Source organism: Lutra lutra, chromosome 5 (genome assembly GCF_902655055.1).
Source record: "Lutra lutra chromosome 5, mLutLut1.2, whole genome shotgun sequence".
Taxonomy (NCBI): Eukaryota; Metazoa; Chordata; class Mammalia; order Carnivora; family Mustelidae; genus Lutra; species Lutra lutra.
Genome location: NC_062282.1, coordinates 163,760,428 through 163,832,516, shown reverse-complemented (window position 1 = coordinate 163,832,516; position 72,089 = coordinate 163,760,428). Strand labels below are relative to the sequence as shown.

General features: G+C 49.3%; 1 long non-coding RNA gene and 1 pseudogene across 1 annotated transcript; both read right to left on the bottom strand.

The window, feature by feature from the left end:
• Positions 1 to 24,251: 24,251 nt before the first annotated feature.
• LOC125100414 (uncharacterized) lies at positions 24,252 to 42,846 on the bottom strand. The gene is made up of 3 exons (XR_007127542.1): positions 42,799 to 42,846; positions 39,739 to 39,835; positions 24,252 to 24,263 (listed from the first exon to the last, which is right to left on the bottom strand). It is a non-coding gene; the product is annotated as an uncharacterized LOC125100414 (long non-coding RNA).
• Positions 42,847 to 42,994: 148 nt separating this feature from the next.
• On the bottom strand, positions 42,995 to 57,425 carry LOC125101304 (uncharacterized; annotated as a pseudogene).
• Between the last annotated feature and the right edge of the window lie 14,664 nt (positions 57,426 to 72,089).

Genomic DNA, 72,089 nt, shown 5'->3' with positions numbered 1-72,089 from the left:
CACCATGGACACTAATATGCAGACTGACACAACCTGAATCACGTCCTCCAATCAGCCACCGGAACAGCTGGCCACAGGGCCAGTACTTTGGACCTATCATTTCCCTAGGCCCCAATCAAACCCAAGGTTGGGGCTTCAGGCATCCATAGCCAGAGACCTCCTATGGAGTTCCCCACACGGGGGACCCCTGAGCCACAAAACAGAACTCCTCCTGCCCCCCCAACAGAAGGAAAACTTGCTTTTTGGATCTATGTAAAGCCCGCAGAGTTGAAAGAACACCATGTGGCCCCTTAGGACACACCCAATTTTGCAGGTGTCCTGGAAACAAACACCGTTGTGATCCTTAGCCTGAGCCCCATTTTGAACACATCACCAAGTGAAGATAACGCAGAGCCAGGATATAAGGCCTGTCATGCCACTAGGACCTAATATTAAACATACCTTGGGTTTTCAGGTATCCATACTGGAATGCTGCCCTCAAGTCCCTCTGTATGGGGGACCCCTGAGCCATAATACAGGACACCACCTATCCAACATAACAGTCAAATTATTTGGAACTGTGCAAAAATCCCAGAGTGGGAAAAAACAACATGGACCCTTGAGGCCAACCCCCCATTTGACAGATCGCAAGGACACAAACGGCAGCCTGAGCGACCTCCTGACAGTCACCGAAACCTGAGATCCCAGGGAGTTCTCCTCAGTGTCTGTAGATTGGGCCAGCCATGACCTAGGACTTAACCCTAACCCTCACTTGGGCTTTCAGACTTCCATCCCAAGAGTCCTTGCCCACAAGCAGTCCAGAAAGAGACCTCCAGAGCAAGACCATGGGACTCTGCCTACACCCCAGAAGGAAAACTGTGCTCAGTGGAGCTGAACAAAGCCTCCAGATTAGGAGAAACCTGCATGGCCAATGAGGCCACCTCCATTTTCTGAACCCAACCCTCAGGGAGACCGTACCTCCAGTCATCCACCCATATAGCTGGCTGCAGAGTCAGCAGATGGGAACTGCCATTCCCCTAGGCCTGAATCCTAACCCTACATTGGGGTTTCACACAACCATAGCCAGAGTCTTCCCCTCACATCCCTTCACACAGGGGAGCCTTGAGCCACAAAGAATTCCTCCAGCCCCCCAGAAGGAAACCTTGAATTGTGCAATGACATAAAACTCTCAGAGTTGAAAGAAACCTGAATTGCCTGTAAGATCACACCCACTTTTCCAGGCCTCGTTGCACAAAAATACCATTGTGATCCTTAGCCTGAGCCCCATTTTCAACACAGCCCCATGGGTACCTCACCCCAGAGCCAGGATATAAGGTATGCCATGACACTAAGACCTATCCCTAAATGTAGTTTTGGGTTTCAGGCCATTAGACCAGGAGCCCTGCTCTCAAATCCCTCCATATGGGGGACGCATGAGCCATAAAACAGGGCACCACCTATCCCCAGTATAGGCCAACCTCTTGAGAACTCTGCAAAAAACACAGAACTGGAGAAAACTCCATGGCCCCGTGAGGCCACCCCCACATTCGGTGGATCACATGGACACAAACTCCAGCCTGAGCAACCTCCTGACACATGCCTTAACCTCGGATCCCTGGGAGCTCACCTCAGCTTCTGTAGATTGGGCTTGTGATACACTAAACCCTAATCCTAACCCTAGCTTGGGTTTTCAGATTTCAGTCCTGAGACCTGGCCCACAAGCCCTCCAGAGAGAGAACTCTGGAGAAAATCAGGGGACTCTGCCTACACTAAAAATGGAAACTGTGCTCAATGGAGGTGCACAAAACCCCCAGATTAGGAGAAAACTGTATGGCCAATGGGGCGACCCCCATTTATGGTACCCCATCTTACACATTCTGTCACTTAGCCTTAGCCCTGAACTCCAGTCATCCACCCACATAGCTGGCCCCAGATTCAGCAGATCAGACCTGTCCCTAATGGTAACCCTTGGTTCAGTTTTCAGGCATCCATACCCAAAGCCCTTCTCTCAATTCCCTCCATATGGGGATATCTGTGCCATACAACGGGACTCCACATCTCTGCCAGAATGAAATCATACCATTTGGAGCTGGGCAAATCCCCCAGAGCAGGAGAAACCTCCCTGGCCCCAGGAGGCCACACACATATTTGGCAATCCTAGTGGACCAAAATTCTAGTCTGGTCTGAGGGAATGCCTGACATTCACCCTAACATCACATTCAGGGGAACCTGACTCAGCATCTGTAGATAGGGGATCCATGCCCTACACCCTAACCATACACTGAGCTTAGGTTTTCAGAAATCCAAGCTTGAGTGCTGGAATGCAAGCCATCCAGATTGGGGACTCTGGAGCCACCCCACTGGACTCTTCTTGCCCTCAAGAGGGAAATTGTGCCCTATGGAGCTGCACAAAACACAAAGATATGGGCAAATGTAGAAGAACCCCGATGCCACCCCACTTTCGTTCTCTACCCTGTACACTAATATGCAGTCTGACACAACCTGAGTCCCATCCTCCAATCAGTCCCCAGAACAGATGGACAGAGAGCCTTCATATTGGACCTGACATGGCCCTCTGTCCTAATCCTAACCCTAGATTGATGTTTCAGGCATCCATAGCCAGAGCCCTCCTTGCCAATCCCTCCACATGGGAGACACCTGAGAAACAGTACAGAACTCCTCCTGCCCCCCAGAAGGAAACGTTGCTCTTTGGAGCATGTATGTAAAACCCTTAGAGTTGGAAGAAATCAGCGTTGTCCCTGAGGCCACACCCACTTCTACAGGCCACTCTGGACACAAACACCCATTGTGACCCTTAGCCTGAGCCCCATTTTCAAAAAAAAAAACCCATGGGTAGCTCACCCTTGAGAAAGGATTTGGGGTCTGCCAGGCCACTATGACCTAACCCTAAACATAGGTGGAGATTTCAGGCATCCATAACCAGTACTGTGCTCTCAAATCCCTCCATATGGGGGATCCCTGAGCCATAAAACTGTACACCACCAATTCCACAGAATAAACTAAACATTTTGGAACTCACAAAAGCCCCAGAGTGGGTGAAAACTCCATGGCCCAATGAGCACGCCCTAACATTCGGTGGATCGCATGGACAGAAACTCCAGCTTGAGCATAACTCTTGACATTCACCTTAACCTCAGATCCCCAGGACCATTTCTAAGCATCTGTAGATTAGATCTGCCATGCCCTAGGACCTAACCCTAACCCTAGCATGGGTTTTCAGACTTCCGTCCAAAGAGACCTGGCCCACAAACCCACCAAATAAAGAACTTCGGAGCCACACCATGGGACTCTGCCTACCTTCCAGATGGAAACTGTGTTCATTGGAGCTGAACAAAACCCCCAGATTAGGAGAAAACTGTGCAGCCAATGAGGCCGCACTCATTTACGGAATCCTACTATGGAATTTAATACATATTCTCTCCCTCAACCTGAGCCCTGCCCTCCAGTCAGCCACCCTCGTTGCTAGCACCAAAGACAGCAGATCAGTCTTGCCATACACATAGTCCCCTAAATCTAACCCTAGGTTGGGTATTCAGCCATCTATACCCTCAGCCCTGCTCTCGAATCCCTCCATACAGGGAACCATGAGCCATGCAATAAGATTCCATTTCTCCCCCAGAATGAAACCATAGTATTTGGAGCTGAGCAAATCCCCCAGAGCAAAAGAAATCTCCATGGCCCCATGATGCCATCCTCATATTCCTCAGCATTAATGGACACAAATTCTTGTCTGGTCTGAGTGAATGCCTGACACTTGCCCTAACTTCAGAATCTGGGGAGGTCACCTCAGCATCTACAGATTGGGGATCCATGCCCTACACCCCAACCATACACTGAGCTTGAGTTTTCAGAATTCCATCCCTTGAGTCCTGGAATGCAATCCCTCCAGATTGGGGACTCTGGGGTCACCCCATAGGACTACCACTGCCCCCCAAAGGAAACCGTGCCCTATGGAGCTGCACAACCCCCTAAATCAGGCGATATATGCAAAGCCCGGATGGCACCCACATCTGTACTCCACCCTGAACACTAATACACAGTCTGACACAACCTGAGTCCCATCCTCCAATCAGCCACAGAGACAGCTGGCTCCAGAGCCACCAGATCAGATCTGCCTTGCCCCAGACCTTAATCCTAATGCTAGGTTGTGGTTTCAGGCATCCATACCCAGAGCACTCCTCTCAAATCTCTCCATACGGAGGACCCCTGAGCCACAAAACAGAACTCGTCCTGCCCCCCAGAAGAAACATTGCTTTTGAAGCTATGTAAAACCCTCAGAGTTGGAAGAAACCTGTGTTGCCCCTGAGGCCATGCCCACTTGTACAGGCCGCCCTGGACACAAACACCTGTTGTGATGTTTAGCCTGAGCCCAATTTTCAACACAGCCCCATGGGTAGCTCACCCTAGAGGCAGGATATAATGCCTGCCATGCCACTTCTTCCCAATGCTACCTGTAGGTTGGATTTTCAGGCATCCATAACAGGAGCCCGGCTCTCAAGACCCTCCATACCGGGGACACTGCGCCATAAAACACGACACCACCTATCACCCAGAATAGACCAAACTATTTGGAACTTCGTATAAACCCCAGAGCACGAGAAAACTCCATGGCCCAATGAGGCCACACATATGTTTGGGAGCTGTAGTGCACAAAAATTCAAGTCTGGTCTGAGAGAATACCTGACACTCACACTATCATCAGAATCTGGGGAGCTCCCCTCAGTATCTGCAGATAGGGGATCCATGCCCTACATTCTAACCATAAACTGAGCTTGGTTTTTCAGAATTCTCTCCTTCGAACTCTGGAATGCAAGCCCTCCAGTTTGGGGACTCCGGACCAACTCACAGGTGTCTCCCTGCCCTCCAAAAGGATACCGTACCATATGGAATTGCACAGAATTCCTAGATAGGGGAAAAGTGCACAGCCCTCCATGCCACCATCATTTTGTATGCCACCCTAGACAATAATATGCAGTCTGACACAACCTGAGTCCATTATCCAATTAGTCACCGGGACAGCTGGCCCCAGAGCCAGCGGATTGGGCCTACCATGCCTCTAGGCCCTAATCCAAACTGTAGCTTGGGTTTTCAGCCATCCATACCCTCAGCCCTCCTCTCGAATCCCTCCATACAGGGAACCATGAGCCATGCAACAAAATTCCATTTCTCCCCCAGAATGAAACCATAGTATTTGGAGCCATGCAAAACCCCAGAGCAAGAGGAACCTTCATGGCCCCAGGAGGCCATCCTCATATTCATTAGCCCTAATGGACACAAATTCTCATCTGGATGAGTGAATGCCTGACACTCGCACTGACTTCAGCATCTGGGGAGCTCGCCTCAGCATCTACAGATTGGGGATCCATGCCCTATACCCCAACCATACATCGAGCTTGCATTTTCAGAATTCCATCCCTTGAGTTCTGGAATGTAAGCCCTCCAGATTTGGGAATCTGGAGCCACCCCCACAGGACTCTCCCTGCCTTCCAGAAGGAAACCATGCCCTAAGGAGATGCACAAAACCCATAGATCAGGGGAAATATGCAAAGCCCCCAATGCCACTCTACTTTCATACTCCACCCTGGACACTAATATGAAGACTAACACAACCTGAATCCCATCCTACAATCAGCTACTAGGACAGCTGTCCCCAGAGCCAGCAGATCGGACCTCCCATGTCCTAGGCCATAATCTTAACCCTAGGTTGCACTTTCAGGCATCCATAGCCAGAGCCTTCCTCTTGAATCCCTCCACTCAGGGGACCCCTGAGCCACAGAGCAGAACCCCTCCGGCCCCCCCAAAAGGAAACCTTGCATTTTGGATCTACATGTAACCTTCAAAGTAGGAGGATTCCATGTGTTGCCCCAAGGCCACACCCGCTTTTGTAAGCCACCCTGCACAGAAACATCCATTGTGACCCTTTGTCTGAGTCACATGTTCAACAAAAATCAATAGGTGCCTTAACCCAAAGCCAGGATATAAGGCCTGCCATGCCACTAGGACCTAACTCTAAATGTAGGTTGCTTTTCCCCGGCAGGCATAAGTGGAGCTCTGCTCTGACATCCCTCTTATGGGGGACCCCTGAGTCATAAAACAAGACACCACCTATCCCCCAGAATAGATCAAACTATTTGGAACTGCACAAAAACCCCAGAGTGGGTGAAAAATCCATGGCCCCATGAGGTCAATCTCATGTTCGGCAGGTCACATGGACACAAACTACAGCCTGGGCAAACTCCTGACACTTGCCTTAACCTTCAATCCCCAGGAGCTCACCTCATCATCTGTAGATTTGGGCCTTCCACTCCCCAGGCCCTAAACCTAAACCTAGCATGGAATTTCAGACTTCCATCCTAAGAGTCCTGGCCCAAAAGCCCTTCAGATAGAGAACTCCAGAGCCACACCATGGAACTATGCCTGCCTTGGAATGAAAGCATACTCAATATAGCTACATGAAACCCAAAGATTAAGAGAAATCGGGACGCCTGGGTGGCTCAGTTGGTTAAGCAGCTGCCTTCAGCTCAGGTCATGATCCCAGCGTCCTGGGATCGAGTCCCGCATCGGGCTCCTTGCTTGGCGGGGAGCCTGCTTCTCCCTCTGCCTCTGCCTGCCATTCTGTCTGCCTGTGCTTGCTCGCTCTCCTCTCTCTCTCTCTGACAAATAAATAAAATCTTTAAAAAAAAAAAAAAAAAAAAAAAAAAAGAGAGAGAAACCTGAACGGCCCATGAGGCTAACCCAGAATCTGATCCTGGACACTAATACACATCGTGTCACCAGAATCCCAACCTCCAGTCAGCCAACCATGTAGCAGGACCAGAGTCAACAGATCAGACCTCTCATGCCCCTACTTCCTAATGCTACCCCTAGGCTGGGGTTTCAGGCATCCATATCCAGAACCCAGCTCTCAAATCAATCCATATGAGGGACACCTGAGCCACAAAACAGGACACTACCTATCCCCCAGGTAGAACAATCTATTTGAAAATGTGCAATAACCCCAGAGCGGGTAAAAACTCCATGGCCCCTTGAGGCCATCCCCACATTTGGCAGATTGATTGGACACAAACTCCAATCTGAATGACCTCCGGACACTCGCCTGAACCTCAGATCCCCGGGATCTCTCCTCAGCATCTCTAGACTGGGCCTGTCATAACCTAGGACCTAACCCTAACACTAGCATGGGTTTTCAGTCTTCCATCAAGAGTCCTGGCTCACAAGCCATCAAATAGGTAACTCTGGAGCCACACCATGGGACTCTGCCTACCCTTCAGAAGGAAACTGTGGTCAATATGGGTGCACAGAGCCCCTAGATTTGGAGAAACCTGCACGGACAACGAGGCCTCCCATTGATGGAACCTGACCCTGGACACTAAGACACATTCTTTCCCTCAGCCTGAGCCCCGACCTCCAGTCAGCCACCCACGTAGCTTGCCTCAGAGGCAGCAGATCCGAACTGCCATGCCCCTAGTCCCTAATGCTAACCCTAGGATGGGTTTTCATGCATCCATACCCAGAGCCCTTCTCTCGAATCCCTCCATATAGGGACCCCTGAACCATACAACTGTACCCCTCCCTCAGAATGAAACCATACTATTTGGAGCTGCCCAAAACACCCAGAGCAGAAGAAACCTCCATGGCACCAGGAAGCCACCAACACAGTTGCATCCCTTATGGAAACATATTCTAGTCTGGTCTGAACGAATGCCTGACTCTTGCCCAAACTTCAGAATATGGGAGCTCGCCTCAACATATACAGATCAAATATCCATGCTCTACACCCTAACCATACCTTGAGCTCAGATTTTCAGAATTCCATCCCTTGAGTCCTGGAATGAAAACCTTACAGACTGGGGACTCCAGAGCCTGTATACAGGACCCTCCCTGCCCTTCAGAATAAAACCATGCCCTATAGAGCTGCACAAAACCCCTAGAACAGGGGAAATATGCAAAGCCCATGATGACACCTCACATACTTCCTCCACCCTGGACACCAATATGCAGTCTGACACAACCTGAGTCCAATCCTCCAATCTGCCACAGGACAGTTGGCCCCAGCAGATTGGACCTGCCATGCCCCTAGGCTCTAATCCAAACCCTAGGTTGGGCTTTCCAGCATCCATACCTGGAGCCCTGCTCTCCAATCATTCTATATGGGGACCCCGAGCCATTAAACAGGATACCTCCTATCCCCCAGAATAGGCCAAACTTTGTGGAACTGCACAAAAACCCCAGGGTGGGAGAAAACTCCATGGCCCCATGAGGCCACCCCCCCCCCCATTTGGCAGATCACATGGGTACAAACTCCAGCCTGAGTGACCTCCTGACATTCACCTTAACCTGTATCCCCAGGAGCTCGCCTCAGGGTCTGAAAATTGGGCTTGCCAGTCCCTAGGCCCTAACCCTAATCCTAGCATGGGTTTTCAGACTTCCGTCCCAAGAGTCCTGGCTCACAAGCTCTTCAGATAGAGAACATCAGAGCCACACCATGGGACTCTGCCTGTCCTTGGAAGGAAACTATGCTCAATATAGCTACACAAAACCCCCAGATTTTGAGAAACCTGTATGGTCCACGAGGGCAATCCTATCTATGGAACACAACCCTGTACACTAATACAACTTCTGTCCTTCAGCCAGAGTCCCAACTGCCAGCTGGCCAACTATGTAGCTGAACCCAGAGTCAGGAGATCAGACCTCACATGCCCCTAGTTCCTAATGTTAACCAGAGGTTGGGTTTTCAGGCAACCATACAAAGAGCCCTGTTCTTGAATCCCTCCATATGGGCACCCCGAGCCATACAACAGGATTCCACCTCTCCCTCAGAATGAGACAATATTATTTAGACATGCACATAATCCCAGAGTAGGGGAAACCTCCCTGGCCCCAGGATGCCACCCACACATTCGGCAACCCTCATAGATACAAATTCTAGTCTGGTCTGAGTGAATGCCTGACACTCACCCTAACTTCCGAATCTGGGGAGCTCGCCTCAGCATCTGGAGATCAGGGATCCATGCCCCATACCCTTACCATACACCAAGGTTGGGTTCTCAGAATTCCATTCCTTGAGTCCTTGAATGCAAGCCCTCCAGATTGGGGACACCAGAGCCACCCCACAGGACTCTCCCTGCCCTGCAGAAGAAACCATGATCTATTTTCCTGTACAATATCCCTATATTAGGGCAACTGTGTAAGGACCACAATGCCATCTCACTTTCATACGCCACCCTGGACACCATATATGCAGTCTGACACAACCTGAGTTCCATCCTCCAATAAGCCCCCGGGACAGCTGGCCCCAGAGCCAGGAGATTGGAATTGACATACCACCAGGCCCTAATCCTAATTCTAGGTTGGGTTTTCATGCATTCATAACCAGAGCCCTCCTTATGAATCCCTCCAAACATGGGATCCCTGAGCCACAAAACAGAACTCATCCTGCTCCCAAAAGGAAACCTTGCTTTTTGGAACTATGTAAAACCCTCAGAGTTGGAAGTAACTTGTGTTGCCCAGGACCACGCCAAATTTTGTAGGCTGTAAAAGACACAAACACACATTGTGACCCCTAGCCTAAACATAATTTTCAACCCAGTCCCATGGTTTGCTAACTCCAGAGCCAGGATATAAGGCCTGCCATGTCACTAGGACCTAATCCTAAATGTAAGTTGGGTTTTCAGGCATCAATAACTGGTACACTACTCTCAAATCCCTACATATGGGGGAATCACTGAGCCATAAAGCCAGACACCATCTATCACCCAGAATAGACCAAACTATTTGGAACTGAGCAAAACCCCAGAGTGGGAGAAAACCCCGTGGACCCATGAAGCCGCCTCCACATTTGGCAGATGGCATGGACTCAAACTACAGCCTGAGTATATCTCCTGACACTCGCCTTAACCTCAGATCCCTGGGAGCAAGCTGCAGTGTGTGTACATTGGGCCTCCAAAGCCCTGCGCCCTAACCCTAATGCTAGCTTGGGTTTTCAGACTTCCCTCTGAAGAGTCCTGGCCCAAAAGCCTTCCAGATAGAGAAATTTGAAGCCACACAATGGCACTCTGCCTACCCACCAGAAGGAAATTGTGCTCAATAGAGCCGCACAAAACCCCGATTAGGAGAAACTTGTACGGCCAATGAGGCCAACACCATTTATGGACATGACCTTGGATCCTAATGCACATTCTGTCCCCACCTCTGCCACGACCTCCTGACAGCCACCCATGTACCTAGCTGCACAGTCAGCAGATAGGACCTGCCATGCCCCTGGACCTAATACTAAACCTAGCTCGTGTTTTCAGCCATCCATAAACAGAGCCTTCCTCTCAAATTCCTCCTTATGTGGACCCCCTGTGCCATTCAACAAGAATCCTCCTTTCCCCCAGAATGAAATCATAATATTTGGAACTCCACAGAAATCCCAGAGTGGTAGAAAACCTCATGGCACCATGAGGCCACCCACACATTAGGCGGATTGCATGGATACAAACTCCAGCCTGAGGGTACCACCTGACTCTAGCCTTCACCGCACATCCCAGGGAGCATGCTGCAGAGTTTGTAGGTTGTGCCTGCACTGTCCTAAGCCATAAGTGTAATGTTAGCATGGGTTTCAGAATTCCATCCCAAGAGTCCTGGCCCACAACCCCTACAGATAGAGAACTCCAGATCCACACCATGGGACTCTGCCTACCCTGTGTAAGGAAACTGTGCTCAATGGAGCTGCACAGAACCCCCAGATTAGGAGAAACCTGCAGTCCAATGAGGCCACCCCCATTTACAGAACCAGACCCTGGACCCTAATAAACATTCTGTCCCTCAACCTAAGCCCCGACCTCTAGTCAGCCACCCACATAGCTGGCCCAGGAGTCAACAGATCAGATCTGCCAGCCCCTAGTCCTGAATGCTAACCCTAGGTTGAGTTTCAGGCATCCATACGCAGAGACCTTCCCTCAAATCTCTCCATATGGGGACCCCTGAGCAATAGAACAGGACTCCACCTCTCCCACAGAGTGAAATCATACTATATGTAGCTGCACAAATCCCCCAGCAGGAGATATCTCCATGGTCCCAGGAGGCCCCCCACATATTCGGCAGACTTAGTGGACACAAATTTTAGTCTGGTCTGAGCAAATGCCTGACATTAGCTCTAACTTCAGATTCTTGGGAGCTCACCCCAGCATCTGCAGATCAGTGATCCATGCCCTTCACTCTAAACATACACTGAGCTTGGGTATTCAGAATTCCATCCCTTGAATCCTGGAATGCAGTCCCTCAAGAATGGGGACTCTGGAGCCACACCACAGGAGTCTCCCTGCCTTCCAAAAAGAAACCATGCCCAATGGTGCTGCACAAAACCCCTATATCAGGGAAAGCTGCACAGCCACTGATGCCACCCCACTTACCTTCTCCACCATGGACACTAATATGAAGTCTGACACAACCTCAGTCCCATCCTCCAATCAGCCACCCAGTCAGCTGGCCTCAGAGCCAAAAGATCGGATTTGTTATGCCCCTAGGCCCTAATCCTAACCCTAGGTTGGGGTTTCAGACATCGATACCCTAGCCCTCTTCTCAAATACTTCCACACGGGGAACTCCTGAGCCACAAAACCGATGTCCTCCTGCCCCCCGGAATGAAAACTTGCTTTTTGCAGCTATGTAAAACCCTCAAGGTTGGAGGAAACCTGCATTGCCCCTGAGCCCACGCTCACGTTTGCAGGTCCTTCTGGAAACAAACACCCATTGTGATCCTTAGCCTGAGCCCCATTTTCAACATAGCTCCATGGGTAGCTCACCCCAGAGCCAGGATATAAGGACTGTCATGCAACTTTTTCCTAACCCTAAACATAGGTTGGGTTTTCAGGCATCTATAACCACATCCCTGCTCTCAAGTCCCTCCATATGGGGGACCCCTGAGCCATAAAACAGGACAAGACCTATCGCCGAGAATACACCAAGCTATTTGCTACTGCACAAACACCCAAAAGCACGTGAAAACTCCTTGGCACCATGAGGCCATCCACACATTCTGGGGATCGCATGGACACAAACTCCAGGCTGGGCAACCTCCTGACACTCGCCTTAACCTCAGATTCCTGGGAGTTCATCTCAGAGTCTGTAGAATGGGCCTGCCATGCCCTAGGTCCTAATTCTAACACTGGCTTGGGGATTAAGTCTTTTGCCCAAGAGTCCTGCCCAAAAGCCCTCCAGATAGAGAAATGCTTAGTCACACCATGGGATACTGCCAGCCTTAAAGAAGGAAACTGTGCTCAATGGAGCTGTGCAAAACCCACAGAGTAGGAGAAACCTGCAGGACAATGAGGTGACTCCCATTTATGGAACCCAACCCCATACCCTAATGCACATTCTCTCCCACAGCATGAGTCCTGTCCTCAAGTCAGCCACCTACATAGCTGGCCCCAGAATCAGCAGATCGTCCTGCCATGCCCCTTTTCGCTAATGCTAAAACTAGGTTGGGTTGTTAGGCATCCATACCAGAGTCCTGTTCTCAAATCCCTCCACACGAGTTACAACAGGATTCCACCTCTCACCGAGAATTAAATCATACTATTTAGAGCTGTGCAAATCCCTAGCAGGAGATATGTCCATGATGCCGAGAAGGCCACCCACTCATTCTGCAGCCCTAGTGGACAGAAATTCTAGTCTGGTTTGAGTGAATGTCTGCCACTTGACCTAACTTCAGAATCTGGGGAGCTCTGCTCAGCATCTTCAAATAGGGGATCCATGCCCTAACGCCTAACCATAAACTGAACTTGGGTTGTCTGAATTCTATCCCTTGAATCCTGGAATGCAGGCCCTCCGGACTGGGGACTCCGGAGTCACCCCACGGGCGTCTCCTGCCCTCCAAAAGGAAACTGTGCCCTATGGAGCTGCACAAAACCTGTAGATCAGGGCAAACGTGCATTGCCCCTGATGCCACCCTACTTTCATACACCACCCTGGACACTAATACACAGTTTGACACAACCTGTGTCCCGATCTACAACCAGCCACTGGGACAGTTTACAACAGGCCAAAAGATAAGACCTGCCATGTCCCTAGGACCTAATCCTATCCTTCAGCTCGGATTTCAGGTATCAATACCCGATCTGCTGCTCTCCAATCCCTCGATATGGGGGACCCCAGAGCCATAAAACAGGACACCACCCACAGCCCAGAATAAACCAGGTATTTGGAACTGCAAAATCCCGAGTGGGAGGAAATTCCATCACACCAGGAGGCCCCCTATGTGTTGGGTGGAACTCATGGATACAAACTCCAGCCTGTGCCACATTCTGATACTCGCCTTCACCTCAGATCCCAGGGGAACTCGCCACAGCATCTGTAGCTTGGGGATGCCATGCCCTAGGTCCTAGCCCTAACCCTAGCTTGGGTTCTCAGACTTCCATCCTCAAAGTCCTGGTCCACAAGCCCTCCAGATAGGGAACCCTGAGCCACACCACAAGACTGTGCCTTCCCTCCTGAAGGAAAATGTGCCTTATTGAGCTGCATGCAACCCCCCTATTAGGAGAAAGCTGTACAAAACCCCAAAGTCACCCCATTGATGGAAGCCGACCTTCAGCAATAATACACATTCTGCCCTCAACTGGAGCACTGAGCTCCTTTCAGCCACCAAGTAGCTGGCACCAGTGGGAATACTTCTGACTTCTCATGTCCCTAGGCCCCACCACGAAGCCTAGGTTGAGTTTTCAGGCATACATACCCAGGGCCCAGCTCTTGAATCCCTCCATATGGTGGACCCTAGAGCCATACACAGGACTCCACCTGTCCCCCACAATGAAACCATATTATTTGGTGCTCCAGAAGACCCCCAGAACAAGAGAAAACTCCATGGCCCCAGGAGGTCATCCACACATATGACGGACACAAATTATAGTCCGAGTGCATGCCTGACACTCGCCCTAACTTCAGAATCCAGGACCTCGCCTAAGCATCTGCAGTTCAGGTATCCATGCCCTAGCCACAAACCAAAAACCTAGTTTGGGGTTCAGACTTCCATCCCCAGAGTCCTGAGACACAAGTCCTCTAGACTGGGGACTCAGTAGTCACACCAGAACTCTCCCTGCCCTCTAGATTAAAACCGTCCCCTATGAAGCTGCACAAAACCCCTAGATTAGGGGAAACTTGCACTGCCCCCAACGCCACCAAGGTTCGTATGCCACCCTGGATGCTAACGCTATGTACGGTCTGACACACCTCAGTCCTGGGACCCAAGCAGCCACTGAAAGAGCTGGCCCCAGGGCTAGGAAATCAGACCTGCCATGTCCCTTGTGCCTTATGCTAAACCTATGCTGGGTTATCAGGCATCCATACCCAGAGCCCTTCCCTCAAATCTCTCCACATTACAGACCCTGTAGCCACAAAGCAGAACTCCTCTTGCCCCTCAGAAGGAAACCTTGGTTTTTGGAGCTATGGAAAACCCTCAGAGATGGCAGAAAACTGCATTGCCCCGAGGCCACGCCCACTTTTGCAGGCCATCCTGTACACAAACACCAATTGTGACCCTTAGCCTGAGCCCCATTTTGAACAAGACTGCATGGGTAGCCCACCTCAGAGCCAGGAAATAAGGCCTGCCATGCCACTAGGACCAAATCCAAAACCTAGGCTGGGTTTTCAGGCATCCATACCCCAAACCCTGCTCTCAAATCCCTCCCTATGGGGGAAACCTGATTCATAAAACAACACAGGACCTTCCCTGCAGAAGAGATCAAGCTATTTGGAACTGCACAAAAACCCCCATGCGGGAGAAAACTCCTTGCCCCCATGAGGCTAAACCTACATCCAGCAGATCTCATTGACACAAACTCCAGCCTGATCGACATCCTGACACCTGGCTTAACCTCAGATTTCCTGGATTTTGCCTCAGGGACCGAACATTGAGCCTGCCATGATGTAGGCCCTAACCCTAGCCCTAGCTTGGTTCTCAGGCCTCCAACCAGAGGTCCTGGGGCACAAGCTCTCCAGATAGGGTACACTGAAGTCACAACGCAGGACTTATGCTGCCCTCCTGAAGGAAAACCTGCTCTGTGGAACTGCACGCAACCCATGGATTAGGAGAAAGCTGCATGAAACCCCAAAGCCACCCTCCTTTACGGAAGATGGCCCTGGACACTAAAACACATTTTGTCCCTCAACCTGAGCCCCTACCTCCAGTAAGACACCCACGTGGATGGTGTCAGAGTCAGCAGATAAGACTGGCCATTTCCCTAGGCCAGTACTATAGGTTACAAACGTAATGAATGTATAGTTACAAACATAACTATAGGTTGCCTTTTCAGGCATCAATCCCCAGAGCCCTTCTTTCAAATCCCTCCACAAAGATAACAACTGAGCCACAAAGCAGAATGTCTCTTTCCCCCAGAAGCCTTCTGGAGTTATGGAAATCCCTTAGAGTTGGGCGAAAACTGCATTGCTCCTGAGGCCCCACCCATTCATGCTGGCCTCTGGGGACACAGACACCCATTGTGACCCTTAGCCTAAGCCCCAATTTCAACACAGCCCCATGGGTAGCTCGGCCCACAGACTAATTCTAAGGCCTGTGATGCCACTAAGACCTAATCCTAACCCTAGGTTGGATTTTCAGGCATCCATCCCCGGAGCCCTGCTCTCAAATCCCTCCATATGGGGAACCCCTGTGCCATAAAAGATGACAGGACCTATTTCCCAGAATAGACTAAGCTATTGTTTAACTACTCAAAAATCCCAGAGTGGGAGAAAACCCCATGTCCCTGTTGGGGTCTGATATCAAAGGAGCAAGACTGAAACAAATTGAAAGTAAGGCAAAGCTTTATTTTTATGCCAGGCATCAGAAATCAGACTGACCAGTCAGGGCCCCCTCCAAAGAGGGTGACCCCATCCCGATCTCACAGGCTGGTTTTATAGGGCATAACCACAGACCCAAGGTATGTGGCTTCTATTGTTAAGGCATTTACTCCTGGAATCGATACCCGGATCCAATACCAGGAACTACTGGGGCATTTATTCCCGGAATGATGTCTTTAGATGTAAAAAACAATATGGCAACCCCGGTAATATGTAGTTGTTCTGGCTAAGCAGGCCCTAATTGTTAAACAGGTTTTAACATTAAAGCGGCTCTAACATCCTCCTCCTTTTTTTTTTTTTTTTTTTTTTTTTTTTTTTTTTTTTTTTTTTTTTTGTAGATTAGTCAATTCCTTGACTCTTCAGTCAGTACAATTCTCCTTGTACAAGTGACATTAGGGTGTTTATAATGCAGGGGCCAAAAAGCAGCATTAGTAATAGTAAAGCCAGGTGGCCTGCATTTGCTGCTATTAGGGAAATCATTCATGGAGACCAGTTGAACAAATTTTCAAACCATCCCTGTGAGTTCTTGCGTTGTTGCTCACGTTCATCTAGTCTCTTTTTAATGGCTGTCAGACTGTTTTTGATGACTCCAGTATAATTTACCCAGAACAGCATTCTTCTCCCAGGACTACACAGAGTGCCTCTTTTTCTAGCAATAGTATGTCAAGCCCTCTTTTATTTTGCAGTACTACTTCAGCTAATGAGCTCAAAGAATCAGTTAGTTCATGCATATAACGTAGGTCAGCATCTACTTGGGACCCAAGAGCCTCAAAATCTATTTCTTCCTTTATTAAAGCTGCGGTCCCTACTGCTGTGGACCCTCATATCCCTGCCACAACTAGTGCTGGGATTAGGATGGGAACCCCAAGCTTTGTTCATTTTATCCCTGCAGTAAGATGTTGGAATCCCTCAGGTCCTCCATAATAATCCACCTGGGGGAGAATGTGGGAAGTTATACAGAGTTCTTTCCAGGACGAGTTTTGGAACAAAGTGAGATTAAGGCATGGCCTGAGTCCTGAACTGCAAGCAAACTAGGCTCCAGTGTGGGCCTTAAGGAAGTTAGTGAAGATGGTAGGGACTATTATGGTCTCACATAGATCTCTATATGGGGAAGCTTGTTTTCCTTTTTGTGTCAAAAGGCAAAGTTTCTTTCCCTCTATATCCCCTAAGGTTAGTCCGGGTACCCTTCCTCACTCGCAAGAGTAATAAGAACTTTCATTTTTAATCTGTCCCTTCTGAGTTCCTACAGTAAGATTGGTCTCTATTCCAATATAATATGGGGACTGATGGTTTAAGCATAGCAAGCAGTCTCGAGTAATATTAGGGTCTGAGGCTTTTAAAAAGCTGAACATTGAATCTACTAGTAGGAGTAAAACTTTGGCAGCACTGTTGTCACTGTCAACACTCTCTTTTTTATTTTCCATGACAGTCTCTTTTGGGGTTGTGGTGTGGGTGGTCTGGTTGGTTTTGGTGGATTGGGAGGATTTAAAACTGGGTTTGGCCCTATCGGCCAGAGTGGCTCCCTAATTTTTGTTTTTTGGATAGTGAAGGCTGTACCTGGATCTTTTCCCCATACATACAATCTTAAAACCCAAGTTTTTCCTGCCTCCCAATTAACGCTTCCTGATGACCCCGACTGCCATAACTTCTATGGGGTTGCATTTTCCGACCTGGCAATTTTCCCGGTTGAATGGTGGTCTAACTTGGATGAGGTCAATATACATGTCATAGTGTGTCCAGGGGGCTATTGTTTCATATCCCCAGGCTGCACAGTGGAATTCCCCTACCCCTTGGCAATTAGGTTCCCTACTAGCAGGACAGGCATAAAATTGGTAACTTTGCAAGTGAAACTCGTATGACTGGTTCCCACATCCCTGAACTGGGTACCAGTCACCCATCCCAAAGGGGGTGCTACCCCTGAGCAATTTTACATTTATCTCCGACATCAACTCACAGAGATTAAGGGTGAAAACAGGCTGACCTGAGGTGTTGTTGACCTTGAGTGTTGTTCCAACCACTGTCTGTCTGATTTTCCATTGGGCTGTTTTAGGCAGATGAGGTGTCCCCTGGCTGCTGCTGAGTAGGAACAGGGTTAAAAGTGACCAAGTCATGAAACCCTTTTGAGTCCTAGTTTTAGTCCATGGCTGGTGGGATCCACTAGCAGTGGCTCCCATTTCTGGGTGGTGTCCTTGCTTTTGGCTTCTTTGACGTGACACGCGTGAATCCAAGTCCTTCTACTTTTACTGCCGTGGGGGTGGTCAGGATGACCATGAATGGTCCCCTTCAGCAGGACTCCAAGTTTTCAACTCAGTGGCAGCCTATCCAATCCAAGTCTCTGGGTTGGTAAGGATGCGGTTCTACCTCCGTCTCCATCTCAGTGTAGGCAGCTCGGATCCCTACATGGGCTCTTTATAAGACAGACTGTAGAGACTGCAGTGACTGTAGTACAGACTGATCAGTCATTTCTGCTAGGGAAACCTCTTGTAGCCAAGGGCAGAGTGGAACGGGTCACCCAAACATTATTTCAAATGGGGTCACCTTGTTTAAGTAGGGTGTACGTTGTGCCCTAAGGAGGGCAAAGGGAAGAAGATCCACCGATCCACTGCCAGTCTCCAGAATTAACTTTGTCAAGGTCTCTTTAAGAGTCTGGTTCATTCTCTCTATTTTTCCAGAGCTCTGGGGCTGGTAGGCACAGTGTAGCTTCCAATTAGTGCCCATGGCCTTGGCCAATGCCTGTGAGACTGAATTCACAAATGCAGGGCTGTTGTCTGACCCAATCAAGAGAGGCAACCCAAACCTAGGAATTATTTCTTCTAGTATCGTTTTGGCTACCATTCCTACCGTCTCATGTTTGCCGGAAAAAGCTTCTACCCAGCCTGAAAAATATCCACAAAAACTAATATACACTTTTGTCCATATTTTCCCTGTTTCATCTCTGTAAAATCTACTTCCCAATAAATTCCTGGTTCCCTACCTCTTTCTCTTTTTCCTCTTCCCATCCTAGCTCCTCCCGCATTTACCACCTTACATTGAACACATTTATCAACCACATCCTGAGCCATATGTCCTAATTTAGAAACCTGGAACTGCTTACCCACGAGCTCCTTAAGCTTGTGTGTTCCTAAATGAGTGCTCTGATGTATTTGGCTTACTAATTTTTTTCCTAGTCTTCAAAGAAGAATTAACTTTGCTGTCCTAGTCTTAGCCCAAATGCCTTCATAGTCTAATTTAGCCCATTTTTGTAAATATTTCAAATTTTCCTCTGGATAATCTGGTTTTTCTGCTAGGGCTGGAGCTGAGAGTGTAACCAGTTCTTGCACCATTTCCCGGGCTGCTTGCTTTGAGGCTCGATCTGCTAATTGGTTTCCTTTTGAAATCAGATCAGTCCCCTTTTGGTGCCCTGGGCAATGCAAAAAGGCCACCTCTTTTGGGTCCCAAATAGCCTGGAGGAGAGCCAATATTTCTTTTCTGTTTTTAATTTCTTTTCTTTCTACTGTTAATACCCCCCCTTTTTTATAAATAGCCCCATGTATATGGAGAGTAGCAAAGGCATACCTGCTGTCCATATAGACGTTGACAGTCTTACCCTTGGCCATCTGCAGTGCCTTGGTGAGTGCAGTCAGCTCCCTTTTTGTGCCGAGGTTCCATGTGGCAGGGCCACCTTCCAGAGGTCTTGTTCAGGAGAAACCACCACAGCCCCCACATACCTCTTTCCATTGGCCATGTAGCCACTCCTGTCTGTGAACAGAGTCATCTCTGCATCCGGGAGGGGAATGTCTCTGAGGTCAGACCTTATTACTGTGATCTGGGTTAGGACCTCCCCACAGTCATGTGGGTGGTCAGCTAGCTTTTCTGGCAGCAACGTGGTGGGATTTAGCACTGCCAGGGGCCAGAAAGTCACTTTTGGTTTGTTGAGGAAGAAGGCTTGATACCCTGTCACTTGGGTGTTTGTCATCCACCAGTCTGGTGGGGTCTGGAGGAGCCCTTCGATAACGTGAGTAGTGGTCAAGATGAGATTTTGACCCAAAGTCAATTTACTTGCATGCTTGACCAGGAGGGCCATGGCAGTAATTATGCAGAGGCAAGGGGGGAACCCAACCACTACTGAATCTAGTTTTGTGCTAAGATAGGTTACTGACCTTTGCCAAGGCCCCAGAGTCCGAGTCAAAACATGTTTGGCCACCCCTGCCTTTTCATCCACATACAAATGGAAGGGTTTGGTAACATCTGGGATGGCCAATGCTGGGACACTCAGTAAGGCTGTTTGTAATTTTCAAAATGCTCCTTCTGCCTCAGCTGTCCACTCTACCATAGTGAGTCCTCCCATAATCAGTTTGTAGAGGGGTCAGGCAATTTCCACAAACTGCGGTGTCCACAGTCTGCAGTAGCCCACCGTCCCAAGAAACGCCCTCACTTGTCGGGACGTGGTGGGGAGAGGGTGTCGGGTGATCACCTGTTTCCTGGACTCAGACAGTGAACAGACTCCCTCGTGGAGATCAAAGCTTAAATAAGTAGTATGGCTCTGACAAACCTGTGCTTTCCTTGCTGACACCTGATACCTTTTTCCTGCAGAGTCTGTAAGAGAGCTTTCATCCCCCATAAGCATGACTCATAGTCCTCAGTGGCTATTAGCAAGTCATCAACATACTGTAACAGAGTGACTCCCAGGTTGGTGATCCTGTACTCACGCAAATCCTCGTGTAGGGCCTCATCGAAGACGGTGGGTGAATTCTTGAATCCTTGGGAAGTCTTGTCCAGGTGAGCTGGCCCTGGAGCCCTTCCTGTGGGTCAGATCACTCAAAAGCAAAGAAGGTTTGAGACTTCCTTGCCAAAGGTACGCAGAAAAATGCATCCTTGAGATCTAAGATGGTATACACAGTTCTTTTGGGGCCTAGGAGGGAGAGTAGGGTATAGGGGCTGGGCACCATTGGGTAGATATCTTCAACCCATTTTTTAACTCCCCACAAGTCCTGAATGGGTTGGTACTCCCCAGTTTCGGCCTCATTGATGGACAGCAAAGATGTGTTCCATGGAGACTTGTAAGAAACTAGGATTCCATCTCCTCGGAGGCAGCTAATGTGTTTTCTGATCCCTTCCTTTGCTTCCCAAGGGAGGGAGTACTGCTGGATGTAAAGAGCCTTAGCTATCGATTTTAACTGTACCACTACTGGAGACTGTCCCTTGGCCAGGCCAGGAGGCCTCCCTTCTGCCAGACTTCAGGAAACTCAACCTGCAGGGTTTGGAGAAGGATTCCGTCCCTTTTCTCCTCTGGTTCTGAGACTGGCTCGTAAAGGAGATTTTCATCTACTGCTGCCACAAGCATCTGCACAGTGGGTTGTCCCAAAGTCACAGTCATGTCTCCTGAGAACTGAATGACAGATCATAGTTTGTGGGGGAGATGTCTTCCCATCAGGTCATAGCGGGCTTTAGAGAGGACTAAGAATTAGTGTTTGACTACTCCCGAGGCCAAATTTAAAGTCCTCTCTGTTTTCCGTTTCTGTCTTTCTGTGCCATTTGCCTCTTTGACCCAGAATTCCACTCCAGATAATTTTCCCTTAGGCTTTAGTAATGATGAAAATTGGGCTCCTGTGTCCACCAAAAATCAATTGATTTCCCCTCACCTCAATTTTAACCTGAGGTTTGGGGAGGGGCTCCAAACCATGGCCCCTTCAGTCTTTGGTGGCCAGCATTGCCATTTTCTTCTTAGGGCACTCTCTGGCCCAGTGTCCTTTTTCCTTGCAGTAAGCACACTGATCTGAATCTAAGCCTTCCCACCTGCTTTATCTGTGTTTAGGCTTTTCTTTCTGTTGACCATCTCCTACCTACCTTTTTCTTTTCCACTGACCTTTTCCCCCTGTCTCCTTCCCGCCTCACGTAATGCCAAAACTTTAACTAATTTTTAGTCTGTTTTTCATCTTCTTGTGTATCCCTGCTGTTAAACACCTTTCCTGCTCTTCCCACTAACTAAGTCAGATTCTTCCCTTCAAATCCTTCAATTTTCTGAAGTTTCTTCCTTATATCTGGGGCTGACTGACCGGCAAAGGCAAGATTAACTGCCCTCTGATTTGCAGGCGCCTCAGGGTCGATCAGGCTATACATTTTATAGACTTCAATAAGCCTTTCTAGAAAGGCCCCCGGAGACTCATCCATACCTTGAGTTACTGCACTAATTTTAGATAAATTTATGGGTCTCCTTGCAGCCACATGGAGGCCTCCCAGCAGAGCCTGGTGGTAGAAACATAGGCTCTCCCTACTTTTACCAGTGTTTGGGCTCCAGTCGGGGGGTTCCTTTGGGCAGTAGTCCTCCATTTGCCAGGGATTGAGGTCCCTGCCAAGTCTCTCACTTACCACCTTATGGGTCTCTCACATAATGCGATCCCTCTCTTCCACATTAAAGAGAGCCATAAGGTGTTGCTGAATATCCACCCAGGTAGACTGGTGGGTAAGAAAGACATTTTCCAAGAGACTAATTAAATACTGAGGGTGGACAGAAAATGATTTGCATTGGACCTTCCAGTTATAAATATCAGAAGCAGAGAAAGGGATATAGGTTAGGTGGGGGCACCTTCTCCCATCCAGTGGAGGGACCTCCTCATGGATAGGCAGCATAGGTGCCGATGGAGCCAGAGGGGTACGGGGTGGCAGCGGGGGTAGAGGGAAGGGGAAGGACCAGGGCAGTCCTTCTGCTCAGTGGTCCCATAGGTGGATCCCAACCATGTATGAGGTGGACTGGTAAGTGTGTCTCAGGACTGGGAGTCAGGTTTAGGGGACAGATAAGGATGGGGAGAATCTATGTTCTCCATGTCCAACGGAGGGAGGATGGTCTTCCTTGGTTCCCCCTCATCTTTCTGTTCTGGTTTTGGTAATCTGACCTGCTTTAGAGGGAGAGAAATGGCTGTTAGTAGGGAGAAGGTGAGACTTGAGCCACGATGGTGGCTCTTCCACTAGGTATCGCCCAGCCGCGATGTATGGTATTTGATCTCGATGGAAATCAAAGACCTTATTCTGGGTAGAGTAGATTTGGGCCAAGGCAATCGTTCCTTCTGGCAGCCACCCTGTGGAGATAGTGGGCCACTCCAGCTGGCTGAGTGTTTTTAGTTTTCCTGGATAAACCTTGTCACCCCACTGGGTGGCTTTACCTTGAAAATCGTTGAAATTCTGGAGAATAAGACTCAGGGGTGTCAGAGGTCCCTTACTCCCTGCTGGCCCCATTGCTTCAAACACAGCAAACAACACAGCAGACAACAAAAAGAAAGGACACAGACAACTGCAGACCCAGTGGCCCTCCCTCAACCAGATATCAAGTCTAAGGTTGTGCAAGATATAATCCCAACTCAAAATCACAACCTGCCACTGATGGGGATTTCCTCAGTCCCCTGACCGCCTATGGGACTCAACCCCCCTGGCAGGCCCCCTGACCACCTAAGGGGACTCGAACCCCCTGGCAATCTATCAGAGGAAGGGATGGGACATCCCCGCATCCACTCCAGCCCTTGGAAGCAATGCTGCATCCAGTTTCTCCCCAGTGGGATATACCCTGGAGCTCCACAACCAGACAGACAGACAGACAGGATCTTGAAGGATGGGGTCTCGAGATCTTACCTCTGGAGGCTTTTCCGAGAAATTCTGATGCTGGCTCAGTTCTCGCCATTGGATCCCAGGTGAGCCCCCAGAATGTTGGGGTCTGATATCAAAGGAGAAAGACTGATACAAATTGAAAGTAAGGCAAATCTTTATTTTTATGCCAGGCATCAGAAACCAGACTGACAGGTCAGGGCCACCTCCCAAGAGGGCGATCCCGTCCCGATCTCACTGGCTGGTTTTAAAGGGCATAAACACAGACCCAAGGTACGTGGCTTCTATTGTTAAGGTGTTTACTCCCAGAATCGATACCCAGAACCGATACCAGTAACTACTGGGGCAATTTATTCCTGGAATGAAGTATTTAGATGTAAAAAACAATATGGCTACCCAGGTAATATGGAGTCGCACTGGCTAAGCAGGCCTTAATAGTTAAACAGGTTTTAACATTAAATCGGCCCTCACAGTCCCCATGAGGCCACTCCAAAATTTGACTGATCTCATGGACACTAACTCCAGCCTGAGCGACCTCTTGACCCTTGCCTTTAGCTCAGATCCTGTGGAGCTTGCCTTAGTGACTGTAGATTCGCCCTGCCATGTCCTAGGCCCTGACCATATCCCTAGATTGGATTTTCAGACTTCTGTCCTCTCAGTCGTAGTCTACAATCCCTCCAGATAGGGAACACCAGAGCCACACCACAAGACTCTACCTGCCCTCCAGATAGAAAACGTGCCCTGTGGAGCTGTACACAACCCCCTGATTATGAGAAAGCTACACGATACCACTAAGCCACCCAAAGTTGCAGAACCCAACCTTGCACACTAATATGCTTTCTGTCCCTCAACCTGAGCACCGACTTCAAGTCAGCCACCCACGTAGCTGGTGCCAGAGTCAGCAGATCAGACCTCCTATGCCCCATTCCCTAAGGCTAAACCTAGGTTGAGTTTTCAGGCATCCATAACCAGAGCCCTGCTCTGGAATCCCTCCATTTGGAGGACCCTAGAACCATACAACAGGACTCCATCTGTGCTGCAGATTGAAACCATAGTATTTGGAGCTGTCAAAACCCCCCAAGCAGGAGAAACATCCATGCCCCAGCAGGATACCCACACATTCAGTGGCCCTAGGACACCAATTCTAGTGTGAGTGAAAGCCTGACACCCTCCCTCAATTCAGAATCTGCAGATTTCACAGATTCTTGCCTCAGCATCTGCAGATCTGAGATCCATGGCCTAGACCCTGAACATAAACCTAGCTTGGGTTTTCAGATATCGGTCCCCAGAGTCCTGGAACACAAGTCCTCCAGATTGGACACTCAGGTGCCACACCACAGGATGATCCCTGCCCTCTAGATTGAAAACGCCTCCTATGGATCTGAACAAAACCCCTATATTAGGGCCCTGATGCCACCCCACATTTGTATGCAACCCTAGATCTTAATGTGCAGGCAGGCACAACCTGAGTCCCCACCACCGATCAGTCATCAAGGCAGCTAGACCCAGAGGCAACTTATCGGACCTGCCATGCCCCTAGGCCAAAATCCTAACCCTATTTTGGGTTGTCAGGCGTCAATACACAGAGCCCTTCTCTGGAATCCCTCCACATGGGGGACCCCTGATCTATAAAACCAATCTCCTCCTGCCCCCCAGAAGGAAACCTTGCTTTTTGGAGCTATGGAAAACCTTCAGAGATGGAAGAAATCTGCTTGGCCCCTGAGGCCACACCCACTTCTGCAGGCCATCCTGGACACAAATACCCATTGAGACCCTTAGCCTGAGCCCCATTTTGAACATAGGCCCAAGGGTGCCTTGGCCCAGAGCCAGAGTATAAGGCCTGCCATGACACTAGGACCTCATCCTAACCCTCAGTTGGGGTTTCAGGACTCAGATTGAGGGCTGTGCAGGTTGATCCTCATTTGGGTTTTTTTGGAAGCCCCATAGGGCCCATTTTCCTTCTTGTGGGCAGGCAGAGAGCAGCGTTGTGGCTCCAGAATTCCCAATATGCCCCAAAACTCTCCAGATTGGGAATTATAGAGCCACAACTGAGCACTCTGCCTGCCCACCTGAAGGAAAAAGTGCCCTATGGGGTGCCCAAAAACTCCAAATGAGGATCAACCTGCACTGCCCTTGACAACTCCCCAATTTTAAAGATGGCTGTGCACTAATGCTCTGTCTGACATAGCCTGAGCCCAGACCTCCCATCAGACATGCAGACCACTGGCTGCATATCCGGCCGATTGGAACTGCCATGGCCCTAGGCAGTCATCTATCCCCAATCTGGGCTTCAGGCATCTGTCCCTAGACCTTATCTCAAATCCCACATATGGGGGAACCTGATGCACAAAGCAGAACTCCTCCTTCCCCATGGCCGGAAACCTTGCTGTTTGAATGGTTGTCAAAGTCAAACCCTCAGTGTAGGAGCAACCTGCATGGGCCATAAGGCCAAGCCCACATTTGAGGGCTGTCTTGGGCACAAACACACATTGTGACCCTCATCCTGAGTCCTGTTTTCAAGTAAGACCCCTCGGCAGCAGGAACAAGAGCCACATACTGGGCTTGCAAGGCCCCTATCCTCAAATCCAAACCCAAGTTGGGGTTTTCCAGGCACCCATACCCAGAGCCCCACTCTGGAACCATTTTGGGGGGGACCTCTGAGACAGAAAACAGGATGCCTCCCTTACCCCAGAATGACACTAAACTATTGGGAGCTGGGCAAAATCCTCAGAGAGGGAGAATTTTTCATGCAACCATGAGGCCACCTCAGCATTCCATGGCCATCCTTGACACAAAAGCCTGAGCTACCACCTCACACTCACCCTAATTTCAGATACTGAGTAGCTTCCCTCGGGGTCTCCAGATCAGTCTTGCCATACCCTTGGCCATAACCCTAACCTGAGTTTCTATTTTCAGACTTCTGTCCCTCGAGCCCTGGCCAACACACCCTCTAGGATAAGGCCTCCAGAGCCACACCACAGGACTGTACCTGCCCCCCGGGGAGGAAATGTGCCCCTTACATTTGCCCAAGCCGTTCAGATTAGGAGAAACCTGCAAGGTCCCCGAGGCCACCCCAATTTCGTAGGTTGCCCTGGACAGAAGTGCGCCATATGACACACCCTGAGCACTTAACTCTAGTCAGACACCCAGGTAGATGGCTCCAGAGATAGAAGAATGAACATGGCATGCCCCTAGGCCCTGATCTGAACTCTAGCTTAGCTTTTCAGGATTCTGTTTCCAGAGTCCTAGTCTCTGATACCAACATATGGGGTGTCCCTGAGGCCCAATACATAACACCTCCTGTCCCCAGAAGGAACACTTGCTATTTGGAGCTGTATCAATCTATCAAGATATGAGAATCCTGCATGACCCCAGAACCACTGCCACATTCCAATATCTTCCTGGACACAAATCCGCTTTGGGACACATCAGTATGAGACTCCATTTCAACTCAGGCCCTTGGTAGTTGGCCCCAGAGACAGTATATCGAAACTACTTGTTCCTAGGCACTGGTGGGAACGTAAGTTGGGGTCTCAAGGCATCAATTCGTAGAGCCCTAATCTCAAATATTTCTCTATGGGGGACCCTTGAGCCATCAACCAGGACTCCTGCTGTCCCCCAGAAGGAAACCTTGCTGTTTGGAGCAGCTCACAACCACTGATTTGGAAAAACTTCATGGTCTAATGAGGCCACCCCTCCAGTAGTCGGCCATCATGGACACAAACTCCACTCTGAGCAAACGTCTTACAATCGCCCTTACTTCAGATGCTGGAGATCTCGATTCAGCCTCTGCAGATTGGGCCTTCCATGCCCTTGGCCCTAAAACTACCTTAGCTTGTGTTTTCAGACTTCTGTCTTCATACTCCTAGCCCACAAGCCCTCCAGACTGAGAATTTAACAGTCACACTGCAGCATTCTGCCTGCCCACCAGATGAAAAAAGTGCCCCATGGGGCTGCCCAAAAACACTAAATGAGGATTAACACCCACGATCCTTGATGACACTCTAATTTCATAGGCCTCCCTGTGCACTAATGCTCTGTCTGAGACAGCCTGAACCCAGACCTCCCCTCAGACACGCAGACAGCTGGCCGCATATCCAGCAGATCAGACCTGCCATGGCACTAGACCATCATCTTCACCCAACCTGGTTTTTCAGGCATCTTTCCCCAGACCTTATCTCAAATCCCTGCACATGGGGAACCTGATGCACAAAACAGAACTCTTCCTTCCCCATGGCAAGAAACCTTGCTGTTGGGATGGGTGTCAAAGACAAACCCTCAAGGTAGGATAAACCTGCATCGCCCATGATGCCACGCCCATGCTGGAGGGCTGCCCTGGCCACAAACAAGCATTGTGACACTCAGCCTAAGCCCCATTTCCAAATAAGGCCTCCTGTTAGCTGGGCCACGTGCCTGAATATTGGGTTTGCCATGCCACTAGGCCACAATCCTAAAGAAAGTGGGGTTTTCTAGTAGCCTGTACCCAGAGCTCTGCTCTGAAATCCCACTATTGGAGGGACCCCTGGGACAGGAAACAGGACTCCTCCCCTCCCACAGAATGACCCTAAAATATTGGGAGCCAGGCAATATCCTCAGAGAGGAAGAATCATCCATTACCCACGAGGCCACCGCTACATTCCATGGTCATCCTTGACACCAAATCCACAAACAAAAGCCTGAGCTATGGCCTCAAACTCTCCCTCATTTAATATCATGAGGAGATCCCCTTAGGGTCTGTAGATTGGGCCTGCCATACCATCGACCCAAAACCTAAGCTGAGTTTTTTTTTTTTTTTTTTTCAGAGTTCTGTCCTCAGAGCGATGCCCACTCACCATCCAGGCTGTGGCTTCTGGAGCCATACTGCAGGACTGTGCCTGCCATCTCGAAGGAAACTGTGCCCTTTCCATTTGCCACAGCCCTACAGATTAGGAGAAACCTGCAAGGCCCCAGAGGCCATCCCAATTTCATTTTCAGCCATGGACAAAAAGTAGCATTCTGACAACCTGAGCAACTACCTCCACTCAGCCACACAGATGGATGTCCACAGACACAGAAGATTGAATTTGACGTGCCCGTAGGCCCTAATCTGAACCCTAGCTTAGGTTTTCAGGTGTCTCTCCTTAGAGGCCTGGTATTGAATACCAGCATTTGGGGGTTTCCTGAGGCACAAAACAGAACACTTCCCATCTCCACATGGGAACCTTGCTATTTGGAGTTGTGTCAAACCCTCAGGGTAGGAGAATCCTGCAGGGCATCTGAGCCACCGTCACATTCCAAGGGCTCCATGGACACAAACCTGCATTAGAACCCATCATCATGAGAGTCCATTTCACTCAGGCCCCTCGTTTGCTCAGCCCAGAGCCAGCAGATCGAACCTGCCTTGTCCCTAGGAGCCAATGGGAATGTGAGGTGGAGTTTTCCAGGCATGCATATGTAGAGCCCTGCTTTCCAATCTTTCCATATGGGGCAACCTTGAGCCATCCAACAGGACCTGCCTGTCCCACAGAGGGAAATATTGCTGTTTGGAGAAGCTCACAAGCCCCACAGTGGGAAAACTTCTGTGGCCTCATGAGGCCATCCCTACATTAAGGGGCCCATCAAGGACACAAACTCCAGCCTAAGCCAACGTCTGAGTCTCGCCCTTACTTCAGATACTGGAAATCTCGATTCATGCTCTGAAGAGTGGTCCTGGCAAGCCCACAGCCCTACACCTAACCCTAGCGTGTGTTTTCAGACTTCCGTCCTCACACTCCTGGCCCACAAGCCCTCCAGAAAGGGAATTCTGGAGTCACAACGCATCACTCTACCTGCCCACCAGAATAAAAAGTGCCCTATGGGGCTCCAATAAATCCCAAATGAGGATCTACCTGCATGGCCCTCAACCTCACCCCAATATCATAGGCCGCCCTGTGCCTAATGCTCCCTTCTGGCACAGTCTGAGAACAGAACTCCCCTCAGACACCCAGACAGCTGGCCGCATATTCAGCAGATCGCACTTGCCAAGGCCCTAGGCCATCATCTCTGCACAACCTGGGTTTTCAGGCATCTGTCCCTGACCTTATCTCAAATCCCTGCACATGTGGGAACCTGAAGCACAAAACACAACTCCTGCTTCCCCATGGCAGGAAACCTTGCTCTTGGGATGGGTGTCATAGTCAAACCCTCTGGGTAGGATAAACCTGCATGACCCATGAGGCCACGCCCATGCTTGAGGGCCGCCCTAGGCACAAACAAGCATTGTGACCCTCAGCCTTAGTCTCGTTTTCACCTTAGGCCTCATGATAACTGGACCAAGAGCCCACATATCAGACTTGCCATGCCCCTAGGCCCCAATCCTAACCAAAGCTTGGGTTTTCCAGTCGCCTGTACCCAGGGCTCTTCTCTGGAATCCCTGTTTTGGAGGACACCTGAGGCAGAAAACAGGACTCCTCCCTTCCCACAGAATGACCCCAAACTCTTGGGAGCTGGGCAAAATCGCCAGAGAGGGAGACTCGTCCATGGCCCAGGAGGCAACCCCTATATTCCACGGCCATCCTTGACACAAAATCCAGAGACCAAAGACAGCTATGGACTCGCACTCCTCCTTATTTCATATCCCGAGGAGCTCTCTTCAGGGTCTGGTGATTGGGCCTGCCATACCTTTGGTCCCAAACCTAAGCCGGGTTTGTATTTTCAGACTTCTGTCCTCAGAGCCCTGGCCCACACTTCCTCCCCTCTGGGGCCTCTGGAGCCACACTGCAGGATTGTGCCTGCCCTCCTGAAGAAAACTGTGCCATTTCCATTTGCCACAACCCTACAGATTAGGGTAAACCTGCAAGGCCCTCAAGGCCATCCCAATTTCATAGTCTGCCCTGGACAAAAAGGAGCATTCTGACACAACCTGAGTAACTACCTCCACTCAGTCATGCAGACAGATGCTTCCCCAGAGACAGAAGTTTGAACCGGACATGCATCTATGCGCTAATCTGAAATGTTGCTTTGGTTTTCAGCCCTGTCTCCTCAGAGGCCTGGTTTCGAGTACCAGCATATGGGAGTTTCCTGAGACCCAAAACAGAACACCTCCCATCTCCAGATGGGAATCTTACTATTTGGAGCTGTGTAAAACCCTCTGGGTAGGAGAATACTGCAGGGCCCCTGAGCCACCACTACATCCCAAGGTCTCCATGGATAGAAACCCGCATTAGAACTTATCATCATGAGAGTCCATTTCACTCAGCCCCCTCGTTAGCTCGGCCCAGAGTCAGCAGATTGAACCTGCCTTGTTCCTAAGAGCCAATGGGAATGTGAGGTGGGGTTTTCCAGGCATCCATACTTAGAGCCCTTCTCCCTAATCTTTCCCTACAGGGCAGCCTTGAGCTATCAACCTGAGTGGACGCCTGACACTCACTATTATTTCATATGCCAGTGATCTCACCTCAGCCTCTGCAGATCGATACTGTCATGCCCTAGGCCCTAAACCTAAGCTAAACCTGCATTTTCTATCTTCTGCCTCCAGAGTCCTGGTGCACGAGCGCTCCAGACTGGGAATTCTCTAGCCCCAACACAGCACTCTGCCAGTCTTTCAGAACGCAAAAGTGGCCTATGGGACTGCACAAAATCCCCAATGAGGATCAACCTGCAAGGCCCTCAAGGACACTGCAATTTCATAGTCCTCCCTGTGCACTAATGTTCTGTCTGCCACAGCCCGAGCCACAACCTCCTGTCAGCCACTCAGGCAGTTGGCCACCTATCCACCAGATCAGACCTGCATGATCCTAGGCCATCATCTCTACCCAATCTGTGTTTATAGGCATCTGTCCCCAGAGCCCTGTTCTCAAATCCCTGCCTATGGGGGAACATGATCCAAAAACTAGAAGTCCTCCTGCCCTCAGCAGGAAACCTTGCTATTGGGATGTGTGTCAAACCCTCAGAGTAGGAGAAACCTGCATGGCCCATGAGGCCCCGCCCACTGTTGAGGGCTGTCCTGGGCACAAATCCACATTGTACCCCTCAGCGTGAGCCACATGTTCAACTCACCTGCCTTGGTAGGTTGACCTAGAGCCAGCATATGAGGCCTGCCATGAACCTAGGCCCAAATCCTAACCCAAGGATGGGTTTCCAGGCCTCCATACACGGAGCCCTGTTCTTGAATCTCTCCATATGGGGTCCCCTGAATCAGCAAACAGCATTCCTCCATTCCTCCACAATGACCACATGCTATTTGGAGCTGTGCAAAATCCACAAGAAGGAGAATATTTCATGGCCCATGAGGCCACCCCTGCATTCTGAGGCCATCCTAGACACAAAAACCAGAGACAAAAGCCTGAACTTCCACCTCCCACTTGCCCTCATTTCAGATCCTGAGGAGCTTTCCTCAGGATCTGCAGATTGGGCCTGCCATACCCTCGTCCCCAATCCTAACCCTAGTTGGTGTTTTCAGACTTCTGTCTGCAGAGTCCTGCCCCACAAACCCTCCAGCCTGGGTATTCCACAGCCACACCACAGGACTGTTTCTGCCCCCCATAAGGAAGCTGGGCCCTTTAGAGTTTCAAGAAATCTCAAGAATAGGAAAAACCTGCAAGGTACCTGAGGCCACCCCAATTTCATAGGAAGCCCTGAACAGAAATGCGCAGTTTGACACATATGAGCAACCATCTCCCATCAGAAACCCAGGTAGATCGCCACAGAGAGAGAAGATTGAACCTGACATGCCCCTATGCTCTAATCTGTACCCTAGCATAGTTTTTCAGGCATCTGTCCCCAGAGGCCTGGTCTTGAATACCAACACTGGGGGGATCCCTGAGCCACAGAACCCAACACCTCCGGGACCCAGAAGGAAACCTTGCTGTTTGGAGCTATGTAAAACTTTCAGGGTATTGGAATCCTGCATGGCCCCTGAGGCTACCACCACATTCAAAGGACACAAACCCGCATTGTGACTCTCAGCATGAGACTCCTTTCCAATGCAGCCCCCTGGGTAGCTTGCCCCAGAGGTACCCGCCATGTCCGTTGGCTCCAATGGGCAACCTAGATGGGGTTTTCAGGTCTCCATAGGTACAGCCTGCTCTTGAATCTTTCCATACGGGGGAACCTTGAGCCATCAAACAGCACTGCACCTGTCCCAAAGAAGGAAACCTTGCTGTTTGGAGCTGCACCCAACCCCCAGATTGGGAAAACCTCCATGGCGTCAAGAGGCCACCTGTATCTCAGACGGCCTTTATGGACACAAACTCCAGCCTGGGCGGACGTCTGACACTCACCCTTATTTCAGATGGTGGAGATCTCGATTCAGCTTCTGCAGATAGCGCCTGCCATGCCCTAGGCCCTGAACCTAACCCTAGCTTGTGTTTTCACACTTCCATCCTCACACTCTTGGACCACCAGCCCTGCAAATTGGCAATTCTGGAGCCACAACACATGACTCTGCCTGCCCAACAGAAGGAAAAAGTGTCCTAGGGGCTAATCAAAAATGCCAAATGAGGATCAACCTGCATGGCCCTCGACAGCACGCCAGTTTCATAGGCCACTCTGTGAACTAAGGGTCTGACACAGCCTGAGGCCAGACCTCCCATCAGACACCCAGACAGCTAGCCTCATATCCAGCAGATCATTCCTTCCATGGCCCTAGGCCTTCATCTCTACCCAGGCTGGTTTTCAAGCATCTTTCCCAGACTTTACCTCAAATCCCTTCATATGCGGGAACCTGATGCACAAAACAGAACTCCTCCTTTCCCATGGAAGTAACCTTGCTGTTGCGATGGGTGTCAAACCTGCTGAGTAGAGACACTGGCATGGCCCATGAGGCCACACCCAATCTTGAGGACCCCCTTGGGCACAAGCACACATTGTGACACTCAGCCTGAGCCCCATGTTCAAATAAGGCCCCTCGGTAGATGGACCAAGAGCCCACATATTGGGCTTTCAATGCTCCTAGGCACAAATCCTAACCCAAGATGGGGTTACCTAGGCGACCATGCCCAGAGCTCTGCTCTGGAATCTGTCTTTTTGGGGGACCCCTGAAACAGAAAACAAGTCTCCTCCCTTCCCCCAGAATGACAGCAAAGTATTGGGAATGGGGAGAATACCCAGACAAGTAGAATCTTCCATGGTCCCATGAGGGCACCCCTACATTCTGCAGCAGTCCTATACAAAAATTCAGAGGCAAAGGCCTGATGTACAGCCTTACACTCGCCCTAATTTCAGATCCCGAGGAGCTGCTGTCAGGGTCTGCAGATCAGGCCTCCCATATCTTGGCCCTAATCCTAGCCCGAGTTTGTGTTTTCAGCCTTCTGTCCCCAGAGCTCTGCCCATACACCCTCCAGGCTGGGGCCTCTGGAGACACATCGGAAGACTATGCCTGCAATCCAGAAGGAAACTGTGCCCTTATAGTTAACAAAACCCTCCAGATTAGGAAAAACCTGCAAGTGCCCCGAGGCCACCCCAATTTCGTAGGCTGCTCTGGATAAAAATGCACATTCTGACACACCCTGAGCACCTACCTCCAGTCAGACATCCAGGTAGAAGTCCCCAGGGAGAGAAGATTGAACCTGACATGCCCCTTGGCCCTAAGATGAACACTCACTTAGGTTTTCAGGTATCTGTCCCCAGAGGCCTGGCCTCCAATACAAACATATGGGGGGACTGAGTCTCACAGTAGAATACCTCTTGTCAACAGAAGGAAACCTGCTATTTGGAGCTGTGTAAAACCCTCAGGGTAGGAGGATCCTGCATGGCCTATATTTCAATATCTCTGCTATATTTCAATATCTCCCTGGAGACAAACTCGCATTGTGACCCATTAGCATGAGACTCCATTTCAACACAGCTCCCTGGGGAGCTCACCCTAGAGCCAGCATATTGGACCTGCCATACCCCTTGGCTCCATTGGGAACACTAGCTGAAGTTTTCAGTCATGCATACGTAGAGCCTGCTCTTGAATCTTTCCATATGGGGGACACTTAAGCCATCAAACAGCACTCCCCTTGTCCCGAGGAATGAAACCTTGCTATTTGGAGCAACACCCAACCCTCAGATTGGGAAAACCTCCATGGCCTCATGAGGACACGAGTACATCAGGCAGCCCTCATGGACACAAACTCCAGCCTGAGCGGACATCTGACACTTGCCCTTATTTCAGATGCCAGTGATCTCACCTCAGCATCTGCAGATCAGGACTGACATTCCCTAGGCCTTAACCCTAATCCTAGCTTATGTTTTCAGTCTTCTGTCACCAGAGTCCTGGTGCACAAGCCCTCCAGACTGGGAATTCTGGAGCATCAACTCAGCACTCTGCCTGCCTTTCAGAAGGCAAAGTGGCTTCTAGGACTGCACAAAAACCCCAAATGAAAATCAACGTGCACGGCCCTCGAGGGGATCGCAATTTCATAGGCTGACCTGTGCACTAATGTTCTGTCTGCCACAGCCTGAGCCCCTACCTCCTGTCAGCCACCCAGACAGCTGACCACATATCCAGGGCTGAGCTGAAAAGAATTCTCATGCTGCAAATCACAATGAGGGTTTCTGATGGGCAACCTTCGAATGTGGCAGTGGTGTCAGGGGTCATGCAGGGTTCCTCTTTCCCAAGGGTTTTACACAGCTACAAATAGCAAGGTTCCCTTCTGGGGAAGGAGGTGTTCTGTTCTGGGCCTCAGTAGCCCCCATCTGTTGGTATCTGAGACCAGGCCTCTGGGCACAGATGCCTGAAAACATAAGGTAGGTTTCAAATTATGGCCTACAGGCATGTTAGGTTCAATCTTCTAACTCTGGGGCCATCTACCCAGTTGTCTGACTTAAGGTTGGTGCACAGGGTGAGTCAGACTGCCCATTTTTGTCCAGGGCGGCCTACGAAATTGGTTTGGCCTCGGGGGCCTTGCTTGTCTCCTACTCTGGAGGGTTTTGGCAACTGTAAAGGGTAGAGTTTTCTTCAGGTGGACAGGCACAGTACTGTGGTGTGGCTCCAGAGGCCCCAGCTTGGAGGGTGTGTGGGAGAGGACTCGGGAAAGAAGTCTGAAAACACAAAATTGGGTTAGGATTAAGGCCAAGGGTATGACAGGCCCGATCTGTAGACCTGAGGCGAGCTCTTCAGGATCTGAAATCAGAGCAAGTGTGAAGCGGTATCTCAGGCTTTTTTCTCTGGATTTCGTGTTTGGATGGCCGAGGAATATAGGGGTCGCCTCATGGGGAAATGGAAGATTCTCCCTCTCTGGGGATTGTGCCCAGTTCCCTATAATTTGGTATCATTCTGGGAGAAGGGAGGGGTCCTGTTTTCTGTCTCAGAGGTCCAACAAAACAGGGATTCCAGAGATGAGCTCTGGGTAAGAGTGCCTGAAAAACCATACCTTGGGTTTGGATTTGGGCCTTGGGGCATGGCAAGCCCGATATGCAGGCTCTTGTTCTAGCTCCCGAGGGGAATTATTTGAAAACGGGGCTTGGGGCACCTGGGTGGCTCATTGGGTTAAAGCCTCTGACTTTGGCTCACGTCATAATCCCAGGGTCCTGGGATCGAGCCCTGCAATGGGGACTCAGTTTCCAGGAGAGCCTTCTTCCTCCTCTCTCTTTGCCTGCCTCTCTACCTACTTGTGACCTCTTTATTTTCTCTCTCTGCCTTCCTCTCTGCCTAATTGTGATCTCAGTCTGTCAAACTAATAAAGGAAATCTTAAAAAAAAAAATGGTGCTCAGCCTCAGGGTAACAATGCATGCCTGTGCCCAAGGCGACCCTTAAGAGTGGGCGTGGCATCATGGGGATGCAGGTTTCTCCTACTATGAGGGGTTTGCAAAGTTCCAAATAGAAGGTTCCCTACTAGGAACAGGAGCTGTTCTGTTGTGTGCCTTAGGGACCCCCCAAATGTTGGTATTCGAGGCCAGGTGTCTGGAGGCTGATGCCTGGAAACCTAAGCTAGGGTTCAAATTAGGTCCTAGGGGCATGTCTGGTTCAATATTCTGTCTCTGGGGCTATATACCTGGGTGAGTGACTGGAGGTAGGTGCTCAGGGTGTATCAGACTGCGCTTTATTGTCCAGGGTGGTCTACAAAATTGGGGTGGCCTCTGGGGACTTGAAGGTGTCTCCTAATCTGGAGGGTTTGAGCAACTGTAAAGGGCACAGTTTCCTTCCGGGGATAGCACAATCTTGTGGTGTGGCTCCAGAGGCCCCAGCCTGGAGGGTGTGTGGGCCAGGGCTATGGACACAGAAATCTTAAAATTCAAACTCGGGTTAAGGTTAGGGCAGAGGGTATCCCAGGCCTGATCTGTAGACCCTGAGGGGAGCTCCTTGGAATATGAAATTAGGGCGAGTGTGAGGTGGTAGCTCAGGCTTTTGTCTCTGAAGTGTGTATCTAGGATGGCCGTGGAAATAGGTGTGGCCTCATGAAGCCATGGAAGATACTCGCTCTCTGGGGATTTTGCCCAGCTCCCAATAGCTTGGTATCATTCTGGGGGAAGGCAGGAGTCCTGTTTTCTGTTTCAGGGGTCCAACAAAACGGGGTTTCCAGACCAGCTCTGGGTATGGGTGCCTGGAGAACACCACCTTGGTTTGGATTTGGGCCTTGGGGCATGGCAAGCCCGATATGCAGGCTCTTGATCCAGGTACCTAGGGGCCTTATTTGAAAAGGTGGCTCAGGCTGGGGGTTGCAAAACTTGCTTGAGCCCAAGGAGGCCTTTCAGAGTGGGAGTGGCCTCATGGGCCATGCAGGTTTCTCCTTCACTGAGGGTTTTTACACCCATCCTAACAACAAGGTTTACTGTCATGGGGGATGATGAGTTCTGTTTTGTGAATTAGGTTCCCCAATATGCAAGCATGTAATTAATTTGTAAATCCTTTCCAATTCATGACAACAATATCAGTAGAATTATGGACACAAAAGAGGTAGATCACAAAACATGTGTTTGTTCAATCTTATTGCCATTCATCCTTGTGATCTACATACATTGATAGATTAATATTTTCGTGAACATATGTCAATAACCTTGTGTTCTAAGACTCTGAGTTAACCCTTCAATTGATGTTCTCATGGATCACAGGCAGTGTATTTATGTGTCAAACTTCCTACCAAGAGACAGTACAGTGTCAGTTGTGAGAGCTAGTAAAGGGAAGTCCCCCGTTCTTACTTGGCACAGTGTGCATAGTTGTGAGACCCCGCCTGTTCAGTGATACTGGCCTTTATGCAAGTATTGATGGATCAGAGCAGAGGTGCTTTATTTCTAGCTATTGGTTACTGGAATAGTGCATTCCACATCCCTCAGAACGTGACCCAGTTGTATGCGTTTGCAGTGAAAAATTGTCAGTGTCTGAGACTTTATCTCAATGTCACCCTAAGAAATTCCTTGGGAGGGATTTGCCCAGTGATTCTCTGATGTGAGTGTCTGGGGAAGAATTTCACCCCATTGCGTAGGATCAGTGATTGCTTAGTGTGAGGGTGTTGTTGTTGGCTAAGGAAGAAGGGACACACATCTCCCACCTTCGTTACATCCCTAAGTTGCCTCTCCAGTGGTTTTGCTGTGTACAGATTGACCACTTCCTTAGAATTGTTTCCCCCATGTATATCAAGTCTACTTTCCTTGGAAGGGTTAGTTCTCTAATGTCTCCTGAGGTTAGAGCCCCGACCAAGGGGCTCTAACTTCCACACTGGAAAGATGTGTATAGCACGATCCAGGATGAACAAGCTCTGATGTTACTTGGACGGTGACACATGGCTGAAGGCTCTTCCGCATTGTCTGTAAATACAAGTTTTGTCTTCCCAGGACATAACACACATGGAGTGAGGTGAAATACATGAGAAATCTTCCTCCTGTGCCCCAGCATTGGCCAGGTTCCTGTGCAGTGTGAACCCTCTGCTAATGGCCAGAACAGGAGGGGCTCTGGAAGGATTGCTCATTCATGTTCCTCCCTTTCTGACCCAAGGTATGAATACCAGCCCCTTCCTTCAGGAATAGTCTCTGCAAGCCACTTGTAGTCAGGTGAGGGTTACTTTCCTGAATTCAGATAGATTTCTCTACATGGTAGCCTCACACGCACATCAACTTCTTATTAAATATTATATGTTTTAGTTTCAAAGACTATATCAGTGAGTTGTGTTGAAGCCAGTGACTTTTGCAGACACTCAGGCGATGGCTTGACTCGAGGCCCCTTTCAGCCGAGAAATGAAACTATTCAGATTTCTGGTGGGACAACCCATATGCTCAATGTCTTGTAAGACAGGAGATTGTGGTGAATGCTTAGTGTAGCCCATTTCCAGCTGTAGTGTGGAAGGCCAGGGTTCATTCCCGTGAACTTACTGTAGACTTGCAGAGAAGCAGACCTTTGAGATGAACCTGTGTGGATATCACTTCATCCTTTATAATAGGGAACGTATTGCCCTGAGCTCTTGGGTCTTCTACACAAAGAATGAGTCACAGAACACTACATGAAAAGTACTGAAATACTGTATGGGGACTAACATAACAGAACAAAAGAAAGAAAGATGGGGAGGGAGGAAGGAATACAAAGAACAAAAAGATAATGAAGGGAAGGAAGCAAGCAAGCAAGGGAGGGAGGTTTTGAAAAAAGGGAGAAGAGAAACTGGTAGAGAGGCATTAGGGGAAAGAAAAATTTTGTACGTAGTGAGATGAACATCTGAGAGTTAAGATTTGTGCTTGATGACAAAGGAAAGAAATGGAGCCATCTACTAAGGAACAGAAACAAGTTATAGGGTATTGGTGATTACAACTTACTGACGAGATAAACATGTGAGAAAAAGAAAGTGAGGTTGGGATGCTGGGGAGATTAAGATGGGCAAACTCAACAATGTTGAGGACTGAAAGAGGTGCCATGTGATGGTTTCAGCCCAAGAATCACAGAACTGTCCTGTCCTCAGAGGACACAGAATGTGCAGTGGGTTAGTTGGATGGAAATGGAAGAGTTGACAGAAATGGGACAGTGTTGCAGGGTTGTTTCCACAGGAGCCCTACAAGAGATAATACTGATGTAGGAAAGACGTTGGAGTTCAAGGCTGATGGTCAAGAAAGAAGTCTTGAGATGGCTTTGCTGGCAAAAGTTAATTTTTATTAAAGTACGGGGACAGGACCCGTGGGTACAAAGGGTTGCTATGCTGGGGTCGTGACCGGAGGCTGACTCTCTAGGATGGTGTTTGTAGAGGTCAGGGAAAAGGGAGGTTTTGCAAGAACATTGCAGTAGGACAGAGGACACACAGAGGCTTTGCTCTTCTCAAGTGAAGGTGGTTTTTCCTTTTAGGAAGGCATTAATAGAAATATAGTTGGGAGCTTCCGGGAAGAATGTGACTTTCCTCCTCTCACAAGTCCTTCTCAAGGAACTGCAGGTTTGAATAGAAATTCCGTTTTATTGACATTTCCTACCTGGGCGTCATTCCTGGTCAGTTGGGGGAGCCCCAGCTGGGGGAGGCCTCTGTTGTCAGAGTTGTAAAAGGAAGAGGTGGCGGAGTGAAAGGGAGAACTTGTGACTGGATCTTCCTGAGTGGAAAGGACCATCTGTCCTCTGGAAGTTACTGCAGTGAAGGGTTCCTTGCACCACCTGCCCAGACGGGGCGGGGGGTGGGAAACAACAAAACAGAGTTAGAAGAAGAAAGAGAAGGAGAATCCCCATGAAGAGTCCTTTGATAGTGGGTGAGAACCCTCCCCCAGGCCAAGAGTTGAGCCAGTCCTTAAAGAGAGGGATCCTTGGAAGTGCAGATCTGAGCAGTGGTGTCTGTTAGGAACCCAGAAAAATTTGTGATCGTGGGAAATGTACACACAGCATTGTGTCTTTCGATGGGCACAGGCTCCACCTTGTGCAACAGTTACAACATCTGAAGCCTTTGTGTTTTGTAGAACTGCTTTATGCGTTGGGATCATTCCCATATTTCATTGAGAAATCCTGTTCAGGATGTCATGTAGGGCCTTGAATGTGTACTCAGTAAGGACTTCCCCATGCCACACAACATCCTCCAGTCCCAAAGAAGGACAAAGAAGGATGCTAATTGGCAATGTCAATGAAACAGAGCACACGTGCACCGTTGCTTGAAATGGAGAATGTCGGCTGGGTCAGTGATGGTTTTAAAAATGTGCCCATGTATCTAGGCCCACCCTAAGTGTCTGATGGCCTCTGGAGCTTGGTAAAGCCATGGGCACAGGTTAGAGCTTCATGGCCATTGGGTCCCAGCTAGGGGCCCTTAACCAATCCTGAGTCTCCTTGAACTGCAGTCAGACTTTCAAGGGCTCCTTGGGTTTGGAGGACCATTCTTGGAACGTGCAACTGTTCCATGCCCATGTTGGCTTGGCAGGTTATGGCTTGGGAAGAAGAGCCTTTTCTGTAAATTGCTTCATGGGCGTAGAGGACAAGGAAGGCCTGTTGAAATCAGGGTAAATATTTGTAAGATTTTTGCCAATTACAACCAACAAGTGGGCACTAGGATCTCTGCTTTGGAGGCAGACATATTTGCTGACAGGCTTTGGCCTCAGCAGTCTGAGTTCGACTGATGACAGAATACCTGATTCTTCTTACCCCCTTTCCATGAAACTGTTGCCATTGCTAAAGCACCTGTCCTCTGCATTTTCTTAGGGGCATTTTCAGTCTGGTGGACTTAAGAACCTTTCAAGAGTTATGAGCCATGGGCGTAGTGTGGTTGGGTCCAGGTCTAAGGGTCGCTGGGTTTCAAGTTGGGTTGGTTTCGGGTGTTAGTTCAGGCATACCTGGAAGGGTAAGGTGGTACATGATAAATCAGCCTCCCATCATGGTTCAGTGGCCTTTGTTCTCTGTGATGCTCTGGAGCTGATGCCAAGTCCTTAGAGTCAGGGGCCCTCCCCATATGAATTGGGAAGTTCCTTTTCCCAGGAGGGCAATTGGATGCTTAGCTAAAACCTTTGTTTTCCATTGTATCTGAATGGGTGGCTTCTTGGATCAGTAGGACTGGGAGGGAAGAAACCTTTCCATGAAGCCCTTTTTATTTTGAGGTCTTGCCTGAAGATCCTCATTAGTAGGAGCTGCTGGAAAGTGGGAGAAAACTTGCCCAGGAGATAAGGGCCTTCCCAAGTGCACCCTCCACTCCAGTTACAGAGAGAATGGGGTCCTTCATTGTCTCCATAAGTCCCCAGAGAACCCTGAGGAGTGGTGTATGTTCTCTGTCTTTGAGGAAATGAGTTCCTGATCCCAGCCCCATCCAACTGGTCAAGGTGCTAGTTGAGTTCTACAGTTGTGGGGGAATCAGTCGCATGTTCCAGTTGTTGAATTAGCCCTGAACCCATGGGGTCCTGGTATCCCCCACAAAATAAGAAGCAAGGGGATTGCCTGTCCATGAGCTAATGTGGAAATGTTTCTGAAGGTGACCTCAAGTTGTCTTGCTTAGGTAAGCAACACATGTGGAAAGGCCACCAGAGTTAGACTTGAACATCCACAAAGGTGGGTTCTTGAAGCCCACTTTTCTTCTTCAAAAGAACACTCCTTTGCAGAGACAGCCAACTCAGGGCTCATGTCCTTGGAAAGCAAGTCCCACTTTAACCCACATGGCCCAATTATCCACTTAACTCAGCAAGCCTAGTGATCGATCATGGTGATTGCTTAGAATCTGCATCAGTGGGACTTTTCCAAGGAGTCTCTAACTGTTGTCTCTCTAGGCCAGAAGCCAAGGGAAGGGCTTGCCATCAGACGTGCCTGCCATCCCTGTGGATTTGGGCAGATTCCTCTTCCTGAGGTGCCCGATATATCCTGAGATTCCTACACCTGCCAGGAAGTGACACTCTTTATGCTCCTGGTGAGGTGGTGGGAAAGTCTGGAACCAAGGGATCAGGGCAACATTCCCAAGGGGCTTGATGGCTGCAGGTTTTCTGAAAGCCAGTCTTAGTTCCTTAAAGCCCTTTGGTCCCATCTGAGTCTCTGTGTAGCTCTCTCCATAGGACAGTCCCGTCCAAGCCTTGGTCAAATCACCCATGTTTCCAGTGATGCCCTGTTACAAGGAGAAGAGATTCTTCTTGAACATAGCGAGAGAGATTAGGGTTTCCTTGGGAGAAGAAATGCTTCCTGAGACCTTTGGACTTGGAGGGCTCAGGTAGAGCAAAACATGCAATGCTTTAACGTGCTTCCAAAAGAATGTTGGCAATTGCTGCTCTGAACATTGGGGTACAGGTGGCCCTTCTTTTCACTACATCTGTATCTTTGGGGTAAATGCCCAGTAGTGCATTTGTAGGGTCATAGGGAAGCTCTATTTTTAATTTATTAAGGAACCCCCACACTGTTCTCCAAATTGGCTGCACCAACTTGCATTCCCACCAAAGGAATGTTGGATCCCATTTCTGTACACCCTAGGTGTCTAGCATTGCTGTCCTTGAGGCCCAAGTTTCCCCGAGGTGCAGTGCGGTGCTTCGGGCCCTAGTTCCACTGCCATGGTGTCTGGGTGCTGTAGAGGTCGAGCTCAGAGTAGTGACAGCCTCTCCTCCCTACACCTGTTGCTGCTTCAAAACACACAGGCTGAGGGGGGCCCATTTTGTGGGGTCACTACCACTATTGAGCCCAGCATTGGTCACGGTCCTGTGCATGGAAGTGACAGAGGCATTTCAGGGGCGGCACCCTAGGGGGATACAGCTAGGGGGGCTGCTGCCCCTCGACTTGATTCCAGGGTGGTCAAGGAGCCCTGGAAGTCCCGCTTCTTCCTGCATCTGCCATGCTCTGCATGGCTGATGGGGTCTAGAGGGACAGCGGGAGGAGGAGCAGCCCCTACAGCAGATGGGAAAAGACTAGAAGGCTGCTGTCCTCCCAGTCCCAATTGGGCCCAGTCTCACCAGACAATGGACTGTTGTAGGCCCCAGATGGTTGCCTCCTGCTCCACGTGTCAGTCATTAACAGAGCCTGGGCAGCCATCTCTGGGAGTGGCGGCTGGCTCAGAGGGTCCTGTTTTCTCGTCCTCGGGGTTCCAGTGCCTTCTTCTGGTGGACTGCACAGAAGTCTTCTCTTTGTTTGGCCTGCGGAGGTCAGGTGCAAGAGAGCCATTCCTGCAGGCATGTTTCCTTGTGTTTTCACACCGAGTCTTCCTCTGGGCCCAAATTGAACCCATAAGTGGGGCCCCAGGGCCCTCCTGGCTCCCTTTGTCTGAGCACCCCAGGAGACTCTGGTGCCTCGGGGTCATGGGCAGACTGCCCTGTGGTGCAGCTGTTGAGACAGCAGGTGGAGTGGTATGAGATAGCAAGTGGCATGGGGCCTGGAGCAGGTCTTACCATAAGCCTGTGGTGTTTTGTGGGGCGTGTCTTCTGAGGTGTTGAGGTAGAGGTTTCCCTGCAGGACCCATGTGTGACATGAAGAAAGGGAAGTTTCCCATGGGCCCCCTGGGGCTGGATGAAGACTACACTCCCAGGGTCACTCAGGCCTCTTCCCTGACCATCCTCCTCCATGATTGCCCAGTCTTCCTCCTGCTGGCTGTCCCTTCTCCATCTCTCTGAGAGCCCTTGACATGCCCTTCTATGTGGGGGGAGCCTTTGCCCACACAAATGTTGCAGGTGGCGTGGCAGAGAAAATGTGCTCCTGACTCCATGGTAAGGGAATTTGCACAGTCCATAGGCTGTGGGCAGGTGGTGGGCAAGGTGGGAGCAGGCAGGGTGGCCTTTCCCTGGTGGGTCTTCCCTGTGGACTGAGGGATTGAGGAGAGTCTCTAGAATATCAAACTCACATAGAGAAATGGTGCCATGAGGGGACCCATTACCTCCCATGAGGCGTCTTGGAGGCTCAGGGGACAGGAGGTGTTGGTCAGGTCCTATGGGAGTAGCCGGTGTAAATGACTCAGCTGGAGACCAGGGCCTACTCCATGCCCACAGAGATGCAGCACTGGGAAGGGTGAGCTGTCCTTCTCCTATGAGCCTCGGGGCCTGTCATTTTGCTTATTTCTCAGGTGCCTGAAGTGGGAAATGAGGCCACCCCACCACTGTCTCTTCCCAATTAATGTTGTTTGGGAGCAAGCCATCTGCTGATTTTTTCAGGGTGGGAGGGCAAAGCTTGGGTCGTGTGGCATGAGGGGTCAGTGGGGCGTGGGGCCCTTTTCCAGAAGAGCACAGTGCATGGACTGCCTGGGGTCCAGTCCCTCCAGGCAGCCAATGCCTCCCTCCAAGTTGAGTGGCTCCTGGACGTCACGGAAAAACCACCACAGGGAGTTGCATGGATCAGGTGGAGGTTCCCCGTGGGATGTTCTCAGGGATTCCTAGTGCCTGCAGGGACTGTGACCTTCCTCTCATCTCCTCTTTGTGGTCAGAGGCTAGGGCAGCACCCCGGGTTTTGTGTGTTTTCCCAAGGTGCCCACAACAAAGTCAGGGCAATGAGGGAGAGCATGTGTCCATGTTTGCCTGCCCCTTTTCCTGTCCAACTCAAACCATTCCCAAGTCCTTCTCTTCTTCTACGTCCTTTGTTTTTTCTGTCACTTCCACAGAAGGGAAGCTTCTTGAGAGCTGAAAGCAAGAACAGAACGGGGCATGAACACAGACTCCCAGGCCACAGAGAACCAAGTGGGGACACCCAGTTCCAGCCTCCCTTCTTCAGGCCCCTCCAGCATGGTGAGCCATGCCCTGCCGACTCCCAGCCCTACTCCCTGCTCTGCTTTCCGGGGTTGCTTCCCAGACCAGCGGTTAGGGGTCAGGGTGATGCTAGGAAAGGGCTGAGGAGGGCTACCCAGGGATCTCATGCAGCAGTTCCGATGCAAAGCCTGAGTGCCTGCCGGAGACTAGGGCCTCCAGGGTGGGCGTCGTCAAAGCAGGGAAATGGGAATAGCTCGGAGGAGGCACTTATGGAAAGATGAGAGAGGAAGCCCAAGAGATGAAGGTGGAAGTGAATTCCAGGCATAGTGTGGCTCCTTCCGTCAGAATCATCATATTCCAAGGAATCCTCCTCCAGGTCAGAGAGCAGCAAGGATGCTGGGGTGTCTGTGAGAAAGGACAAAGGGGAGTTACTGGAGCTGACAATCTCTGGCCTGCTGCTCTGGGGATGACGGGCTCTGTCCTCAGTTGGGTGGGGCCCCAGCTCTGAGTCCTCCCTGGCCTCGCTTAATCTCTACAGGGTGCAGGTGGGTCTCTGGTTGCCCACCTGCTCTTCCCACCTCCGATTCTCTCTAAGACCTGGAAATCCATCTGTGTGAGCCTTTCCCTACTGGAGGCCGTCACTGTCCCTAAGACAGCCTCTGCAGGACTTTGCCTTCCTCAGTCCTTGTTCCTGTCCATCCCTGCTCCCCTTTCTCCTCCCCTTCTGATGCTCCATGTCCTTCCCCCTGCCAAGCTCCGCCAGTCATATTGTTTTCCAAGAGGGGGAAACCAAGGAAAAAGAGGAGATATCCTGGCTCCCATGGAATCAACCACTGATCTCCCTGTGCTGGGAGCAGCTGTCATGGGTCTGGAATTGCTGGGGAGTTGCAGGGAGAAATAACCCCATAACCCATGTCTGCCCAGTGACTAAAATGACCTTCCCAGGGACATGTTTCAGGCTCATGCCATGCTCTCTGTTTCTATAAGTGTTACAGAGTTTGAATGGATATGAGAGCACAGGAAATTCTCCAGGTGCCCTCAGCTGTTCAAGGAAGCCCTGGAAAATGTCCAACGGTGTGGTCACTGAAACACTGGATTCCTGCCAGTGCTCCTGCTCAGGTTTGGAGGAAATGTATGGGGCAGGGGTGTGTGTAGGGCCCTGGGCAGGCATGAGGAATATTTGTAGTTTGGGCATGACTGGGGAGTGGGGGCAGGGCAAGGGCTGTGTGGCAGAGAGGTGGGTTTGTGAGAGGAGCTGTGATTGCCTGCCTCTGCTCCCAAGAGGCTCTGTGCTATACCTAGATGACAGCTGGTGAGAGGTAGAGTGGACCTGGGACAGGAAGTGTGTGAAACAGGTCCAGCAGTCCCTTCACACAGCCTGGGGGACTCTGGCCCACAACAGGGGGTCTCCAGGGCAGCTTCATGCTGGCATCGGTCCCTGGGAACATGTCCACAGGTCAGACTTGGCTGGTTTGTGTAGGCTGGCAGAAGCTAAAGGACACGGGAGCCTGTGTAGTGAACCCAGGGGAAGTACACTTTACCTTCTCCTGCTCTGGGAGTCCCCTTGAAGGTACAGAAGCTTGGACACAACAAGGAAGGTTTGGTAGTGGACGTTATGAGGCATTGAGTTTACCTGTCTTCCACCTCCTGGCTCACACCACAATGTAGTGTCCTTGTTCTCTTGCACAGGATAGGGTGGTTGGGGTCGCCAAGTCATGAGCATGATGAGGTCTGGGCCCATGCCAAGAAAGATCCAGAATCTCCTCTGTACCATTCCTGAGAGGACATGAGCAAAGAGACCAGGCTTTGATATGTGGCAGTGGCAAAGGGAGGCACGAGCAGGTATGATGGGAAAGGTCCTTAAAATAGCTGCCCAAGGAGTCTAGTGGTGATGACAAACCCAGCCTACCTCAAAGGCCTGTGGACACAATGTCTGTTCTTTTCATGCAGAAACTATGAAATGAGCAAATCATGCCTGTTGCCAAGTCATCCCTTTCATTGGTAATTTTTTTAAGCACCTTCTTCATTCTCCAGGCAGCAGGGGCAACCCCATGTTCCTGGGAGCCATGTCCCACTGTTCCCTTCCTCTGTGCTGTTCCCTACCTGAAGAGACTTCGTCCTCACCGTTGGAGTCATCAATGCTCTCTACACGCAAATCTGTAGGAAGTGAAACAGGAGCAATGCTGTTATGAGAGATACTGCCTCACCCATTCATCCAAGTTCCATTGAGATATCTATGGGCAATGCAGCATCTCCCTGACCCTTTTGCTCTGCTGTCAGATGTTCACGAGCCTGGTGGAGCCAGAGCCCTTGGAAGAGACAGGGATTGGAGTTTCATCCCTTCTAATGAGACCAGGATGCTGCAGCAGTCACCTCAGTGTCAGTTCTGCATGCCCATGGCCGCTCTCCCCTCCCAATGCAGCCATCTAAAACTCCAGTCGTTATGGGACTCTTGATATGTGGCTAGTGGGAGTGAGCAACTGGACGTTTTCTTTTCCTTGATGAATTTTTTTATAGTTCATTGAGATAAAAAATAACTGTGTAAGATAGATTGCAGACAGACACTTTGCTGGTTAGATCTGCACTAGAAACCAGGAGCAAGAGACAAGCCCTTCTCTCCCATGTATTTCTTGGGCATCAGTGGCTGGCCTGACAGGGCCGTTGATAGGTAAGTGGTTCTAGGGCTCACACACACACACCAGGCACTGCTGGATGTCTTTGGACCCTAAGAGATTGAGGTGAACTCCCAGTTCCTAGAATAATTGGGGAACAGATTCAGTGCAGCACTGACCAAAAGCACAATGTGATGTTCTCGAAACAGAGAAACTGCTAGAATAGATAATGGAACCACAGAGTAACACAATGAGCCAAAACGTTTCTGAATATGAAGAAGTAGGTGGTGAGTCCCTAGAAGCTGACCTTCCAATGCCTTGGATCTCTCCCCTGAGCCAACAGGATGCTGCTGTCATAAAATAGGCAGGGGCACGTGGGCGCGGAATAGAAATGCCCAAAGAAATGTGCTCATGTTAGCATCACGATGCTTGACAAGAGGACTGCCTAGAAAAAGCATCCTCTTCTGAAACAGCGAACAGAATGAAAAGGCAGTCCCCAGATTGGAGACACCATTTGCAATCCTTATTTCAGAAAAGGTGTGTTCACTGACAAGAAGGAAAAACAACAAACCAAAGAAAGCAAAGCAAAACAAAACAAAACAAACAAACAAAGGAAAAAAAGAACGGATTTCACCAAACGAAAGAGTCGAGAAAAAGATTTGAATAGACTGTGCTGCAAAGGGAATGAATGACCAAACAGATGTATGAAAAGATACTCAACATAAGGCATAATGAGGGCAATGTAAATCCAAAGTATGCTGAACTGTGGCATTGTCTGTTAGGATAGTGAGAACCCAAACCAAGAATTCAAGCCCAAAACCCATGTTGGAAGGTTGCAGAAAATTTGAGACTTTGTATGCAATTCGTGGAATGCAGACTGGTGCAACTACCTTGGAAAAGCCTGTTGAGTGTCCTCAGAGAGAAGCGAAAGGTACTCCTGTGGATCCCGCATATGTGAGTAAGGAAAATAGATGTCAGAAAATCAGATTCTGTTCAAGTACATGTTTCTCATAAGCGAAAGTCCTGCTGCTTAAAAAGAACCCTGAAACACTAATTTGGCTCTGTTTCCATTCCCTGGAACTGAACTACCTTGATTTTCAGTTGGCCCAAAACTTCTGAAGAAAACAAGCCCCTCTTGCACGGACAGATGGCCAGGGAAATGTGTGGTGATTGTCCTGTCACACCTGTTGAGGTTTGAGGTTCTCTTTTGCCACCTTGCAATGCACAGAGCACCCTTCTCTCCTGCATGGAGGGTGCCCAGGTCCCCCCAGTGTTGCTCAGTCCCTAAAGAAGAGCTCATTTCCCCTTTGATAGGACACCTTTTGGGCCCACCTCAGAGATCCCCAGCTAGGACCAGTGTTGGGTGTGTGATTTCCCATTGGAGAAGGCCAGTTTCATTCTTAGACAGAGTATCTGCAGGTAAATGGGAGATCTCCATGGAGAAACATGGAGTGAATTGGCCCCATCTATTCCTGGCCACTGCTCCTTTGTCAGGGTCCTCCCCCAATGAGCTGTTGCACAAGGCTGTCCCAGAAGCCTCCTGCAGAAGGAAGGAGTGTGTCCCAGCACTCATTGCTTCTGATGAGGTTGGGAAGATGCATCATGGGGCCTCTGATACAGAGACATGTTGTGAGTGAAGTGGCAAGAGGGAGGTACTGTGACTATTCCTGCCCGAGACGTACCATGATGTGAGAGAACCACGGAGACTGACTGAGGAACAGGGATTGGAAAAGATACACTTGTGTCTTTGGGGCACAGTTCCCCCTCCCCAGTTAGCAACAGGATTTGTTTTCTAGGGGAATTGATGTGTATTTGTAAGGAAAGAACACCTATTTAAATTGTAGGTGTTGAAGAGTTTTCACATGAATGGATGTTCATGACGTGATGGTGATGGGAAACTTCCTTGAGAAAGTGGACACCATTAATTGCCATGTTGAAGGGAACAGACGCATTTGAGAACATACTATTCACCCAATTGACACACACACCAACCCTGAGAATCACAGCACATGGATTCCCATGTAAACACACCTCCTGCCCAGCACCCAATGCTACAGCACCTAAGAACATCACGGTAGCTTCCAGGGCTACCGACAGGGTCGTGAGGCCTCAGGTCTCAGTCCGGAACATGACCCTTAGTAGCCTTGCAGCAGGATCTGGATTCTGGGTGGCTCTTAAGATGGAGCCTGCAAGGAAGCCCCACCTTGCCCATTGTCCAGGTTGCTCCAAACCAATGAGTGACTCTCGAGGACAGCATACTTACCACTCTCCCTTTCCAGCAGGGCCACCTCTGATTTTATAAAAGAAAACATGATGAACATCAAGTCATGTCTCGTCCTGTGTGCACAGCTCCTTTGTTCTCTTGGTGATGGGCAGAGTCATGGGCAGGGATATGGAATCCACCTAGAGGTTGCATGCCCTGGGTCCATTGGACAAAACAGGTGGCAAGGTGGTGTCAGTAGCACCCGTGAAAAAGCTCACTACCCTGTGGACTGTAACCGAGCCTGCTGTTTCCTGCAGTGTCTTTGGAATGGGGTATCCATGAGTAATGGACTATCCCTCAATAATCTCCCCACCAAGGACATTGTACGTGCTGAGGTGTTTGGATCTGATTTCGAGTATAAGAGAAACAAGGGATGCTGTACCTCACCTGAAGAAAGGCTAACTTACCACCTTGGTGAAAAATGGGGACTCTCCCTCTGTGCTGTCCACAGTAAGGCCATCACACCGGCTAGCCAGGGGATCTAGGTAGATACACCCAGAGAGTGTCAGGACACCGACGGGGCTTTTTGGGAATCACTCAGGGAGCTTTGCTTGATGTGCAAGTGCAAACAAGTGTGTGGAGGTGGGGAGCTACTGAGCTACAGTTGGCCCTTCCTTGATGGAGGATGAAAGGTCCTGTAGAGGAGCAGGGATGTGAATAGAAACTCTGCCTCCTGTTGGAGCTACAAGGCCTGTAGTAGCTGTAAAATAGTCCATCTCAAAGGCACACCTACTCCCTGCACCCAAGGCTACACCACCAAGGGCAGCGGAGTAGTTTCCAGAAACAGGGCCATAAGGCCACGGGTCTTTCCGCAGAAAATACCTTTCTGTTACTCTGATCCTTATCTAAATCCCGCAGGACCTGGAATCAGGTTGGTTCTCATCATGGAGAATGTGGGAAGCCCCATCTTTCCCCTTTTCCTGGTTATGGTGAACAAGTGAGTGGCTCTAGAGTACAGAATATGTAAGACCTTCCCCTACCATCTGGGACACCTGTGATTTCAGAAAAGAAAATAGTATGAGCATCAAATCATTCTTGTCCTGTTTGCATGGCTCTTTTGTTCCCTGGGGGATGGGAGAAAACCAGATGAGGAAATGTGCTAGAGGCCCGTGAGCGCCAAAGTTTGAAGAGAGCAAAATGAGTCAAGCACAAATGTGCCCAGTCTTCCTATAGGTTCCACGTTCCGGGTCCCACTGGACAGAATAGGTGGCAAGGAGCAATAGCTGCTACCCATACCAAAGCTCACTGCCTTACAGATGGTAGGTGAGCCTGCTGTGGTTGTCCCCGCCCCTCCTGCAATTTCTTTGGGATTAGGCAGCATTTGGTAACAGATTCTCACTAAAACTTCTCCCTACAGTGTAAATTGCACATGCTGAGATTTTATGTATGTGACTTGGATTAAAAAAGCCAAAAGAATTTTGTGTCTCCCATAAAGAAAGCCAACTACCACACTAGTGAAAATGGGGTGTCTTTCTCTGTTGTTCCTGTGGAATGTTCACCCGCCTGTCCATCTAGCAAAGCTAGGGAGAGATACACAGAAAAGTACAGTACACTGGTGGGGCTCGGCAGGAAGAGCTTGGTGGGTTTAGCTTTGTGTGGACATACACGGGAGTGTATGGAGACATTGGGTTACATGGGTATGGACTGAGCCTGCTGCTGCTGCATCAAGAAAGGTCAGGGGAAGGAGCAGGAATGGAGAGAGAAACATTGACTCTGAACTTTAGCTACAGGGAATTGAATCAGGGTGACCTCTTCAATCCAAAAGAGGGTAAACACTAATATGCAGGCTGCGTCTTACTGAAGGCAAGTTCCTCCAACCAGCGACTGTGTCATGGTCATTGTCAAGACTGTTTCTTTGCCAGGATCAACCTGTGCATCTCCTCCCTATCTCTCACCTCTTCTAGGAGATTGTATTTCTTCAGAAGAACACTGTGTGGCAGGGTTGTATTCAATGCTAGCATAACTAACCTAGAGTTTTATATTTGTTCCTGAGTCATGCATGGTAAGGAAAACCAAAGACACAGGATTTCTACACACTGACATCTGTGCATTCCAACAGAGTCCCCATCCACAAAGTGCTGATTCTTCCCAGTCTTCCTTTCCTGTGGCATGTGGGTGTGTCCTTCGAGTCAGCGGGACCCAGTTTCCCAGGAGCTCCCCCAACAGGAACCAGCAAGTTCATTAGAGACTGGAGGCCAGGTGAAAGAAGGGCATTCACTAACCTGGCCATGTAGCAGATTGTCAGGAAGTTTCATCTGGCACCAAGCTAATGATGAAGCTTTCCTGGCAGTTGCCATTTGCCAGTGAGCCCTCACTCCATGCATTCAAGATGTGAGTAATTTTTTTTAAGACTGATGATGATGTTTTGGTAGACTAAACTAGCTTCTGATTCTTTTGTGTTTTGACCATGTCTGAGAAATGTCCCCAGCTATGACAGGTGTGGACACCTTTCTTTCTCCCCATCACTGTCTGAAGGAAAGGGATCCTAAGCAACCCTCCAGGTGAAGCTGTGGTCAGCGAGGAATGTGGTGTCCTAGGTGGTGTGTGCAGTGAGGATGAAGGAGGTTTAGCTTTGAAACTATGACCCATGCACTGAACTCCATTCAGTGGGAGATGTCTTCTGATGAAACGCACGTACTCTTCACACCCACATGCCCAGTCCCATCACATCGACCCACACAAAAACAATCCCCAACCCTCAGACACACCAAGCAAACGACCTGAATGACCTACTGGTTCACAGGGACTATAGTACATGGTCCTGGTTTTCTATAGGACATGCCATTTGTTCAGTCCACCCCAGCCTCCATTCCCAGCAAGAACTCAGAATGGGGGAAGCTCTCCAGACCAAAGGAGGAGAGAAATCCCTACCTTCTTCAACTAGATCTGTCCCCCAACGGTGACTGATGGGATAATACGTACATGGGCCATTTCCGGTTGCTGCCTCCTGCAGTTGGAGAAAGGGAAACCCAGTGAGGATCCCAGCACCCTGTGCACACCATGTGCACATATCTCTGTGCCCTTGGTGTTGTAAGCAAGCTAGATGGGATGCAGTCATTGCGTTTATGATCCAGAGAAGGAGAAAATGACTTCCAGAAAAGTCTCCAGCTTGGAATGTCAAATCTCCCAAGTCCGTTTTTTTTCAGCAACTCATTCCAGAGCCATTTTCCATAGACAGAATGACCTCGTGGAGAATTCTCATGACCATCCATTGCCTAAGGAATGGTGGTGATGTTTTCTCAGTGCCCATCTAAATACGGTGTCCATTAATGTTATAAACTCCCTGCAGGCTCTCAGCACCAAGGAAATTGTCTCTACCCTCTGGCATGTCCATGCTCAGATGTTCATGGAAAGAGAAAGCAAACACTGGTTGTCCCTCAGAAGCACAAAATGACTTTACTGGGGGGACCGAGCGGCTCAGACATTGAAGCTTCCGCCTTCAGCTCAAGACCCGATCCTAGGGTCTTGGGATGGAGCCCCACATTGGGCTCCCTGATGAAAAGGGGAGCCTGCTTCTTCCTCTCCCTCTGCTACAACCCCCTGCTTGTGCTCTCATGCTCGCTCTCTCTCTCTCTCTCTCTCTGTCTTTCTCTCTTTCAATTAATTAAAATCTTGAAGAAAAATTAGTTTACCTGAGGGAGAGTTGGAATTTCGTCCTTGCCCTCAAAATGCATGGCTCTTCCATCAGGTCCTCAGGAGGATGTAGGAGAATACAGAGCCACTGTGAGTACACTGGTTTGGCTGCTCCAGAAATAGGCCGGGAGTTTGGATGGATGAGGACAGGAGGTGAGCGTGTGTGCGTGCGGGTGTGGAGGAGGTACGGACCACTCTGCTGCTGGGCCTTCTCCTTGGTGCACAGAGAAAGGGATGGGAGAGGAGCAAGAAGGAAACGAGAAGAGGTTTTTTTTGTCTTTCAAGCTAAAGCAAGCCCGATCAAAGCCAAATAGTCAATCCAATACATGTGAACCCTAACCTGGCTTCTGTATGAGGACGAGTCCCATAACCTCTCCTGACTGACATGCCACTAAGGTGTCACACACTTCTTCTTTGGAAATCAGTTCTGGGCCCAAGATCCCCATATGCTGTGACCATATGAGTCACGTCTCTGTAAGATTTTGCACAGCATAAAGAGCAGTCTTTCTTGACAGGTTGAATTCAACCCTCAGAAAAGAAGCCTAGTAGTTTGCTTCACTCATCATTTGTCTTCAGAAAATCCAATGCTTGACAGTTGGAGTTGAGTACAATGCTTGAGAACACTGACTTCATAGCTTATGTAAATAGCTGGCACCATCGATGAGTTTGATATATTCCTTCCACTGTTCTTGAGATGTACCATGTGTGTGTGGGTGTTTCCCGTGAAGACAGTGGCTGTCCAAACCCTGCTAGGTGTTCTGACCAGTGTGAAGTTCCTTACACAAAGGAGTATTGGAGTGTGTGCTGGCACTCTGTAAGCCAGCTTTGCAGGAGATTCGCCCCGGGGGTTTTGGGTCCAAAGCTTCCAACCAAACTTGACCTTGATTTCCTATTTGCCAGTGGTGTGTGAGTGTGTGCTTAGAGAATTTGAACCTTCCTGGGGCTTACAGAATTCTTATCAAGTACACAGAATTCCCTCCGGGATGCTTTTCTGCCATTGGTCGTGTGTACATATTGAGACTGGATATGACCGATGTTGCCCTGTTCTGTCCTCCATGGGTCCACACCCCTTCTCGCATTGTGGGCTTGAGCATGAGGATGTGGCTTTTCTCTGTGCACTTGACTCCAGGAACCAGGCTGTAATCTTTAAGATGGGCTTCTATCCTTGCCCCGGCTTCTTGAACTTGGAGGCCACTGTGTCATATTGGGTCCTGTTGGCGACCTTCACAGAATCTAGGTTTTTGGCTGTGTGCACAGATGCTGGTGCCCCTTTGCTAGCTAGCACCTATGGTACATCATGACCCCCTGGTTGAGGGACTAACACAGGTGTGTAGGCCAGAGCAACTTTCAGATTGAAACTTGAGCTCAAATCTTGGCTTTCCAAGTAGAAGATCAAGGGTTTGGATCATTCATCTCTGCACCATGCCCGTCTCAGAAAAGCAAAGGGAAACGTCCTCCAGGTACAGCTGTGGTGAGCAGCGTAAGGAGTATGTAAAGTGTGCCACGGTGATGAGAGTGTTTTGGAAGGGTGACACTGTGATTGTGAAGGAAGTGTGAGAAAGTTCTCATGAGAAAGGCACACATTAGTGTTCACAAGCATTATGCATAGACACACACGGACAGACACACACATGCACCCACGCACACAGGGCCTTCATCCCACATGCACACAAATCACCCCTTCCATATATACTAGTTCCTCCAGGCCATTATACAACGTGGTGACCGTGCCTCACTGGACAGTCTCGGTCAGTTTCCCCCAACACCCATTCCTTGTTGGAACCCAGAATCAGGGGGCATGCTTTTTTGTACTCTAGATTTCCTCCCAGATCGCTATGCTCTTAAATGCATACAGCTGTCATTCCTCTCAGCGTCTACATGTGACTGGGGAAAAGGAAACACAGTGAGGATTCCAGCATCCTGTCCGCTGTTGGGCCAGCTCTTTGGTTTGGAGAGGACTTCAGGCAGTTAATTGGATGAGGTCCCGTGGTTGAGACAATGTCCGCCCACCCGAGTTAAAGAGGACAGTTTGAATGATGCTGGAGCTGTTTGTGGCAGATCTCCGAAGTCCATTCTGATCAATAGACAGAACGTTCTTTTTCAAGGAGAAACCTTTTCTGACGAAGAAGGTGTTTGATCCCATTGAGTTGGTAACTGAGGTTGTCCGGTGTCTTCACCCTTTTTGGGTCCACTGTGCGTAAGAGGTCGGACCCAGCATTCCTCCATGAGGGGAGACTGCTGACCCCCTCCCGTTAGGTGAAGTGCCAGATTTTCATCAAACTCCATTGATGGAAGAAATCAAGGAAAGAACACTTCTGTCTCTAAGAAAGAGAAGTGGGCTTACCTCAGGGAGATCTGGGACGCCTTCCTCTGTCCAGTCCCTAGGAAGGTCATTGGACTGGCCATTATCAGGGTCTAGGAGAACACAGAGGAGCTGTCAGGACATTGGCTGTGCTACTCAGGAATGACTCAGGGAGTTAAGTCTGCTGGATATGGATGTGGGGCCAGAGGGAATGGATGTGAAAAGTGACCAAGCAAGGCCTGACTTGCTGCTAGGCCAGCATCCTTGATGTACATAGAAACACAGAGGAGGGGAGCAGGATGGAAAAGGGAAACAGAGCCTTGGCTTTCAAATGGAGGGGGTGGGTGATCAGTGGGAACTCATCAGTATCATTCTGGGAAACACTGGGTTTCAGGACACAGTCCCCTGAACCCTACTGCCTACTGTGAAGCCAAGCCAGCTTGCCACTTCTTCACATGGTAATGGGGCCTGTTCAGCTGTCTTCCCTGCATCTCTGCTGTGACCCTATCGGTCCTCTATTGCCTTGGAGTAGTGGTTTTTTCGGTGATGAAATCTAAGTAATTTTGATGGTTGTATTCATTAGTACATGTACGTTCAGTGACACTTCTCACATCCCTGATGCTTTGTAGACATCAATGCCACCTACGTGGAAAACATTGTATTCTTATCTCATGTAACCTCTGTAGCAATGACAACATGACCAGCCTTCCCCCTTTCCTCCCTCCATAGTACTTTCCACTTTCTGGGTCTATGAATGTCCCTACTCTAGTGTCCTTAAAGCCTGGGATCATGTAATGTACTTCTTTCCTTGTGTGCTTGCTTTCAAAATACATGTTAGGTTTCCAAGGTCCATCTACTTCCTAAAATATTGAAAACCTCTGTTTCTTCTTATGGCTGAATAACACTCCATGATGTGTATGGTTACCATTTAATGTGTCCCTTCCTCCCATGATGGATTTGGGGACTGTGCCTGTCTATGGCTACTGGGAACCCAGCTGTCTTAGACATTTGTGCACAGATTTCTGTCTGTTTCCAGAATGAGAAGATGTCACAGAATGCATTTGCCCAATTTGTAGAATGGTAAACACATTGAATCTAGTGGGTAGTTTAGTTCCCCAAATATTGTGAGGTCGTTTTGTTCCTTTGAAGGTACATAGCACACCCATGTAAGATGTGGCTACTGAACGGAAGTGGAGAGGGGAGATCATGAAACCTCCTGTAGTATTCTGTTCCATTTTTATGTTCAGCATTACTGGTGGAAAACATAGTCTCTTCCTTCCTACACAACTAAGAACCATGTTTCCTGGAGAGACCTATATGGACCTGTGTTCCCAAAAGACCTAAGATCCATCCCTTCAGCTAGTAGACACTTCCTTCCTGTGCCTCTTTGATCCAGTTTGAAAGAGAATTTCATCTTGACTTGCGGACTTAATGGTGACGGACGGCATAGAGGGAAATGGCTACCAGTGAAATCAGAGGAAAACGCATCTCAGCAGTTTTAAAAGCTTTGCTTATGTCTGTGTTACTGAATAAAAGAATGCATCTCCAATCAATGTAATGAGTCAATATCCAAGGTACCTTCCTCAATGTCCCTGATGGGGTAGACCCAGTCCTGGAGGAAGAACCGGACTTTCTTCTTGGGTGGTTGTGGAGGGGCCAGTGTGGTTGTGGGTGGCTCCACATCCTCAGGGGGATGCTCCACACAGATTGCTGGGAGACGCATAGAAATAGAGAGCAGTGTCGGCATCTTGTTGTCAGAAGACTATAGGGGGATTTGACATTCTTTACTTCTAGTCCAACCGTCTCCTCCACTACTCACCAGCTGCCCAGCAGGCATTCCTCCCTCCAGGTGGGACTTAGGAAGAGGTCCCCGTGTGCTGTGCTCTGAAATCCCCCCCCTCCTACACCCACAGGATCTGGTGGCAATGGCTTGTATTGAGCAGAGACATTACAGAAACGCAGCAGAGCACCGTGAGCATGCCTGATGGTCTGGATTCACATCCCATTGAGCAGCCACACCTACCCTAGAGTGTCCCCGAGAGCCCTCTGTGTCCCGTTTCCCTGCCCTCCTGCCTAGACATTAGTGTGCCATCATGGTGTCCCAAGTGATTGAGTACAAGGAGAGCCTGGGACATAGGAAAAGACTGCATGCTTCCCAATTGCTCTGTAAGTATTGAGGAATGGACTGCCTATGGAATCAGCTAGACGGCTGGCTGTGGGTGAAGCCAGAATTGGGACTTGGGATGGTTCCACTGCACGGGAGGATGGAAGCTCCCTCTTTATCCTTCCCATGAGAAAGACACTTTATAGCCAGTAGAGAATCCATGTCCCTTTCTCCTGTCCTCCCCACAGGAGCACTGATGGGAGCGGTAATGGGCTGGAAGCCCCATTTGACAGTGGAGGGCACTGAAATGTAGAGAGGTGAAGTGACCGTCCAGAGTTGCAACCCTGATGAGAGATGGATCTGGGACAGGAATGTCATTGTTTCCCTATTGATGGAGATCCCTCAGCCCCTTCACCAACCCAGGGCCCCTCAGAAAATATCCTGAACCCTGAACCAAGAGCTGCCCTCACAATCTCAAATGCCTCTGTGCCAGTGTTTCTGTAGGGGAGAGGAAGTGCCCTGCAGGGAGTGTCTGTGCCACAAGACCAGACTCAGTCCTCACTCACCTCTGTGTTTGGGGCCCTGGCATAAAATATGAGGTGGTTTCTTCCAAATGGAGCCCTAGTGAAGGACCAGGAACGTGTAGCATTGGCCACGTTCCCCCACCTCTTTGCAAGGTCAGCACGGTCGCCCACGGCCTTCATGAAGGCCAGTTGAACCCCACTGCTACTGGTGTTCTGTTTGGCTCCCAAGCTAATTCAAACTCCCAACTGTCACACTATTACCCCGCCAAGAATTCACTTGCCTTCCACTCCCAACTGTCACACTATGACCCTACCAAGAATTTGCTTGCCTTCAGCTGGCCAATCCCAAGGAGCAGTGCATGGTAAGAATTAACATGAAGGTGGCCATCTGGGCTGGGAATCTTTGGTTTAAGAAAAGAGATATATAATGCTGAATGCCCTACTCTTGATCTGAGGACTGTTCTGAGGATCCTGGATGTAAGTGAAGCTACCCTGGCTGGAGTGAGTTCCTCCCTACACTCTCATTCCTCCCCGACATCCCCTGTCTACTCTCAGGTCTCTTGATCCCCTCTGGAGACTGTAGGTTTAGGGGACAATCTCCTGTCTCCCTCCCTAGACCGAGCCTTGATAACCCAGCCCAGCAATATCTTTGAGACCAACAGACAGTCCACTGTGCAGCTGCCAAGTGTTCTTTCTACCCACCCGGTGGCACAGCCCATTCCCATCCACTCCCAGGCATCATGCAGATGGCCCGGGAAACCCTCCACCTCAACCCATGAAAACACTCCGATATCTTCTAGTGTCTCTCTTTCTAAAAACAGCTGCATTTCGACTGCTGACCATTCCTCTCCAATTTTGTCATTTCCAATGAGAAGAGGTGACTGATAATTCCTTCCCCTCAAATGTGTTGCCTGGGTCGCACCAAGATTCTCCTGATCCAGGGACAACAGAGTGAAGTGTGACCTGTGTGTGTTCACTGTAGGACTGTGTCTGAAATTGGCATTCAGAAATAGTACGGTTTTCTGAATGTAGAAGCCATTTAAGGAAGGCAGCTTCACCAAGGAATCACATTGAAATACCACAGAAATACTAACAAATACAGGCATTGAACCAGGAGGAGAAATCAGAGAGTAGAAAGGAAATGTCAAAAAGAATAATCTGGTCTCTGTAATAGTGAAGTAGCCAACTTGAGAAAAGAGAATTTATAAAATCTATAGGCACATACCCGTAGAACAGCAGTTGAGATTTTCCGTCGTGGGGACCTTTACACCTGTTCACCAAACTGCAAGGGGCTCAGCTCGCAGAGTGACAGTTGAAACAGAAGGAAGGATGTGTGTCATCAGGTCACCATGGCGATGGCTCATGATAGAAATCTCAGAGTGAAGGCATCCCTGCACACTGGGGGGTCATGGAGGGAAGTGGGTTGGAGAGGGGTAGATGGATCATGCTCATTGGAGAGGGCACTTGTTGTGCTCTAAGTGGTGAATATAAGTGATGAATCCCTGAATTCTACTGAAGAACCCAATACTGCACTGTAAGTTAACTACTTTTTTTTTTTCATTAAAAAAAGATACTCCTGAGGGCACATAGAAGACTTAGATTTTCATTTTACATCTTTTGCTCTGTAAAACTCCTATTTATATGAGATTGTTTCACTCTACCAATCTTGTTTCACTTTACGAGTCACTTTGTGAAGTTGTGGGTGGCTCAGTGGGTTAAGAATTGGCCGTCCGCTGAGGTCCTGCTCTTGGAGTCCAGGAATCAAACCTAGCATCAGGCTACCTGCTCACTGGGGAGTGCTTCTCCCTCTGCCCCTCATCCAAGTCATGCCTGCTGTGTCGAATAAGGAAAATATGTTTAAAAAAAAAAGTGTTTCCTGTGGGGCTCCCCTCCCCAGGAATGCCCTGTGTTCCTTCCAGGAGACCCTTGGAGCCAAGGGTGAAAGTTACTAATATTGTCTGTGCAGCGAACTGCCTGAGCCAAGAGCTAAGGATGTAAACATATATCTGTCATTTTTCAGTGAGTTGCATTAATTTGGATCCAAGGTGCCCTTTCTGCAGGGGACAGAGAGATACTCTTTGAAAACACTGGATTCTCCCTGCGTGTCTGATTTGAAAGGGCCTTAGTGCCCTCTTCCCTGCCTCCCATCTCTATTCCCTGCCACCCATCCTCAATTTCTGGTAGGCAGGGAAGGTCACCCTTTGTGGACAGTGGGTCGTCTCCACCACTGGATGGCGCCTCCAGGGCCTGCATACATGGCATGCATGCATGGCCTGGCCTCCTTACATGAACACAGAGGATGAGGCAGGTGACAGCTGAGCAGGCCCCTCTTGGCTGCCAAGGTTAGTCTGTGCACTCTGGAGTGTTTGGACCCAAGACCTCTCTGCTGGTTTCACCCCTTGTCCGTGCACAACTCGGAGCTTGAAATGCAGGGGGCCACATCCTTTGTAAATCTCTGCGGGACTGGCCACTGCTGTGTGGTCTCTTGGAAAGTGACAATTCAGAACTTTTTGGCAAAAACCCAGGGCATATAGGCATTTGCAAGCAGCAAATATAATGTGATTTCTTCAAAATAGTTTCTACCTGGGGCTCCTGGGTTTCTCAGTCGCTTAAGCAGTTGCCTTCGCCTCAGGTCCAGGCCCTGGGATTGAGCCTGAGTCGAGCTGCCTGCTCAGGGGAGGAGCGCCTGCTTCTCCCTCTGCCTCGGCCTGTCGCTCTGCCTGCTTGGGAGTTCTATCTCTCTGGCAAAGATGTGAGTACAATCCTTACAAAATTAATAAACACATTAATAAAAATGAAATGTAAATAAAAATATTTTATGACTTCTGCAACATTATACGACTGGAGGAAAAAAAAATCCCGAGTAACGGCATATATTTACACATGACAATACAATCGTCATGCTGCTTCAGGTAACACAATTATACCATTTTATCCAATTGATATCTAAATAGATCATTTTTCTGGCACAGTTTTGGAAAACTTTTTTAATGATGTTATGAATATATGTACTTTTAAGAAATTAAGTTTTGAATAATATCAAGTAATCTCTGTCACTTTGGCAAATGTCAGATAACAGTTAATTGGAGTTTACGACTTGGCGAGGCTTTTCTTGGTGGTGGTGGTGTGAAGACAAGTATAGCTATTTAGGGTACCTTAGAGACTACAATGGAGGAAATTGGATGGATTTATGACATTCTGTCAAAATAGGCATTTTGTTTCTGACAGCTGGGGCTGGTTCTTTTGAAAGAAATTTTCTGAAAAGGCCGAATTGGAAACACATCAATTTCAGGTATATGAATTTAAGGTGAAGTGGACTTTGGCATTTTAAAGTGTCTTCTGATGTTTGCCATAACCTGACAATGTACAAGTAGCCTCACATGGCCCTTTGCATTGGTGCATCATCGTGTCAGTCAAGTGGATGCTGGGAAAGAAAAAAAAAAAAAAGGACACTTCTGTTTGGGGAATTAGGGACAGTCATCTAGGAGAAACAGAGTGGAGAGAAATCAGGTGTGCTCCCGATTTTGAGCAGGGAGTACAGGTTCATGAGGGAAAAGCACAGGCACTTGTTTTAAAAGAATGATGATGAGTGCTGGCAGCTAACAGGTGTTACATTGTCTCTCTTTCAGTCCTAAGTAGAAGGATGTGTACCAGGTGCTGGTGGATCTGCCACTGAGCAGGTCCATGTCCTGGAAGCCAAAAGTTCATGGTGCTCGGACACTTGAAACAGGAGATGTGTCTATGGTTTCCTTCCTGATTGTCCTTCACACTCTAGTTTCAGAGTGGCTCTCTTAGCAAAGCTCCCATCATTATGAATCTTCCTTAAGAATTCTCATCCACCTCTTTTCTGCCATCTTACTAACAGGAAAACACCAATGATCCGAATGTGTTTTCCTACCATCCCTTTTCACTGTCTGGGTGGCTGGCAACCTGCTTCGGGTCCCTTCTGCCCCTGGAAGGTGGCAGTTTCCTAGTTCCTGGATCATCCAAGCTAGTTGAGTCTTCAGACTGCATCCCACTAAGAAGAAGATTTGAGGACATCCCATCTAGATGGTACTTAGGGTCTCATTTCTGGGTAGATCTGATGGCTGACTTGTATTCTTGGAGGAACAATTATTTTGACATTTTCAGTAGTACTGCAAGGAGAAATGCAAGGTAGAAGATACTGGAAAATGACAAAATTAAAATACTCAAGAGTCCAAACAGTGCATTACTTCCTCAGATGCTAGGGTCTTTCCCCCATCTGTTCTCACAGAGAGATTCTGGAGGAATGGCAAGACCCATGACATTGTGTTCTGGCGCCTCCACTCTTCCACCTTGAAGAGAGCCTGCTGTCCCCTTGACCCTGAGCACAAAGGGGCTGGGTGGGTCTGCTGTTTTGCTGGGTGGATGATAGTCCCCGGTCAGAGAAGGAGGAGGACACCGCTCCACAGACCCTCTGGGCAAGCCTGGGGCTTTCCCCACAGAAGCTCAGTGCGGTTCTAAAAGAGGGAGGTGGGTCTGGACCCCCTGATCCCTGTCTCATTCCCCCTGTACATATGAAGAAATACCAGCACTTTGCAGTCATCCTGACGGCCTACAAGAGCATTGGCCTGAGCCCATCTATCATCCCCATGGAGGTGTTTGTGAGTGAGACCAGTATGCTCTGGGTGCCCCTGCCCTCTGGGAGGCCTGGCCTGCATCTCTCAGGGGCCTAGCAACGTACCCCTGCTGAAGACCGTGGTTCCAGGGCACCACAGGAAGAGGAGACTGTGGGTTCCAGGTCACTGCTGGGAAAGAGGAGATTTGTGGAGGGCTGGGCAAACCCAAAGGAGAAAGAGATGCTTCCAGTCTTGTGCTCAGACCTGAGGGATTATTTCACACCTGGAGGCATCCTCCTGCTTCCCAGGACCTGCTCCCAGAGAGAGGCACTGCCTCCTCGTGAATCCAGGCATGTGCAGACCTTGGCCTCTGTTGAGAAGATTTTGCTCAGTGGCCCATGGTGCCAAGTGGGCCCACAGCAACCTGGCATCCATGTCATCCTGACGTGCTGGTCACAGCCCCTTCTCAGGTCTAAGGAAGCCATGTGGCTCATTTTTTATACCCCTTTTACATAAGATGAAGCCCCTGAGTTTGTTGTCAGAGCTGTCCCTTCTTTTGAGGCTCCCAGAGGGATGTCATGTCTCGTTGAGTGCCATGTGGGCTCGTCTCTGACCCGAGGACCCTGTCCCTTCTCCCTTCCTCTGCTAGGGCTCCTGCTGAGGTCAGTTGGGCAGTTATTGGGTCATGGTCATGGCCAGCAATGATGGGAATTCCCTCTGCAGACAGAGTCCCAGGTTGGCAGGAGAAGTGGGGTGGTTGCTGGGCCAGCCCTCAGAAATGGGTGAGTTGACCCTTCAAAATCTGGGGAGGTTAAGGTTCTAAACTAACAACAGCACCCAGGCCATAACTTAGCCAGATTTTTCTGAAACCATCAGAAAACCTTTGCAAAATGTAAGGATGAGTGAAATGCGCTATCTGGAGGGTATGTTGTGTTGGGGTCTCGGGCTTCTGTCCCCAGGGGTTATTTGGGCCAGTGGGCTAAGGGGCAGGTTATTTGGGACTGATGTGCCTTGCCTCAGAGGAGCCCCCTGTGTTTGAGCAGGAAGGCGGGGGCTGCAGTCTGATCTGGCACTTGGGCCCACATTGGTCACCATAGTGGTTGGGTTGAGGGGAGGACAGGGCTCGCCAGCTAGAGTCTGCAGCTCCTCAACTGCCTGTTGATGACCTGCACCCAGGGCCCAGGGCACCTGGGGCAGAGCCAGAGTCACAGGGCCCAGGCAGATGCTCATAGGAAAGGACTGGAGCCAGGGAGGGAGGGAGAGAGGCAGGCCCAGGAAGCCACATCAGCCAGCCAGGTCACTGGGGCGCTGAAGCCTGGATCTATGCTCTGTGCTTTATTGGACGGTTGGTGTTTATCAGGGCAAAATGTACATAGCGTGAAGTCTGCCGTCCCACCAACCCTAAAGTGGAAGTGTGGCATGGAGCGCACACATGCTGTGGGGCAGCTGTCAGCCCTCTATGTGCAGAGTCTCCTATCCCAGAGAGAAGCCCCTTGCCATACAGCTAACCCTCCTACCCCTGCCCCACTTCCCTGGCCCCACAGCCTGGAGGTTACTGTTGGTTTCTATGAATCTGCCTGTGCTGAAAGTCTCAGAGTATCTGTGCTCTCCAGCTGGCTTCTTTCCCTGCACACGTTTTTGAGGTTCATAGCACAGGTCAGCAACTCATTCCTTATTACCACTGGGGAATATTCTGCTCTGTGCACACACACATTTTGTCTCTCCCCATCGGGGTTGATGGACCCTTGGCTTAGCCCCACAATTCAGGGTCTGCAAGGGGAGCTGCTGTGAATGGTGATGCACTGGTATTTTCCAGCAGTGCTGAGCTGATGCTGTTCCTGGGTGGGCAGGGGAGCCATAGAACCTGCAGCAGGGGCCTGGTCCCTGAGGCGGGGTACAGGATCCTCCTGCACAATGAGCCCCTCTTTTCACTCCACACTCTCGGAGGGGTCCTGCTCTGTCCCATCTCCTCCACCTACACATTCCCCGTACTATCTCCAGAAAACTTGGGTGTCAGTGCCCTGGACCCCTTGCCCCCCCCAGAAGGGAAAGGGGGTCCTACCCATCAAGCCCAGTCTCCAGGGCCATCTGACACCCCGCACACACTCTGGGAGCCAGGTGTGTTTCTGAGGGCATTTGCAGGAGATGCTAAGAAGGGCTTTTAAACTCTCCTGAGAGGTTCTGTTCTTGAAGTCTGTAGAGCACTGCCCACCCTCTTAACCGTGATATCGCCCCCTCATGCCCAAGACCCATTTCTGGGGGCTCCCTCTCCAGAAATCTGTCTCTGGCCCCTTCTCGGGTACAGGTCCAGGTTTCTCCCTCTGTGCCCAGGTCCACAGTCACTGTGTGGACACCTCTTCCTTTGTTATCAGATGGTACTGTCCTGTCTACCTATTAATGGGACCACAAACACTTATCTCAATATGCTCATCATCCTCAGCTTAGGACCGAAGTGGACCTGAGTGCCTTTGCTGTCCTAAAAATAGAGGTCCCCAATCTCCCATGAGAATGAGACAGGAGAACAGCTCTAAGAATCCTGAGCACTGGGAAATGCCCATGTGGGGTGAGATGGTGTGGGTGGACTTCATGTCTCAGAGCAGATGGGAATAATTTGGGGAACAGGGCTAATCAGAGATGCTGCATACTGAAGCAAGGTGACATGTGGCAGTTACATCTGTCCTGTGACTGCTGTAACCCCAGTACTCCTGTTGCCACACACGCACATACAGTTCACATGTTTCTCTATCGAGTCTCCTTTTCAATGTCTCCTACAGCACCTGGGCAGGGGAAGGGAAGGCAACTAGCCAGGGTGCATGCAGGTTGTATGCTCAGGGGAGGCAGGGAGACAGGATGCTGACCTGTGGGTGGGGTGGCCCAGCAGTAAGGCAGGGACTAGAGAAGCCTGTTAAGTGATAAGGGCTAGGCTCTGTGCAAGGGGATTCATGGAAGCACCACCCCAGAAGAACCCCTTGTGCATGTCCCTGCAGCTCTGCTTCCCCCGCACAACCTCAGATGGGTACAGGAAGTAAGATATGGAAGGAACTTTTATGTTGCTCTTTCCACCATAATTTGGGTGATAGGCTTCAAAAGGGACTAGTCAAGGACAAGAAACATGGAGGCAGAGCAGCCTGGCAGACACCAGGAGAGGGTGTGCTATGCACCCTGGGGGAGAAAGGGCAAGACCTGCTTGCCCTAGTGGGATTCACTGTCAAGGCTATGGACTGTTGCCTCAGGGAAAGGAAGGATGGACTGGTTCTCCCTCCAAAAGAGGGAGTCTGAATTTCTCCTACATCTGGGGGGAGACACCCATGGGAGGTCAGGCCAGCAGCCTAACCTTTGCTCTTTGACACAACAACTGTTGCTGAAAAGGGAAAATGGATAGTCATGAACTATTGTCATCAGTTGTTTTAGAAGCCATGTGGGTCATGTTGGGCCTGACTGTTGCTTCAGGAGACAGCAGAGCACCTTGGAACGATTGGCTGGCTCTTTTTTTAAAGAATGAGAAACTTAAAACAGAGAGAGAGAGAAACTTATTGTGAACCATGGGCTCTACCTTTGTTGTAAATTGTTATTATTAATTGCTATTGTTTGAAAAGAGAGAGATATGTCACTGCTTCTTGCTGTTTTAGCTCCCCCTAGGGACACAGAGAGCTGGGCTCCAGCCTCAGGGAACAAGACAAGGCTTTGGTGCTCCACTGGTCTGAGCCTGGTGTGTGGGCAGCAGTCCAGGGTACTTGGCCCATGGCCTCTCCCCAGCATCATGAATCACAGTCTCCAGGCAATTACCGATGGACATAGGGTTGTGACAGGATGAAAGCCACAGGCAACTTCTGTGGCAGGTCTGATATATCTTTTGGTTGGCCTTGCTGTATGTAGGTGGAGAAGTGGGCTTATAGGCAGGTGAACACCAATAGTGGAGTGGGTGTCTGCCGGGATGTGATAGCCTGCTGTGAACCAGATGTGATTGCTGTCTCTGGCTTTCAGGTGAGGCACGGATGCTCAGAGGCCATCACCCAGTCTCAAGGTGGTCAGGGGCTCCTGGGGCTCCTTCTCAAATTGGGTCATTCGCTAGGACCACCCTAAGGGAGGGGGGTGCATAAAGTAAAACTATGAAGAGATGGTTGATAAAATACATCCACCCTCCAGAGCCTCTTCCTTCCCTCAGGGCACCCCTTGTAACACACCACATGGCTTCCTGTAGGTTGGCATTTTCCTAGGACAAAGATGATTTTTCCCACCCCCAAAGATCAGTACCTTAGACCAGAGCTGACACAAATATTGGTGCTGAAGTGGGGGTTTGCTCTGCTCATGCCAACACCCTGGGAAGAGTAGCCCTATGTGACATGTGGCATATTGCAGACTGGCCTGTGTGACATGTGACCTGTTGCAGACTGAGGGTCAGTAGAGACTTTAGACGATCCTTAACTGCCTTGTCTTTTGTCCAACATATCCATCGTCTGTCCAGCCCAAATGCCTTGGCAGGAGACATCTCACAGGGACCAGAGCTCCTGCCATGGAAACTGTATTCAGTACGACCCCTGCTTTCTGATCTTCTTCACTAAAGGGCCACAAACCTTGCAGGTTGGCAGCAACCTGAGGCTGTGGGACTCATAAAGATGGGGAAGGTCACCGAGGTTCAATATTGTGTCCAGTCTTCTTGGCTTTGCTGTCAAAGGGTCATGGGAATATCGAGGAAGAAATAAACATGACCCCGGGACAATTGTTGGCTTTGAGAATTCACGGAAGAGATGTAACAACCCAGTTTCTACTACATGCAGTAGTCCAGGTGCAACTGTTTTCACAAGAGGTCACCCCTACACAGAAGATAGTGTCAACAATGCCTGTGGAGTTCAGCACCAGGACAGCCCTAAGATGTGACCTCTGCCTTGCAGCTGACTTATCGCACAGTCTTCTGGAAAGGTGGGGTTTGGGGTTGCTTGGGGCCTGAGAACACACCCCATACACCCACTGGCTCTTGCCCAAATTAATGGAGGCTTCCATCATGATGGGTAGGACCCAAAGCCCAGTGCCCTTACCCCTGCCAAAAGAGGATCCAACCAGTAAGTCCTTAGCACTGAATATTGGGATATTTTAATGCTCACAAACTCTGATGTCAGTAGTAAAGAAATCCTAAGACTTAGAATCATGCACTGACTCTTTAAATATATATGTAGGCATATGGAGAGAGAGAACTCATGAGCCATACAATTCACCAATTCAAGTTTACAATCTGATGGGTTTTAGTATGTTCACTAGATACCATTTTATTACATTTATTTTATTTTATATATTTTATATTTCTTATACATAACATCCTTTAGTAAGTTTAGTATATCCATCTTAAATTGTATTTTAGAACAGTCTCATCACCACTCCCAACAGAGACCCTGTACCTCAGGATTCACCTCCTAGGTTACCTGCACCTCCTGCCCCAGGGAAACACTAATTTACTTTCTCTCTGCCTTCTGGGCTCTTGAGACAGAGCATCTCATCTCTGTCTCACCTCTTTTGTAACTGCCTTTTTCTTTTCATGAACTAAGTTCATCCACACAGTACCATGTTTCAGCAATTTCGCCCATATTACTGTGAAAAAGATTCCACTGCATGGTAGAGAAACGACTACAGTTTCTTTAGTAAATGCACGCTTGGCTTGCTTCCACTTGGGAGGGATGACCAGTAATGCTGCCATGCCCACTTATGTACAGAGTTTCTGTGTTTTCTGTTGGGGAGAAACCCAGGAGCAGAATGCCCAGGTTAGATGATAACCCTGTGTTTGGTGTTTGGAGGAACTGCCAAAGGGCTTTCCAAAGTGGCTGACCCATCCCACATTTCTACCAGTGTTGTACCAAAGTTTTAATTTCTCTCCATCTTTGCCAACATTCTGTGTCCTCTGTCACAGTGACCACAGCCATCTTGAAGTGTGGCAGGTGCTTGCCTAAGTAGGTTTTAATTCCTATTTCCCCAATGATTATGGTTTAGGCATATTTTGGGTGTGCTTTTTTGGCCATTTGGATATCTTCTTCAGAGAAATATCTGCTCAGATCCTTTGCCTACAATTTTCAAATTGGGTTACTTTTTTAAAACCAATGATGTAAGTGGTATTATGTTCCTTATCAGATATAAATCTGCAAACATTTTTCTCCCAGGCTGTCGGTTGTCTTGACATTTTCTTGAGGTTTTCATTAGGTGTTTTGAACTATTTTTCCCAATAATGTTTCATAGTTTAATGTGTATGAGTTTTGAACTTCCTTTATTAAGTATACTCCCAGGTACTTGACTCTTCTGATGCTATTATAAAAAAAAAAAAAAAAAAAACTGTTTTCTTAATTTTATTTGAGGATTGTTCTTTGCTACTGTAGAGAAACTCAAGTGATTTCTTTATATGGCTCTTTCATCTGAAACCTTGCTTAACCTCATCGGTTGTCCAGGGGTGCCTGGGTGGCTCAATGGGTTAAAGCCTCTGCCTTTGGCTCAGGTCATGGTCCCAGGGTCCTGGGATCGAGCCCTACATCGGGCTCTCTGCTCTGTGGGGGGCCTGCTTTCTCCCCTCTCTCTGCCTGCTTGTGATCTCTGTCAAATAAATGAATGAAATTGGGGGGGGGGACAAGATGGCGGGGAAGTAGGAGGAGGCGCCTTTTCAACCTGTACCCTAAAGTGAGCTGATTACCTACCAAAGAACTCCAATCACCCATGAAATCAGCCTGAGGTCAGAATTACACACATCTGGATCTCTACAGGGGCAGAAGATGCCAGTGGGCAGGTAAAGCGGAGTGGGAAAGGCGGACTGATATAGGAAGATAAACAAAAGGGGGAGGGAGCCACCAGAGGTGACCGGTTGGAAAGTAATACCCCTAATACGAGTGAGAGTGCCCTGCGTCTGGGGACCAGCATTAACTTGGAGACTGGTTGAAAGCACTCCAAAACAGCAAAATACTGCTGGGGGGAAATTGTGGGAATCGGGGTGGCTAGGGACAGGGGCTTAAGTCCCCAGTCCCAGGACAGCCTCCCCTGGTGCTGAGCCAGAGAGAGTGCGGTGGAGAAAACAGGTCTTGGTCCCTGAGCTGCCAGTGCACCAGAGATTGCTTGGGTTCTGGCCCCTGTGAGGGGATGGGAGCCACGCCTGACGGCAGAATGCGCGAACCCTGCTACAGAGCCTAAGACGCGCACCCCAAACTCTCCCCTGAGAGAGGTGCGTGAAGGCCCAGCCTGGTGCTTTTGGACCTGCACCCCATTCTCAGAGACTGAGAAGCTCGTGCAAACCACAGCCTCCCCTGAAAGAGGTGCACTCAAGCCGGGCATTCGTAGACCCAGAAAGACCAGGCACTCCCAGCCTGGACTAGTGGGAAAATCTCAGTGTGCGATCTCTGCTTAGAACCTCTCTGGTGGTCTGGAGCTGCCCAAACAGCTGCCACTGCATTGGTTGTGGGTACAAGCAGAAGATCCTGCGTCCCCAGGGACTGTTACTTGGAACCTGCTCTGCCAGTGGCCAAGGGGGCATTTATACGGGCTCTGCAACACCTACAGAAGAACAGACTGAGGCTTCTCTCTGAGAGAGAGGTCAGGGTGCAGTTTGCTTTCCTCTAAACCTACAAAAACCATCAAAAGCAGTCAAGGCGAGAGAAAAAAAAAAAAAAGGTGAACAAACATAAAAACCTCCAGAGAACAAAAGCCTGAAAAAACCGGTTTCCTCAGAGCCCACCCCCTTGAGGGGGACTGGAGGACTTAACTCAGGGAACATCATTGACTGAAAACCCACATGGCAGGCCCCTCCCTGAGAAAACCCACCAGGAAAGAAAAACAAAAAAAGACTACAAGAGAACCACCACCACTACTTCATAGGACAACTTTTATTTTTAATTTGTTCCCACTATTCTGGCTCATTTTTTAATATAAATAATATTTTAACCTATTTACCATCACAGCGAGCTGTCCAGTACATCAAATTCCATAATAACCTTCTAACCTGAACTTTTTGATACATACACCTGTGTTTTTCTTTTGCATTTCTATTTTTTGAATTTTTTAAAATTTTAGTTTAGTTTAGTCTAGTTTATTCTTTTTATTTTTATTTTCTAATATTCATATAGAGTTAAACTTCAAAGTAATCCCCTTTCCCCAATCAATACTACCCCTATAGGTAAACCAATTTTTAATCCCCCTTTAGCCTAGGAAAGTTGAGTCCTTTAACAAAGATATCAAGATACATCCAGGAAGAATCAAAACAACCTTCCTTGCCCACACTGAGAATTTATAACCACTCTCCCAACTTTTTCTTCCACCAGTGTTTCTGTGTTTTTGTGTTTGTCCTGATAGTATATAAATCTTACACTTGGGGTTCTTTTCAACAAGGTTCTTCCTTTATTTGCATATATATATTTCTTCTCTTGTTATATAACTTTATCAGACTTTTTGTTTGTCTGTTTTTGTTTGTATACCTCATAAATCTTGCCGTGGGGCCCATTTGGGCTGAACCTTCTCTTTCATCTTCCCTTTCATTCCCGTCTCTCTCTCTCTCTTTATTCTCTTTTTCTTTTCTTTTTTCTCTCATTTGAGTAGGGAATCCTGATTACTCAGAAGTGTTCCAGGGTGCACCCAGACTGCACCACGGTTGATACAACCAGCTACATCTGTTCAGTCATCTCCCACCAAAATGACAAGGAGGAGGAATGCTCAACAGAAGAAAAATACAGAGGATGGACCTTCTGCAAAAGAGCTAATGGCTATCAACATAGACAATATGTTGGAAAGATAATTCAGGCTAACAATTATCCAGGCAATAGCAAGGTTGGAGAAAGCCATGGATGACCAAATGGAATTGATTAGGGCCGAGCTGAAAGCGACCAGACAGGATGCTCACAATGTTAGAGCAGAGCTAAAAGCTACCAGGGCTGAGGTTCACAATGTTCTCAATGAGTTCCAATCTAATCTAAATTCTCTCAAAGCTAGGGTAACTGAGAAAGAAGATAGAATTAGTGATCTGGAGGACAAACAGATAGAGAGAAAGGATCAAGAGGAAGCCTGGAACAAACAGCTTAGAAACCATGAAAACAGAATCAGGGAAATAAATGATGCCATGAAACGTTCCAATGTCAGAATTATTGGAATCCCTGAAGGGGAGGAGAAAGAAAGAAATCTAGAAGATATAGTGGAACAAGTTCTTCATGAAAATTTTCCCAACCTCGTGAATGAAACCAGCATTCATG